The sequence below is a fragment of the Terrapene carolina genome, unplaced genomic scaffold, assembly GCF_002925995.2.
Source record: "Terrapene carolina triunguis isolate 2854851 unplaced genomic scaffold, T_m_triunguis-2.0 Scaffold88, whole genome shotgun sequence".
Lineage (NCBI taxonomy): Eukaryota > Metazoa > Chordata > Testudines > Emydidae > Terrapene > Terrapene triunguis.
The window spans coordinates 11,998,756-12,070,844 of NW_020664439.1; positions in this window are offsets into that span (position 1 = coordinate 11,998,756).

Here is a 72,089-nt window from a genome sequence, read left to right on the forward strand (position 1 = left end):
GGATTGATCTAAGATACGCAACTTCAGCTATGCTATTCGCGTAGCTGAAGTCGAAATATCTTAGTTCGACTTACCTGGCCATCCTCACGGCGACAAGTTGACCGCCGCAGCTCCCCCGTCGACTCCGCTTACTCCTCCTGCCGAGGTGAAGTACGGGCATTGATTCGGGGATCAATTTATCACGTCTAGATGAGACACAATAAATCGATCCCTGATAGATCGATTACTACCTGCCAATCCGGTGGGTAGTGTAGACGTGGCCTAAGGAACAAACCTGCATTCATTGGGAATGGAACTGGATGGTTGAATAAGTGTTTTGCACCCATTTCCAATACCTGTGAGGGGGTTTAAATGTCTTTTTAGTGCCCTGAAAAAGTGTCAGACAGACAGCCCTGGAGATTGCAATCCTCTATGCCCAGAACAGAGGAAGCTTCCCTGTGTTGTGCTGTAACGCTGAGTAAATCACGCTTGGCAGCCGACAAACCCTCCACGTTGAGTTGTAACATGGGTAGAGCTGGACCAACGACATAGAAGTCACCAGGCTGCACATTGGGGTTGTCAGTGACAACAGTGCTGGGATTTGTTGCGGTAGTGCTTTTGAAATTCGGCTCACTGGTTGAATCATTCTCTTCCTTGACTGCTGTCAGGTACTGCTGGTGGTGTGACAAGGACGCTGATCCATTGTCCCCTACAATTTTCCTACCTGGTTTGATCTGCCCCATCACCAATGGTCCAGGTTGAACAGGTACCAGAACGGGCAAGGTCTCTGTGCAGCCAACCAGTATTGGTGAGCCCTTTGTGCAGCTGCGATGCAACATAGACGATGACACACATTTGTCGATGAATGCCTGCTGACTAGGTTCAGCAGTGGCCTAGAAGAACTGCATCATGCGACTAAAGATCCCATCGCTTGGCTAGACGACTATGCACATGCTAAATAAATAAATGTGTTGTGCTATCAATGTGCTCTGACTTGGCTGGGCCATAGGTAATTGTGAGAGCTTTGTTCAGCTTCCATGTTCAGTCCTTGGCCTTCCCACTAAGACAGTCAATAAACTCATCAACTCTGATGGCGATTTTTTGATGTGTTTACACTTGTTCTCCAGAAACTGGACTGAGACCCCTTAATCATTTCACATATACTACAAAACAGCATGGAAATAACTTACATATACTACTGACCTGGTTGGATTTGTAACCAATAACCAAAAGAAAAAAAGCTCTACATCCCATAACCAATTTTCTGAGTTGCTCTGTCTCTGGAGGCAGAATATTTTAAACACTCATTCAAGAAACAATTTAATTGATCTCATAGCTTCTATTATGTTCTGTCCTCAAGAGTCAACAACTGAAATTGATTCTGTTCCCACTTCGCCTTCCTCAGTTGTCTGTCAGATGCACGGAAAGTTATCAGCCACTGTATCAAACCAATGAAAGTACAGTGGGGTAAAACTAAACAGTGCATTATCAGAAATATCCGAATGAAAAAAAGTGATCCCACTTTATCTGACCTTCACAGAGAGGGGTGTTCTTTTCCTTTAGCTCAGTGGTTCTCAACCAGGTATGTGTACCCCTGGGGGAACATGGAGGTCTTCCATGGGGTACATCAACTCATCTAGATAGTTGCCTACTTTTCAAATAGGCTACATAAAAAACACTAGTGAAGTCAGTACAAACTAAAATTTCATTCAGACAATGACTTGTTTACACTGCCCTATATACTGAATTGCAAGTACAATATTTATATTCCAATTGATTTATTTTATAATTATATGGTAAAAATGAGAAAGTAAGCAATTTTTCAGTAATAGTGTGCTGTATCACTTTTGTATTTTTATGTCTAATTTTGTAAGTAGATTTTAAGTGAGGTGGAACTTGGGGGTACACAAGATAAATCAGAGTCCTGAAAGGGGTATAGAAGTCTGGAAAGGTTGAGAGTCGCTGCTTTAGCTGGCCACAGCAGCACCAGATCCAAGAACACAGTCACAGTCACTTTCTATTCACCCACTTTGTCTCTAACCCCAAACATCTGTAACCTATCTAGTTGGGGTAGGGAATCTCATTGCAATGTGTTGCTGTATTTCAGACTAATGGTATGAGTGAATACTCTCAGATCAGTACTTTACCATGGAAGTATATTGGTAGTGTGACTGATTTAGTGGCTAACCTTTTAAAGATGACTTTTAATATTGTGTTGGAATTTTGTGGTAGTTTTAAAGTCCTGTGGTACCTTTATGGACATGAAAAAAAAAAACATAAGAAAAAATGAGTGGTGGCATATAGAATTATAAAAGCCTAAGGGCAGATTCTGAGCTGTGACTTCTGTAAGATGGAGCTCAAGAAGCGCAGCCCAGAGGATGGAAAATGTCAAGTGTAGCTTTAAACCATCTTTATGTCTCTCAGATTTTGGGTTACTGGGGAAGGCAAAATGGCAGCTTTTCCATGGCTGTCTATGGGCTGCACTTCACTGAGTGGGCCTACCTCACCTTCTGTCGCCCATCCTCCTTACCTTGCATCAGCCCCAAGCTGTTCATGCAGTACAGGAATACCACCCTAATTCCTTGTAGCTCCTTTGTGGGCCCTGTAGGCTGCCAGAGCAGCCTACAGGAACTAAGGTTGGGGAACAGAATCAGCCCTTACAGTCTTAATTGTATTTTGAGTTGCTCATGCATATTCTAAGAGTAACAATAGCTGGCAGAGATTTTTCCCATCATCTTCTCTTGGTGAGGAGATTATTACTAGAGCTGGTTGGGATTTTTTCAGTAAAACATTTTCTTGTTAAAAAATGCTAATTCACCAAGACCAAAGCTCTTTGTGGGAAAGTGTTGATTTAGATTATTTTCCTGTGTTGAACAAAACTTTGAAAAAAGTTTTGAAATTGTTGGACATCCCATTTTGACATTTTTGAAATGAAAAAGTTTATTTTTTTTATTGAAATGATATTTTGTTTAGAAATGTAAGTTATTTTATAGTATACAAATATAAATGAATCATTCTGAAATTACTAAAACAACAATTGAGCCAAACTGATGATTTTTTTTCCAGTTTTTCAATTTACAGAAATTTTCATGATTTCATGATTTTGTCTGAATTCAAGATAGAAAATTCTTTCCAAATCTCAAAATTTTTCCTAGGATGGAAATACTGTTTCCCATACAGCTGTACTTACTACTTTTCCTGGCTCCTGAGAACCTCACTTTTACAGTCAGTCAGAAAATGACATTTTTAATTAAAAATGTTGGGAAAACTGACTTCTCTACATTTTTTTCATTTAAAGTTTCATTACATTTATTGCCCATACATGTTGACCAAAAATGTTATTAAAACATTATTAAAATTGTTTAATTTTTTTGTTTACCAAAGCCCCTTTTTCAGTAAATGAATAGTTTTCATAACTGTTTCAGTAATGGTTTCTATCACATTCAATAAAAATGTTGATGAAAAACAATTTCAAAAGAAAAAATTAAAAATGCCTTTCAAACCCTGTGAAATTGAAACAACTTTGAAATTTCAAAATAACCTGTCATTTTTTAAAATACATTTTGACCAGCTCTGCTCAGCATGCTTTTGCCATCTCCAGCTTCGATTATGTGAAACCCTGTGAAACCCTATGTGAAAACCATTCAGGAAATTCAGCTAGTACAATTATTTTGGCCCTATCCCAAAAAAAGTATTGGGACTGTTTGTTTATTTGGTGGGTTATTTTTATTCAAGGAACATATTTTACTCATGTTCTGGTGATTTCACTGACTTCCATTTAATTTCTGGGAGCTATTCAGGAAGTTGGGTTTGACCTCTAAATCCCTTTATGGTTCAGATCCTGTGTATCTTAGAATATGTCTGCACTGCAGCTGGAGGTATAATTTCTAGCTCATGTAGACATACACATGCTAACTTTGATCGAGCTAGCACACTAAAAACAGCAGTGTGACTGTGGCGGTGGTATGCAGGGGTGGTGGCTTGGACTAGCAGCCTGAGTACAATCTCATCTGAGATCTCAGGTAAGTACTTAGGTGGCTAGACCAAGCTGCTGCTTGTGCCAGTGTAGCTACCCTGCTATTTTTAGCACTCTAGCTCAGTCAAAGCTTGCATATGTATGTCTATGCAAGCTGGAAATTACAGCTCCAGCTGCAGTATAGAGGTACCCATAAAGACAGTGCTTTACACTGATAGTCAAGATCAGCTGGAATGCTCATTTAAACGTATGCAGTGCTGTTGTAGGATATTAGAAAGACAATGTAGGGGAGGTAATACGTTTTATTGGACCAACTTCTGTTGGTGAGAGAGAGAAGCTTTTGAATGATACAGAGCTCTTCTCCGGGTCTGGGAAAGATACTAAGAATGAGTACCTTTCCCAGACCCGGAGAAGAGCTCTGTGTCACTCAAAAACTTCTCTCTCTCACCAACAGAGGTTGGTCTAATGAAAGATGTTAATTCACACATCTTGCCCCCCTACATTTAAATGTCAGAGAGCTAGTGTCCAGGTGTTCTTATTGGAAGGCTTTTGACTTTAGAATTTGTTCCACCTTGGGTGAGGGAAAACTCAAATGTGTTGACCTTCTGGCACGCTGCAAGGACTATCTAGCCTCAGCAATTTAGTGCAAGAAGTGAAGACAAATATCTTTTCCACTTGAAACTTCATGGGAAATTTTGGTCACTAGAATATATTATTGCCCGTATTGGAACTTGGTCTGGACACACCTCTACTCTTAGAAAAAATAAAATGGGACACCCAATGACCTCAATTATTTGGGAGATTTTTTTTTTTTTTTTTTGTGAAGCATGGCTTCTCCAGCAGCACCATGCCCATTGACTTTGTACTTAATGATAGGAGAGGGTGATGCCAATTGTATCATCATCCTTGTAGTTCTCCTATCCAAGTACTGAGCTGGTCTGTATTCTGCTTAATGAGACTCCATGGTATTACAGTACTGGGAGCATGTCTGTATGGGAACTGGTGCACTATAACCCTAATGAGTTTCTTTAAAATTCAGAAATCAGTGTTACATTTTTCTGTTCTTAAAACCAACTTGGAAATGACTTTTTGAAGGAATATAATTAATGACTAGAGCTGGTCCCATACCATTTGACAAATGCATGAATAGTAACAAAATTCATCAAATAATTTATTCATTGGCTTTTTTAAAAAATTCAGCCAACTGTATTAATGTTCATCAAGGACACCATAGGTCACATCTCAGAACGTATTGCCATTTAGGGAAAATATTTTTTGATGACATATGCCATAATTTTCCTCTCCTATTAGTCTAGGAGGCATTTGTATATAAAAGTTGACACATTGAGAATCCTTTGTGTAGCAGGGTAGTCATCCGCTCTGGCCTGGAGGGGCTTAAAACAGCCCAGGAGAAGGCTGTTGCTGGAGTAAGTAGTTCCCAGGCTGATTGGGGAAGCAGCCTCAGCTGTGGCCATGCCCCAATCAGGGCTCAGCTGGCCCTTATAAGAAGGTAGTGGGCCAGGAGCACAAACACTCTCTTTCTAGCCTTTGGAGAGGAAGGGACCAGGCTACCTGGGTAGCTGAGGAAGGTACTAAGGGTGGAGCAGTGCTGGGGAGCTCCAGCCTAGCAGAGCCCCAGGCTGAAGGATGGGCCCACTAGAGGGTACTAGGGCTGCAGAGGGGCAGCTCTGCTATAGGTAGAGGCAGCAGGTCCAAACCCAACCTTGCCTGTGATGCGTGGCTTATACTGCAGTCTGCCCCAGGGAGCGGGGGCTAGTTGGGGACTGGCAGTAGCCTACGACTGAGGCGAGGTGGGGATAGTGGGTGTGGGTTCCCTGGGAGAGGAGACCCAGTGACTGAGGGCTGTACTGCCAGGGGGCAGTACCCTGGCATGCAAGGGGCACTGGGTCCGGGAGGGACACGGGGGCCAGGAAAAGCAGGACACCGGCCTGCAGAGGGTGCTCTGATGGCTGGAGAGCTAATTCACAGAAGGCACCAGCAGGAGGTGCCGCAGGGGTGAGTCTGGCACGGTTACACTTATGTTCTAAAGTAAATAATGCTCAGCACGGCAGATGTTGCATTAGTGGTGCAATGACAAAATACCTCAAATATTCTTTTATTATTTATTTGTATTTTGGGTAGCACCAAGGGTGCCCAATTAGAGATTTGGGACCCTGTTTTGTTAAGCATTGCACACATAACCGAGAGATGGTCCCTACCCCACAGAAATTGTAATCCAAGCATAAGACAGGAGACAACAGGTGGCTACAGCAGACAAACAAGGTGGGGAGCACAAAGTAACAGAAAGCAATGGAGTCAGCCCACCAGCTGCTCAGCCATAGTCAAGCTGAACTGCCCTATACACTCCTTTGCTAAAATCAGCCTGTTTCCATTATAAGTATCTTCATAATTAGTTATGAGTGTCTAAGACCTTACTCCCATGAGCCTGAATGATTTCTTACCACTGTGAACACCATTGCAACTCCTCCAGTGATAAGTGGTAGTGTTACTGGAGCTCCTGTTGTAAACAAATCAGCTGCTCATGTTTGTGTATCGTGCTCTGAGACAGTTTAGACAACCTAGTAGTTAAAATGACAGGAACACATCTCTTGTCACAATCCACCATTTTTGTGACCTGAGGAGCTGTGCTGGTTTTAACTGAGATGGGAAATCCTCAGGGGAAAAAAGGCTCTGGGTGGAGCAAAACATTATGCAAAGCCATAACCCCTACTGAGGAGGAAAGGAATAGGTACATGCTTGTCCAGTGGTGACTCCTTTTTATGGCGGGATTGCGTGTGCTTCCAGCTGTCTGTGGGCTATTTAAGTGTCTCTTAAATCTACTGCAGTCAAAGCAGAAGTAATCAGGCAACACACAGGCGAGAGTATCATGTGCTGTATATCAAAAGGCCTTGCCTGTCAACGAGTCGTCCTTCTTGCTGAGTGAAGGTGCTAGCAGTAATAGAAAGTGGAGAATGAGGTTGTCTAATGATCTCCACACTAGGCACTTTCCAAACATCCAATAGTGCAAATGCTCCATAAAAAATATCACCTTTCCTGCTGCCTTCAGTTATGAATGAACAGATCTATTATGTATTAATACTGGGATTGCACAAACCGCTTTCCCTGTATGATTTTAAAATTCCAGTTAAGGGGTTTAGTTCATTCCCAGGCTATGCCTTCTTCTGGTGGCATAACCCAGTTCGGGGGAGCCCAAGTGGCAAAACACCTACCAGAAAGTTGCTATGGCTGTGCATAGACCCACACCCCTGCTTTGCTGGGGGGACCTGCAGCCAGTCAGCATTGCACCAAAAATGCTTTGCGCTGTCCACACACATACCAATAGGGGAGAATATATCCTGGTCTGTTTAAATTCTGTGTAAAATAAAATATTACGAGGCTCTCGTACCTCTAGAAATTATGGCAGAGGGTCTCAAGTGTGGCTCTACACTGAACAATAAGTTTGTAAATATGGCATTGTGGGGTTTCATAGTCCTTGTGGCTCCATGGTTTCCAAATGCAGCTTCCAAATGAAGCAATGTTTTTTGTTTTGTATTTCTCACTGTCAGCCCTTCACACTCACCCTGGGATCTGACTGGCCAGTCCTTTCCATCTTGGACCTTATCATCAGCAACAGAGATTCTGCAGGGAAATTATGCTGTCTGGAGGTATTGTGGCAGGCTTGTCATGCCATATTCACTATACTTAAAGGAACTAGAGTTAATCAGAATACTGGAAGGAATAGTTTCATCTACAGCCTCTTTGTGACTGGTGAGAGTATGAAAAATGGGATTTTGGGATAGGATTCAAGAGCCTGACTGCAGGCCCCCTGTTCTAACCACTGTAAAACCCAGCTTCCCTGAAGTGCTGGTTCCAATCCACTTACAATCCTCACTCCTGAATCTGAAAGTCCTCAATATTTTCCAAATCTATTTAGCCTGGCTTCAGTTTAAATTTGCAAATGCCAAGCTGATTTTTCCTGCTTTGATTGTGGTTTGAATTCCAGGGTTGAAAGTAATGGCTTGGATACAGTCAGACAGTCACATGCTTCAGCAGTGAAGAACAGGAAATATCAGATTCCCTTGCCTGGATAAACTAATCAAACTAGTGTAATGTTGCTTTATTAATTTAATGTCCTGTCCTGACAATTTTCATTGGAATGCTTCCCATTTTGGTTCATGGCACAGCCTTGGATGTATAAATACCCTTTAACATACATAGAGCTCCTTGCCTCTTTCTCCTCAGCTATTTTATCACTGTTTATGCTGCCAGTGTCTATTTCATCATACAGAAAGGCAAGTTGGCAGTGTGAGTTGCTGACACTGAGTACGTATTCCAGTTGCAAATGCTCTGTGTGGTGCTACATATATGTTTCATGTTTCTCTTAAGGGGCAATATATTGTAAACATCAGACAATGCTTAAAGTCTTTGTGGGACCACAGTAGTCACAGACATGAATCTTAGAGTGTGGCAGTCTCCTGGTTAGATTAATCACTTTTTCTAGCCTCCCATCAGATACCATGGTGTTCATAGCCTCTATATATCTATATACAAAATATCTCACTTATGGTATGACCCTAACAAGTAATTTGGTAAAAAATTGGGGTTCTATATTCATTTTTACCTCACTGATTCACATAGCAAATTTGCTCAGTTTGTAAGTAAAATTGGGTAACAGTCAGCCCAGCAAGCTCACTCTGAATTCTGCCTATAAAGTTGCATGTTTTTCATCTCTTGCCTCATCACTAGTAACAAAGATTCTCTAGGGCAAATAATGCCCTCTGCTATTCCCTTCCAACCCTGTTACGTGGATGTGAATACAATGTGAAGACAGTGGGATTGTAGGACTGATTAAAGAGAAATCAGCATCTGATCTGTACGTCAGCTCTGTCAGTTTCAGAATTACAAGGCAGTCTTTAATCAAGATCAATTAACAAAGAAGTAATTGACAAGATCAAAATTGAAACTGTAAAAGCATTGAAGTAATGAGACCTGTAATTAACAATAAAGGTTATCTCCATACCATACCCAGTTTTATATAGCCAGACAGTATCTCTATCTCATCACTGCCCATCACTGTGCTATCTTATTGCCTTACAAACTTACTACCAGAACACAAGGAGATCTCTGTGTATTTTTCAAAATACTGTTTATATAGATGTTTAAAATGAATGCAAACATTCCTTTATCGAAATGAGTGTGCAAGGACTGTCCATATGCTTTCTTGCTAACTCTGTTAGAACTTCTACTCTCAAACGCAAGCCTCAGTCTGCAATGGGAGCTGCATAGATAGGACCTTGTGCCCACACAGAGTCTCACTGAAACTCTATGTAAGCAATTCTGAAAGCGCCTGCTCACATGAATCCCATTGCAGGAACAGGATCATAGTAAGTACAATGAAAGATATGAGCAAAGTTTTCAAAAGTGATTAGTGATTTTTTGAGTACCTCAATTTTTGATTGCCCAACCTGAGATGTCTTAAAGGATCCTGATTTTTCAGAAAGTGATCAGCACCTACCCTGTGATGATCAGGACATTTTAAGCTGAGCAACAAAATCACTAATCATTTCTCAAAATATTGTAATGTTTCATCCATTTATTCATGTCTGATTACTGATGACATCATAGCAGAATTTTTGGAACCCTTCTTTATCTATTGCTAATTTTTCACACTTAGAAGCTGACCTCCCAGTGATTTGCCACACACCATCTATCCAACTCCTCATTTGTCATCTCCTACTATGATGACCTGCCACCATTCCTTTCATGATAACTTTCTCAATGTTATTTCCATCTCTATATTTGATATGACCAAAGTATATAACTTTGTGCCTGTTGATTTCCAACAAAGCCCACTTCTCTCCAGTAATATTTCTCACTTATGCATTCATCTTCTTTTCTGTCCAGAAGAGTCTTTGCCAGCACCCCATCTCAAAGATCATCTGAAAATGTTAGGCATAGTTTGTTATATCATTGTACCTAGATGAGATTTCATACTGTGATTTTTGGGGTTCAACCAGACCAATTTGGGATTGTCACCACCTGTCCTGCAACTCTGGGTGCCTTAAATGCTATGCTGCTGTTGCTCACAGCCTGGACACCAACAGCCTGCATTCAAGCATGGAAGAAACTAGTTAATCAACTCCCCATGACATGCCTGATTTAAATACATTTTAGGCACATCTGTATAATCCAGCACATCTGTATAATCCTTTGTGGGTTGACTGTACATGTATCACACAAGAATATTAATGATCAGTGAGTTACTAGTTTTCCAATGACACATTACATGACAGCTTTTGGGACTATATGATGATAAATATTTTAGGTGTAGTGAGTATGTCAGGTCTCACAACAGTTGCTGACACAGAGGAGAGAATAACCAGTGGGCCTTTGTGACACACACTTTTTTTAGTCTGCACTGTTTTTCACAATGAAATTCTCCATGATGTTGTGATGTGGAGCCCATTCATTCCATCAGGACCCATTCTGATTCATCACCCTAATTTATTCTGGGCATCCCGCTACCACATAAGTCTCAAAATTGGGCCAAACCAGAAGAACATGAATCGACTGCACAGAAGAATAGTCATAGAATCATAGAATATCAGGGTTGGAAGGGACCGCTGATGGAGGGATAGGGAGAAGCTTTTGGCAATGCTCCAATAATTATTATAATAAGACACATCAGTTTAACATTAATTTACATCTGTTCAGCATTGTCATTAACTACACAATACTGCAACACTTTCTTTATATATATATATATATATATATATATTTTAAATTTTCACTATTTACGTACAGCCTATTCCTAGCTGAGTGGATTTGAAATGCTTTATCTGAGGTTCTATTCCCATTTGCAGATATTGGGATCATACACATTGATGAATAATAATGTAATGAGTGACAAGCGCAAAACAATAGGCTGGCTGATTTGGTAAAACAATGTTTTTCTTAAACAATAGGTTATTTGATCAAATCATTCTCCGAAAGAGAGGGAGATGGAATTACAAAGGATGAGCTCCTAATTGAGATACAGACAATGGGATGTGCACTTGAAGCAGCTGAAGCATTTTAATGTATCAGGTCTGTACACTAGATGGTCATGGCTTTGTTTCTCAGCTTAAACTAGGTGTACTTACAGCTGTGTATTAGATTTGGGGATTGTGGGAGAATATATTCTATATGTATCTTATTTCTTTTACAGAGATTTTTTTTCAACTATTTATTTAGTCGTCATTAAAATATTGGATGAAGAAATCTATTAATGTAAATTGCTAACCTTAATGACATCACCACTTGGTTCAGTTAAAAAGAAATGGAATATTAAGTTAAGGATGAAAGCTCTGATTATATGTTGTCTTAAAAAAAATGAGATTTATCTAAAGGAAATGTATATCCTCCAATTTATTACTATTTGCTATGTGCCAAACTGGAGACCTTAAACAAAATACAGGCCCTGTGTGAAACAAAGCAAATTCTTCTCTACAGAGATGATTCTTGGAGTATTTGGTTGTGAAGAACAACAAACTTGAAGTGTTGACTGCTTGTGATGTAATAAATTGCGGCTGTTTGGTGTCTTGTTTTGCTGATTAGGAGAAGTTGCATGATGTTTGCAATACTTGGCTATTCTACTGGCAAACTGCTCTTTTATCTAAAGCTTTGTCATCTGTTTTGAAGAATCGATGATAGACCATTAATGTTTTGGGACAAGATCCTCAGCTGATGATAATCAGTGTAGCTTCATTGACTTCAATTTACCCCATGTATTTTATTATTGTTTTTCTCATCAGTTTAATTTGTCTTCATTTCAACTCCCTTTCATTACATGTTAGACACCTTAGCACAAATTCAATAACGAAAAGCAATAGGTATTTCAGTGGAACAACTAAAGCCTAACAATGTACTGGACCAGTCTGATGTGAGATTACACAGGTACTGCCTTTGATTCAGAGAGAATTTAAATATGGAAGTAGCTACAATGTTAGTGTCACTGTAGAGGTTTGTGTGAATTCTGTTTGTTCCCTGAACAATCCTGCAGAGAGGCATTGTTGAAATGCCAAAGGTTAAGATAAAATATTCCTAGATACATTAGACACCATGGGAGACGAGAGTTTAGCTACATGAGTCCTTGTACTCACTTCAGGGATACAAACCTTTGATACCGAAGTCTTATGATTGGTTTGGAACCCAGCAAAGTTTGCCTTTTTTAAGGGCTGTGGGTGAGTATATGTGTTTTCGTTTTTGTCAAGTTCCTTTCTGGTTTCCAGTTTTCTTTAATGTAGAGGCTTCCGATCAAGAGAAACATAGCTTTGCTTGTGTCTTTACTCTATGCATGTATAAACTAGAGATGAAATCAGTGGCAAAACTTCCATTGACTTCTATGGAGACAGTATTTCACCCATCTCTTTAGAAAAGGTCCCTCAAGAAAAAATAATTACTACATCTCTGGCATAATACATCCTTTATGCTGTTCATTTTCTAGGTACTGTGATCATCTCCACTTTCAGTGCATTTCGCTACCCAGAAATCAGAATTTGTATTTGACTTATAAAAAGGCCAGAGAATGTTGCAATATCTATAAAATATTGCCATAACCTTTTTCCATCCTCACCATTTTAACATACTCAGGCGGGCCCCAGTCCTGAAAAAAATTATGTACATGCTTAGTTTTGCTCACGTTAAGTAGTACCGTTGAAGTCAATGGGACTGCTCACATGCTGCTAGACTGGGTCCTTAAACGTAATTAGGAGGAGAATGTTAATGCATAAGATCTGGATGTATCCTTTCTGTGCCCCAACTCTTAAAATAATTTGTCAGGAACAGCTCTTTCATACTGTGTTCACTGAAAATTACATAAATATTTGCTTAACTTCAGATTCTTTCAAAAGAAAAAAGGGGTTCATAATTTTAAACATTGTAATCAAAATGTAATAATTCATCTACTGGCTTACACTAGCTATGACAGTGAACACTGGAATTCTCAGTTCCACCAGGGAGAAAAAACACCTGGCAAGTATTGGAGAGATGGAAATTGAGACCATTCCTTTCCTAACCCCCAGTCATCCTTCTGTGTTTATTGGCTCACAGTCTAACCAGGTATGGAATCCTAAGGATGTCTGTGTCTGAAGCATGGCCAACTATCATAAACTAGGTGACATTGCTATAAGCCAAAAAATACAGAAACAATATGGGAAGACACAATCAGGAACACTTTTGTGTTTCTCAATGAGCTTATACTCCACAAATCCTGATTTTTGTCTCAGAAGAGTGTGAATAGTAACAATTAAATAAATAAGCAAATATGTGGAAGGACAGTTAAGATATAACTGTCATGTGAACCTTTTTTTAAGGTGTAGAGGGCAGTTGTATGTTCACTGATTATGAAGATGTATTCTACAGTTTAAGCAGAATTCCTGAGCTTCAGGATATTGATACCTATGAAGTACCAAGATGGGGGCACTTTGTCTGAAATATTGATAGCGCGGCAACCATTGAAATCAAGAATTCATGATTCAAACAAGAACTGGATCAAAATAATTCACTTACCTTCTGAAGGGTTAAAATCCATGTGCATTTTATATAACAACCTGGTATATGGATTGTGCCAGCTCTTTTTCAGACCCAAGGTCCAGAGTTTGGTTGAGAGACCAGAGGCCTAGCAAATAGTGATTAGCTAAGAGAAAACTGGGGTAAACAGATAACGTTGCCTTTGCTAAGATATGCTTGGTCAGTAGAAATGCCAGATGTTGAAGCAATAACTGAATAATTATGTTTCATCCAATGTTTCAAATTGAACAAAGGATCCCTGTTCCTATTGTGTTTCTCCTGTAGGGAAACATTCTTCCCACAGATCCAACCTTGAGTTTATGAAAAGTTGGCATATGTCAGTATAAAGATATGGCATCCTTCCACCTTCCTTCCCAGGGACCAATGCTTGCCTTAAGACATAAAGAAGACAATCTGTATTGTCATATACTTTCACTGTTTCCTTGCTTTAACCCCTAGGAATGTACCTGTTGCACAATCAAAGGAGTTGCTCCATTCCTATGGACCCCAAATCACAATTCAACATATATATTTTATACTTATAACATTTTATCAAAGTATTAATTAAATGTTAACTTGATAACTTGAGACCATGGGCGGAGACATTATGTAACCTTTTAACCATTGGCTAACGTGCTAACTTGTCTTGCTGCAAAACCTATCCCGGGGTGTGGAAATGCCTACCCTGTCGCTTTCCCCCGCCCATGGAAAATCTATATATTCTATTCTAATCAATTGATTGACAGTGTCTCTGAGCCTAATAAGCAAGGTGACACTCCGCCAGCGCTGTGTGTAATAAACTCCTAAGCTTGACCTCTACACGGTGTGGATTTATGTCCTTCACCTTCTAAACTAATTACATAACACAATAATAACAATTTATGATAAATGTGCATACACCGCAAACATAAGCAACCTCACGACCTTATTTTATGCATTCTTCCAGCCTTCCTCTGGCTTGTCTCACATCTGTTCATGAGTCTTCTCATGTCCTAGCTAAGCCAATGCCCAGTCTTGAAAATCCTTAGTCATATGAGCATGCCCATCACAACATCATCAATGGGATCAGTATTATTTACTGAGTGTAACATATTGTCATAGGCTTGTTGTTTCTTTTTCTATCCCCACCATTTCAATATATTCATGCAGGCCCCAGTTCTGCAAAAACTTATGCATATGCTTAGCTATACTCACATAAGTAGTACCATTGAAGTCAGGGTTTTCAGGATCTGCTCCTTAGATTTTAAGCCCCTAAAGAATCAGACCATGGGTTGATCTCTCAAATAATAGTTTTATGCCATTTAACTCCATTATCTTGATTGGAGTTATTCCTGATTTACACTAGTGTAACTGAAATGAGAATCTGTCCCTGTGTCTTTTTTTCCTGTATATGAAATACAGTGAATACCTATTTTCAGTGTTACACTATGTCCACTGTCCTTAGCAGATAGCTGTATCCAGATAAAGCTATGAGCCAATAGGATCTTCAAATATCACAGATGTCTTGTGTTTTGAGTGAATCTTCTTTCTGCTGTGTAAGCCAGAGAGTTGATAGGTCACAGACTTGCCCAAACATGCATTAGATGTATTGGGGCAGATTCTGTACCTCACCCCACTCCCTTTGTGCAACTCAGACATCATAAAAGGAACAGACTCTTCGACCCCAAACCTACACCTGTGGATACTGCTCTGGTGCTATTAGCCAGGATGGTCAGGAATGGTGTTTCTGTTTGCCAGAAGCTGGGAATGGGTGACAGGGGATGGATCACTTGATGATTACCTGTTCTGTTCATTCCCTCTGGGGCACCTGGCACTGGCCACTGTTGGAAGACAGGATACTGGTCTAGATGGACCTTTGGTCTGACCCAGTAGGGCCATTCTTGTGTGTGTTGGGTGCATCAAACGTGTAAAACCAGGTCCTATGACTCCTTCCCTGATGCTGAGGCGATTGGGTGGCAGAGGGGTGCTTTGGGATGAAGAGAGGTGGGCAGGGGAAGTGGAATGCATGCTGGCAGTTATTTGGCATAAGGTACTAGGGAATTACTATAGCTGGCTGATGGAAGGTAGAGCGGTCTACTCTAAGCGGTGCCAGGGGCTAGGCAGAGAATCAGTGAGCTGTAACCAGCTCCCTGATCGGCATCTCTCACTGCTGTATCCAACAAAAATGGGTCACAGGATACCTAGGTTATTTGCTATGAGTGTTATCAGTGCTATGAGAGGAGCAGCTATGCATCCATTATTGGACACAGATATTTAAAGAGAGGATCACTTCTCATCCAAACCTATTAGATCCTGGCACAAAGCAGGAGCCATATAAAACTCAGATTGTGAGCCCTCATCCCGTGCTTTGACCATGCTAGCAGCATTTCTGATGGGTGCAAGCAGTGATGGGACCTTGCAGCTATAGCAGGCTCTCCATTTGTTCACTGCTGACACCTGAGCTCTATCATGCCTGGAACAGTTTGGTGCCTCCCTCAATGACCTAGTGGATAGTGGTTGTTTTTTTCCCTAGCTGACTTTGTCACTTAGAGACAGAGCTTAGAAGAGCTGCACTGAAATATGGTGGGAATCCAAAGCAAAATGAAGAAATGAGACAATATTAGCAAACTTACCTATTAGCATTGTGCTGAAATAGTAGAAGAAGCTTAAACCTGCACTTACATGCAACAGCACAACTTGAGATGCTCCTAAATACTGGAAGACTCTTACTTTTTTTTTATTACAGCTAGAAGTAACAAATTACAGAAACACGTGAAATTATTGCTTTGGGTTTAACTTCCAATAATATAAAATGGTACAATTAATGTGAAAGATAATACATTTATTATGACCAGTGTGCGTGTGTGTGGCTAGCAGCTTTCTTCTTTTGCGTGAATTCCTGCAAAATACACTAACTAAGCTCTGAGTGGGAGAATCTAAGATTCATATATGCTCAGCACAAGATCAATTTTAGCGCTGCAAATTTTTGCTGACAACACAACTATTTCCTGTTGACTCTCTGACAGATTCTTATATTTAAGCATCTATCTCCTCTTCCATCAGGATCATACTCTCATAAAGCCTTGCCTTTTCTGTTTCCGATGCACATTCATCCATAGTACATCAGGAGCAGTCATGCTGAAAATAGGCTTTTCCAAATGGAGAAAACTATACAAATAGTTGGTGTCGTCCATGGCAATTATCACTTCAAACTCCTTGAAAAATCTCACTTCCCTAAAGTTTGAAAAGTGGAGATCTGCCCCCTTTATTTTGGAGCCGTACTCCTAATTGTCTCTAAATTTACAACAACCATTTCAGCTTTAAGAAATCCAAATGCCCTCAGAAATTTCATCTCTATTTCAGTGCTGGCTTTTCTTTTAATAGTTTTTAATTTAATATAGTCCTCTATTTTATATAAAAGAGGAGGGGATAAGAGAAACTTCCAAAAGCTTGCATTATTTCTCATTTGATCAAATCTCCTCTCAAACCCTGCATTCTGACAATCATTCTCCAGATTAGTTTCACTGCACAAGAGTTAATATAGGGCATATTTCAAGGAGAAGAATATAGCTGGAAATTAAATATCAAAATGAATAACATTTTTGTCCTGGTGATTTAATATCCTACACAAACAATCAATACTTTTTCCATTATTGTACCAATTGTGTGCTACATATAGCTATGGGGTTTGTGGGAAAAAATAGTTGATTGCAAGTGCTCTCTGATTTCGTTCTTTTGATTTCTGTAAGGGTTATTTGGTAAAACGGCACCAATGTAATAACATCTATGTTTCTTAATATTTGGAGCCTCTTTAAAATATGAACCCTAACTTTTTAAAAGGCACTTTTAGTGAGCCATATAACAAGCTATTTGGAGATGTTGGGTTCTCCAGTAGAGCAGTGGACTGGGAGTTAATAATTATACTACCTAGCTCTTGTATAGCATTTTTTCATCCATAGATGAAAAGGCATTAGGACTTTTTAGTTCTGTTCCTGTCTCTGACAAAAGCGCTGATCCTGTGGACAGTTCCATGCAGTCTGTGCCAGTGTGAAGCCCCACTGATCTGAGTAGGGCTCTGCACAGGTGTAAGAGACCTCCGGTGTGGAAGAGCTTGCAGGATGGGGCCTAATTGTGTGATTTTTTTTTTAATAAGTCCTCTAACTTTTCTGTGCCATCTGTAAAATGGGTACAATAATATTTTCTGAACTAACAAGGATATTGTGGGGATTACTGTAATTATTTAATATTTTAGAGCACATAACATTCTGTTCTCCAGTCTGTTCTATATAGGTTCTTATTGTGCCCTTGTCACCTTAGTATATGAGCACCTTCTAGCAGTGAATTAAGTGACTTCACCAATGTGAAATGTTCTAGATAAAATAAGTGCAAAGTATTATTATTCCAATTTTAATAACTGCTATTCTTGTAGTCAAATCACACCCCTTAACATTTGGATATAATGTAGAAATCTAATGAAAATAATTTTGTGTATACATTTTTTTTCAGACATCACATAGATAAATTTAAATAACATCTTCTTTTCTTCTCCCATGAATATTTAGCTTGCTGTAAAGTCAAAGTTAATCTTTGCTCACTATTTTCCCTTCTTATCGTATAACAGACAAACATATCCTGCAGCAAGTGTGGTATAATAGAGCATCTGCCTCTGTATGAACAAACTGCCAGATAGCCCTAGTGAACAGTCAATTTATGCATTTGACAGGTTTATTACTTTATCAGTTATTTGCTCAAAGAGGGTTTTATTGTATGAAAAACATTGACATAAACTGGGGCAGAGCAGGCTTATTAAGAGGTCTAGATTCAGCTTTTACTATTTGGTATGTGACTTTTTTATTGATGTGATGTATTGACTTCTAGAATCTGGATTTGTTTAAAAGAGTTGTGCTGTAAATACAGGATTTCTCAGGGTTCGGAGGAAGGCGTTCTGGTTTTTGTTTCATTTTGTTCTGTTTTAACACATTTCTCACTATGCTGCATAGTATGGGCACTTGGCATTTCTCAGTTACAGGAGGGATAAGATTCAGATCCTCATGTTCCAAAAGGACAAGACTCATATCACTTGAACTAAAGGAAAATTCCTGTTAGTGCCTGACCTAGTGCCCATTCCAGAGAGTTAAATAGACACTGAATCAAGGGCTTAGTGGCTAGTAGTGGAGGAGCTACACCTAGAACAGGGCGATTACATATATTCTGTAAATATTTGTTGACATTTAAAAATGAATTTATTTTGTCAATGATCACTGTCTTTTTGTGTTCACTTTCTGTAAACACTCATGCTGTTCTTTTGCTTGCACAAATACTCATGGAAAATGGATCCGAAGCTTTCATACTTCAGCATTTGCACCAGAAATGGTATGTTTTACATATCACAGCAGGGGCATAGGGATCCTAAAATTTCTGGCCAGGGTCCTGGAACAGTCACTTAACTGACCTGGATAATGAATTAACTGACCATTTCCAATTAGGAGCATGCATGTGTCACACACTAGTATGTGTCTGTAGCAAAGTATAAACCCAATTTTGTTTTGTGAATGCCCCTGTAAAATGCACTGTTGCCTCATTTGATGCCTTTTTACCTCTATCTTGGACTAGAATTTGAAGAGGTAGGGAGGTCAGGAGAGTCACCTGACATGTGAGGGAGAGGTTTGGAATGTTATAAAAGGAAGGCTTTCTCATTGGCCTTTTGAGTGAAGAGGTCAGAATAAGGCAACAAGACTGCGCAGGAGGAGAAAGAGGAAAGGAGGGTCCTGGGACCCCGAAAGGACAGACCAAAACCCAGAGGGCTCTTGGAGTGGTTGGGACACAAGAGGGAGGGATTTTTGTGATGGTGTTTGTTGTTTTCCATTGATCTCTTAATTTCATGTGGCTTTTTTTCTATGAATAAAGTGTGAGTGGCTTAGAAATTCCTTTGCAAAGTCTGTGTGTCCCTTGTTCCACTGTCACATGGTCCTGAAGGGGAAGGCAGTAATTCAGAGGGTCCATAGCTTTGGTGGAACTCTTGGGGTATGCAAGAATTACTAGGGAGGCCAGGAAAAGCTGGCACTAATTTCAGATATGTCTACACTACGAAATTAGGTCTATTTAATAGAAGTCGATTTTTTAGAAATTGATTTGATACAGTCGATTGTGTCCCCAGTAAGCGCATTAAGTCAGCAGAGTGCGTCCACAGTACCGAGGCTAGCGTCGACTTTCGGAGTGTTGCACCGTGGTAGCTATCCCACAGTTCCTGCAGTCTCTGCCGCCCATTGGAATTCTGGGTTGAGCTCCCAGTGCCTGATGGAGCAAAAATATTGTCACGGGTGGTTCTGGGTACATGTTGTCAGGCCCCCCTCCCTCAGTGAGAGCAACGGCTGAGAATCATTTTGCACCTTTTTTCCATGCAGACGCCATACCACGGCAAGCATGGAGCCCGTTCAGATCGCCGGGGCAGTTATGAGCACTGTAAACACTACGCGCATTATCCTGCAGTGTATGCAGCACCAGAACCTGCAAAAGCAGGCGAGGAGGCGACGGCAGTGCGGTAACGAGAGTGATGAGGACATGGACACAGACTTCTCTCAAAGCACAGGCCCTGGCAATTTGGACATCATGGTGGTAATGGGGCAGATTCATGCTGTGGAACGCCGATTCTGGGCCCGGGGAACAAGCACAGACTGGTGGGACCTCATAGTGTTGCAGGTCTGGGATGATTTCCAGTGGCTGCGAAACTTTCGCATGCATAAGGGCACTTTCATAGAACTTTGTGACTTGCTTTCCCCTGCCCTGAAGCACAAGAATACCAAGATGAGAGCAGCCCTCACAGTTGAGAAGCGAGTGGAGATAGCCCTCTGGAAGCTTGCAATGCCAGACAGCTACTGGTCACTTGGGAATCAATTTGGAGTGGGCAAATCTACTGTGGGGGCTGCTGTGATGCAAGTAGCCAATGCAATCACTGATCTGCTGCTATCAAGGGTAGTGACTCTGGGAAATGTGCAGCTCATAGTGGATGGCTTTGCTGCAATGGGATTCCCTAACTGTGGTGGGGCGATAGACGGAATGCATATCCCTATCTTGGGACCGGAGCACCAAGGCAGCCAATACATAAACTGCAAGGGGTACTTTTCAATGGTGCTGCAAGCACTGGTGGATCACAAGGCACGTTTCACCAACATCAACGTGGGATGGCCAGGAATGGTACATGAAGCTTGCATCTTTAGGATCTCTGGTCTGTGTGAATGGCTGCAGCAAGGGACTTACTTTCCAGACCAGAAAATAAGCATTGGGGATGTTGAAATGCCTATAGTTATCTTTGGGGACCCAGCCTACCCCTTAATGCCATGGCTCATGAAGCCATACACAGGCACCCTGGACAGTAGTCAGGAGCTGTTCAACTATAGGCTGAGCAAGTGCAGAATGGTGGTAGAATGTGCATTTGGACATTTAAAAGCACGCTGGTGCAGTTTACTGATTCGGATAGACCTCAGCGAAACCAGTGTTCCCATTGTTAACACTGCTTTGTGTGCTCCACAATATCTGTGAGAGTAAGGGGGAGATGTTTATGGCGGGGTGGGAGGTTGAGGCAAATCGCCCGGCCACTGATTACGCACAGCCAGACACCAGGGCGGTTAGAGCACAGCAGCAGGGCCGGCTTTAGGCACTGCAGGGCCCGATTCGAAAGAGCTGCCGCCAAAGACAGCAGCGGGACTTCGGCGGCAGCTCAATTGGCTGCCAGTGCCTATGTCAGCACGTCAGTGGAGGGTCCTTAGGGAGGATGTGGGGCCCTCTTAGGGGCACGGGGCCCAATTCGGGGGAATCGGGTCAATACCCCTAAAGCTGGCCCTGCACAGCAGGGCATGCTGCGCATCAGAGAAGCTTTGAAAACCAGTTTCATGACTGGCCAGGCTACAGTGTGAAAGTTGTTTGTTTATCCTTGATGAAAACCCGCCCCCTTGGTTCACTCCACTTCCCTGTAAGCCAACCGTCCTCCCCTCCCCCCTTTGATCACTGATTGCAGAGGCAATAAAGTCATGGTTGTTTCAAATTCATGCATTCTTTATTACTTTATCACACAAATGGGGGGATAATTGCCAAGTTAGCCCAGGAGGGGTGGGGGAGGAGGGAAGCACCGGGTGGGGTGGTGGAGGAGGGAAGGACAAGGCCACACTGCACTTCAAAACTTATTGAATGCCAGCCTTTTGTTGCTTGGGCAGTCCTTTGGGGTGGAGTGGTTGGGTGCCCGGAGGCCCCTCCACCACGTTCTTGGGCGTCTGGGTGAGGAGGCTATGGAAATTGAGGAGGAGGGCGGTTCGTTACACAGGGGCTGCAGCGGCGGTCTGTGCTCCTGTTGCCTTTCCTGCACCTCAACAATATGCCGGAGAATATCAGTTTGATCTTCTAGTAGCCTCAGCATTGCATCCTGCCTCCTCTCATCATGCTGACGCCACCTATCATCTTGATCCCGCCACATGTCCTTGCGTTCATATTGTGCTTTCCTGCACTCTGACAGTGTCTGCCTCCATGCATTCTGCTGGTCTCTTTCAGTGTGGGAGGACTGCATGAGCTCAGAGAACATTTCATCGCGAGTGCGTTTTTTTCGCCTTTTAATCTTCGCTAGTCTCTGGGACGCAGATAATACGGGGAGCGTTGAAATATTTGCAGCTGTGGGAGGAAAAAAAAGGGAGAGTCCTATTTAAAAAGACACATTTTAGAGAACAATGGGTAGACTCTTTCACGATGAACCAAGCTGTTAACGTTACATGGTTTCAAACAGCAGCGCCTCATTTCCCATACCATGCACCTGTTAGGTTGGCCATTTAAAATGGATTGGCCATTTAAAAGGAGGGGCTGCGGTTTTCGGGTTAATGTGCAGCACAAACCCAACTAAACCCCTCCCCCCACACACACACCGTATTCTCTGGGATGATCGCTTCACCCCTCCCCCCACCATGTGGTGCACAGCGGGGATGATTTCTGTTCAGCCTCAGGCAAACAGCCCAGCAGGAACGGCCACCTCAGAATGTCCCCTTAATAAAATTCCCCTATTTCAACCAGGTGACCATGAAGGATATCACTCTCCTGAGGATAACACATAGAGAGATAAAGAACTGATGTTGCTTGAATGCCAGCAAACACGGGGACCATACGCTGCCATGCTTTGTTATGCAATGATTCCAGACTACGTGCTACTGGCCTGGTGTGGTAAAGTGTCCTACCATGGAGTACGGAATAAGGCTGCCCTCCCCAGAAACCTTTTGCAAAGGCTTTGGGAGTACATCCAGGAAAGCTTCACTGAGATGTCCCTGGAGGATTTATGCTCCATCCCCAGACACGTTAACAGACTTTTCCAGTAGCTGTACTGGCCGTGAATGCATCCCAAGTCTTCAGGGCAAATTAATCATTAAACACGCTTGCTCTTAAACCATGTACAATATTTACAAAGGTACACTCACCAAAGGTCCCTTCTCCGCCTTCACGGTACGTGAGCCCGCCTTGGGTGGGTTGGGAGGGTACTGGGTCCAGGGTGATAAACAGTTCCTGGCTGTCGGGGAAAATGTTTTCTCTGCTTGCATCCTGTGCCCTATCTTCAATGTTCTCCTCATCATCATCTTCCTCGTCCCCAAAATCCACATTCCTGTTGCATGAGAATCCATTGACGGAGTCCACACACAGGGGTAGCGTAGCTGTAGGGCAGTGGTTCCCAAACTGGAATTCGTGAACCCCTGGGGGTTTGTGAAATGTTACAGGGGGTTCTCAGGAAAAAATTCCCTAATGGAGGACAGAGCTGTCCCTAGGGACCCCGGACAGCACGGGACCAGCAGCATGGAGTCCCTGGACTTCCAAGAGCTAAGCAGATCAAAGCAAGCATATCTATCAAACTTCAAGACTCCTTATAAGAAATGGAAAGGGAGGTGGATATTTTTTGCTGTTTTTAAAATTAAATAGGCAGCTCGACTTGTTTTTAAAATTATTATGAAGAACAAGTTTAAGCTTTGTTGTAATGTGCGTTGTTTGCCTGGACTGCTCAAGACCTGAATGCTTGTGTAGGAGGAACTCTTTGAGTTGGCTTCTTAAATACATTCATGCTCTTTCACATCTGATACTCCTTAATGAAACATAGGAGTCTTGTCTTGTAACAGGCTTATTCAAAGTGATACAAGCTGCGAAAGTGAGATCTTGGAAGAGTGTTGCCGTTTTCATAATGTAATAAAAATACTGTAATGATAGATAATAATAAATAGTATGTAATAAGCAAGTCATAAAAACAAATTTTATATTTCCAGGATCACTGCTTTTATAATTTATACTCAGGTAAAGGAGAAAATCCCTGGAAATATTCATTTTTAGGAGGGGGTTCGTGAGTCTTGACATTTTAGTGAAAGGGGTTCACAGGTTGTTAAAGTTTGAGAACCACTGTTGTAGGGACACCCCCTACAATGGCATGCAGTTCATCATAGAAGTGGCATGTCTGGGGCTCTGACCCAGAGCAGCCATTTGCCTCTCTGGTTCTTTGGTAGGCTTGCCTGAGCTCCTTAAGTTTCACGCTGTACTGCTGCGGGTCCCTGTTATAGCCTCTGTCCTTCATGCCCTTGGAAATTTTTTCAAATATCTGGGCATTTCATCTTTTGGAACGGAGTTCTGATAGCATGGATTTGTCTCCCCATACAGCGATCAGATGCAGTATCTCCCGTTCAGTCCATGCTGGAGCTCTTTTGCGATTCTGGGACTGCATGGTCACCTGTGCTGATGAGCTCGCCACGCTGGCCAAAAAGGAAATGAAATTCAAAAGTTTGCAGGGCTTTTTCGTGTCTACCTGGCCAGTGCATCGGAGTTGAGTGCTGTCCAGAGCAGTCACAATGGAGCACTCTGGGTTAGCTCCCGGAGGCCAATACCGTCGAATTGTGTCCACACTACCCCAAATTCAACCCAGCAAGGTTGATTTCAGTGCTAATCCCCTTGTCGGGGAGGAGTACTGAAATCGATTTGAAGAGCCCGTTAAGTCGACAAAAATGGCTTCGTGTGGACGGGTGCAGGGTTAAATTGATCTAACGCTGCTAAATTCGACCTAAACTCATAGTGTAGGCCAGGCCTAGACAGTATGTCTGCAGAGAAAGGGCACTAGACATAACATCTACATCCCGGAGAGAGTGCGAAGAAGCCCAGAAACAGTCTGCAGACTGTATCCAGCCCCAGCCAACCTTACAAGCACATGGGATCCAGTGGTTAGATTAAGGTAATAGAATTTAAGACCAGAAAGAACCACCAGATCATCTAGTCTGACGTGTATCACAGGCCAGCAACACCACCCAGCACCCCCACACTAAACCCAACAACTAGCATTAGATCAAGGTATTACAACCTTAAGAAACTAAACTATTGTGCCACAGGCAGAGAATAGAAGGGACCCAAGTACACCAATACCTGAGGCCCCTGCAATGGTAGGAAATTGATTAAGTGAGATATATGCAGATGATCTTGCCAAGTGACCCACACCCCATACTGAAGATGAAGGCAAAAAACCAAGATGGTCCCTGCCTATCTGACCGGGGGGAATTCCTTCCCCATGCCAAATATGGTGATCAGCTAGCCACTGAATCAGACAGCCACACACCTAAGAGAGAGAATGCTCGGTGGCACTTTAGAGAACTGGCCTATCCCATTCAGTGTCCCATCTCCAGATACTCTCTGATACTTCAGAGGAAGTCAACAAAAATAGTAGAATACACTGGGAGAAAAATCAATTCCTAACATTTGCACATGACTATCTGAAGCCATGAAGCATGAGATTTTAGGAACATCCAAGTCAAACCAGAAGGGACCCTCAGGGCTGCGAAGCCTTGCTCCCCTACTATCACAAGTAAACCTGTCATACATTCCCACTCATAAATTGGTCCAGCTCACTCTTAAAACTAATTTAGTTGTTTGCTCCCACAACTCCTATTTCCAGAACCTCATCCCGCTGATGGTTAGAAACCTTTTTCTGAAAACATCTGAATTTGCTCATGGCATATCCATTTGTTCTGGTGCCAACATTGTCCTTTAGTTTAAATAGGTTTTCAACCTCCCTGGTGTTTACATCCCTGATATATTTAGAGAGAGTAATCATAGCCCCTCTCATCCTTCATTTTGCTAAGCTAAATAAGCCAAACTCTTTTAGTTTCCTCTCTTAAGACAGGATTCTATTCCTGATTATCCTAATAGCCCTTCTCTTCACCTGTTCTGGTTTAAATGTATCTTTCTTGAACATGGATGACAGAATTGTATACAGTATTCCTGAAGAGGTCTTACCAGTGCCTTGTACAATGGTATTAATACTTTCTATCTCTACTGGAAGTGACTCGCTTGATATACCCTAGGATTACATTTATTTTTTTTACAGCTGCATCACATAGATGGCTCACAGCATCCTGTGATTGCCAATACACCCTGGTCTCTTTCCTCTGTTGGTCCTAAATGATAATTCCTCAGTCTATTGCAGAAATTCTTATTATTAGACTGTAAGTGACTGACTTTGTACTATTAAATTTCATTCCATTTCTCTCACTCTAGTTTTCAAGGTCATCCAGATTTTCCTGTATAATATTCCAATCCTCCTGTGTACCGACAATGCCTCCCAACATTTTATCATCAGATTTCATTAGCTCACTCCTACTTTTTGTGCCAAGGTCATTAATAAAAATATTAAATAAGATCAGTCCCAAGACCAATATTTAAAGAACTCCACTAGTAATGTCTCCCCAGTCCAAAAGTCCACCTTTCAGCACAACCCTTTGCCTTCTCCCTTTTAGCCAGTTCCCTCTGTGCTACCATGTCAAGTGCTTTACTGAAGTCCAAGTATATTAGATCTACTGTTTGTCCCTTATCTAAAATATCAATTATTTTCATAAAAAAGGAAATCAGGTTAGTCTGGCATGGACAACCTTTAGTAAACCAATGTAGCATTACATCCCCTTTCCATTTACTTCCATGAATTGAATTATTCATTCAAAATTTGTTCTGAAACCTTGCCTAAAATCCAACGTTAGACTAACTGGTTTGTCGTTGCCTGCATCATTTTTAAGTATAGGTATGATGTTAGCTATTCTCTAGTCACATGGTACCTCCCCAAATAGATAGTTATTAAAAATCCTTGCTACTGGACTAGCAATCTCATGTGACAGTTATTTCAGTATTCTGGGATGGAAATTATCCAGTCCCCCCCATTTGAGTACATTAAGCTCTTTAAGTTTTTCTTCTGCTTCAGATGTGGTAATTTCCTGCCTTCATGTCCATGTTCTATAATATCATACTTATTGAAAATCACAAAAATATTTAATAACCTACATTATCTTTCTACACTGCACAGCAGCCCAGCCTCATCCTTCCTTGTTCTTTATTTTATTTATATAACTAAAAAAAACTCTTGTTTATTTTAATTTCCTTGACAAGATCTAACTCAGATTCACTTTTCAAAACTCTCACTTTATTCCTACATTTTCTGACCTCCAAGATGTAGCTTTCTTTGCTGAAGAATCCCTTTTTTCATTCCCTGTAAGCTCTCTGCCTACTTCTGCTCTTACTAAGCTTTTTGAGGTGGTTATTCATCTAGCTGCATCAGGAGCCTTTCCCTACAAGTTTTTCCCCCTTGCTTGGGATGCAAATTGCAGTTCGTTTTTGAATATATAACTTAAAGAAATTCCAAGCCTCTTCCGTTTTTAAGTCCTTGAGCTCTTCAGTCCCATTTGCTCTGGGTGAGATTGAGGCATGGATTTGAGTCAACGGACTGAGGATTACTTTGACTGAGACTTGAGTGATGCTATGGGGCTGAGAAAAGCAATTGGAAGATATGGCAAAGAGTTTAGCTGCCCCATTGGGAATGTGCGTTTGCAAGCTTGAAATGCAAGGGGGTCAGGTTCCATTCTCAGCTGTTAATGTATGACCAGGTAGCAGCACCAGGAAGGGTGTCCCTCTTTCATCTGCATTCAGTCAGGCAATTGCAAACTTTTCTTTAAGATGTGGACCTTGCTACTATGATCTATGACTTTGTCACTTCTAGTTTTGTCCACTGCAATGTACTCTAAATTGGGCTTTATCTTACATCCATCCCAGAATAGGGGAGGGGGAAGGGATAGCTCAGTGGTTTGAGCATTGGCCTGCTAAACCCAGGGTTATGAGTTCAATCCTTGAGGGGGGGCCACTTAGGGATCTGGGGCAAAAATCAGTACTTGGTCCTACTAGTGAAGGCAGGGGCCTGGACTTGATGACCTTTCAAGGTCCCTTCCAGCTCTATGAGATAGGTATATCTCCATGTATTATTATTATTATTATCACAGGAGGCACTGAATGTAGGGTCCTGTGAGATAAACTGTTTGGGAGTGGAGTGTAAAGGTTTCATTCTGACCAGTGGCTAATGTGTAAATTGAAATAGGAAAGAGCCACAAACCAAGGAGGAAGGGGAATTGTGAAGGCGTGTTGCTTACCAAAGCCAGAAAGAAGGAAAACTCTTCTCCCACTATCCCTTCCTTTAACTTTTAATTTTGATCTATAAAACCTAAATTACCTACAACCGCTCTATCCAAGAGGCTTCTTCTTTCTCCATGTGCTACTGCCACAGTTGCAATCAGCAGAGATACTCTGGCATATAAGAAAGAGCTGTTGGAAAGACATTCCCATCTCCTGGTCTGAAATAGCCCAATTGTGTTGAATTTACAGGCATGTTTCAAGGAGCTGTTTCTGTGATTCTGAGAGATGGCAGGTTACAAAGAGTTGGTATGCTTGGAGTGATGAGACTACTTTTAAGAGGACTTGTTTGGTTGCATATTTTGTTATGTGATGATGGGAACATGTTGCTAAATTCACAGATGCACTGTGTACAGAGCAGGTTGGAATTCTTTTGGATTTGAAAAGTTCAAAATTTGAAATGCTGGGTTTTGAAATTTGAGGAGGGGAAATGGAAAACACATCTTCAATTTCTGCCTTTTTAACTGGCTATAATGATGATGGTTCTGGTTTTGTCAAAAATGCTTATCGTATAGGATCTGCATTTTTTTTAAAAAAAAAAGTCTAAGTCAAAATGAAATATATACACTCCTCCAATGTTGGTGAATATTGTTTAATAGCTCTATCTAAAGCCCTTCATAAATGTACCAGACCCAAACCATTCCAGTTTTTCTCCCAAGCAAAGGGAATGCACCATTATCAATTATAGTTTAAAACTGTTACTCCAACTGAGCCATTTATAATTCATTTTAGAGTTGTTGAAGTTTTCTTTTAAGGAGCCTTTGAAGATTTTAATGGACTTAATGGATTAATTTTTTCCTGATGGATTATTTTGTACATTACAAATCCAGAATGAAGAGCTTTTGCATTTTTTTTCTATAAATGAATCCCTCATGATTTCTTAAGGACTCATAGCAATCAACTCCAAAACACACACAAAAGGAGAGAATAGTTATTAGGCATTTTTGTTGCCTAGAGATCTATTAAGATTATATATCTCACTAATATTATAAGTGTTTTGTTTTGTGTGATAGATGAACCTCAAAAGGTTGGTTGATTCAGTGTGAAGGAAAATACCCAAAAATCTGTATGCGATCTGAATTACCTGGAATTCTTGAGCATGCAAACCTGAATTCCTGGTAGTCCGTATTCCACTAAGAAACATAATATCTATACAAATCTAAATGAAAAGTGAGCTCTGTGCATGCATGCATGTGCAGATATATAATATGTATCCCCAAGAAGCACATTTTACCACTGCTTTCAGACTCTCGATCCACGTTTCAATTACATACTCAGTTAAATTATAGTTTGGTGTGTGCTATAAATCTATGGAGTGATAGTGAGTGGTGAAGAATTATATGGCTGTGGGAAAGTGGCTGAATCCCTGAATTGTTCCACTGAGTCCCTGAATTCACTTTCAGGCTTCTTAACTTTTAATTTTGAAGGTGTCCATTTTTAGGTATAAATTGGATTTCACTACAGCACAAATTTCCATCTCTTATTTTCAAACTATGTTTTTGTCTTGCATTATGGTAATATGTTGTACTCCTCTGATTCTTGAAAGATGTTCAGTAGGTCATATTCTCAGTTGAGGTAAATTAGTGAAGTCAATGAAATTACATGAATTTACACCAGCTAAGAATCTGGATTTGTCTCTGTAACTGGGCCCCATGATGTGGATTCAAATGTGGCTTGGGGGCAAATTGTTCTTAGCAGGATGCACTGAGCTATTTTCCAAATAGTATCTGTATATGACAAAGCTGATTTGGCAAGTGATATGGAAGTTGCTAGAGTAGGACAGAAGGATCCGCTGAGCAAATATGGAGTGCCTGAGTATTCAGTAGGTATGGTAAATCTACTGTATAAAGCACCTACCACAGTGATCCAAAATGTTTTGAATGACAAGTCCCTTTGAAGTGAAAAGTGGTCTGCTATTTATCATATTGATGGGCTATGTCCACAGGAGGACCCCAATGGGAAAAAGGGTGAGAAGGTGCTAGATGAAGAAGACATAGATCTTCTTTTGAGGACACTTTTATTGCTAAGAAAAATAGTAAACCAGAAGCATGCCCAGCTAAGCGGGCATGGGATGAAAATGAACATAACTAAGACTGAGATCATGTCGATCAGTAGAGATGCCACAGGGAAACTGGATATAGAGAATGATGGAGTATGACTAAAGCAGACTCACCAGTTTAAGTACTTTGGCAGCTGGGTTATGGAAGACAGTGAACGTGAACATGAGATACAGACCAGGAGTGCTGGAAAAGTGTGGAATAACATCTCAGGAGTTCCATATGACAAGCATATACCACTGAGATTGAAAGTCCAACTGTATAGAACAATGGTGTGCCTAGAAATGCTGTAGGGTGCAGAAGCATGGGTAGTTAAGCGAGGACAGGTTCAGGGCCTCCAGGTCTTCATGAGATGAGGTGTGTTTGTGCTATAAAAAGAGTTACGTGGGGGGGGATAGCTCAGTGGTTTGAGCATTGCCCTGCTAAACCTAATGTTGTGAGTTCAACCCTGGAAGGAGCCATTTAGGGGCCTGGGGCAAAAATCTGTCTGGGGATTGATCATGCTTTGAGCAGGGGCTTAGACTAGATGATCTCCTCAGGGTCCCTTCCAACCTATGATCCTTCGGGGGGGGGGGGGGAGAGAGATTTCAAAATGAAAGCATTAGCATGGAAGTCAGTTTGTGATATGGCTCAAAAACCTCAGGAAGTATGACTTTGTTTGTTTGGACAATACAGAGGGGGGAATGCAGTAGGAGAAGAAAGGTGGGTGGGCAAGTCTCAACAAAATAAAGACATCTCTAATGGATGATGAACTTCCCATGAAGAAAAGGAAAGAACTGTTTAACTCCAATGTTCTGCCAGCAACGATATATGGAGTGGAAAGCTGTTCAACAACGAAAGCGGAGGAAGAAAAATTTGCTGTCACTCACAGAGCAATGGAAAGGCGAATGTGTAAGGCATCGCTCTGTAATCACATAGCGAATGAGGAGATCAGAAGGCGTACAGAGGTGACCGATATAGTGCAGGCGATGTATGATGATGAGCTGGTCATGTAGTCCACAGGCAAGACAATAGGTGGACAACCTACATCGGTGACTGTTTCCCCAGAGACCACAAGTGACCACTGGGCAGACCGAAAACGTGCTGGGCCAATCCCATGACAAAACTCTTTGGCCAGAAATGGAAAGAACATGCTCGCAACAAAACAGAATGGTGTGGCGTCGATTTGCATTTGTGGTGGGACGGACGAGGACAAGACGGACAAAGGTGATGATACAGAGGATGAATAAAGAGGACCTGGTGATAGTGTGGCAAGACAGGTTAGTAGAAAATGCAATGCCAAGAAAAGCCAATGAAAAGATGGATGGATAGCATCAAAGAAAATATCTTTAGTACTGCCTTAGATGGGTGAATATGTCAGTTGCTTGCACTATGATCTGACTCCAGGTGCTGGGGTAAAGGGAAGAAGAAATCTGATAAAGCTAAATGAACCCAATTTATTTTTAAATATTACTATTGACACTCCAGTTAGAGCTGACGTCTTAAATACAGTTGTGTGCTGAGCACTTTGCAACTGTAAACTTTTTTTGCCGTGCTACTGAGATAAATGTCTCATTGGAGAAACTGAATCTAGAAGCAAATAGGCTGCAAACATATTATGACTCTGACAGTTACTCGGATACTTTTCAAGGCTCCAATGGCACTTCTCTCTCTCTTTTAGGAGGGGTTCTTGAGAGCTTTCAAGAAGCTTTTACTGAGTCAGCTTTGAAGCTCTAAACATGCCAGGAATTGCATGGCCAGGATAAATCTTTCTCAAAGCACCATCAGTGTGGAACCTTGTTTTATAATAAGTGAGTTGAGGGGGAGACGTGTCTTGAGATGTAGCATGATGTGATAATTAGAGAGGAATATGACTCTGGTGCCAAGCCATGTCCCAAATTTTTGACACTCACAAGCCTTGGAGTGCAGTCTTTCCAAACTTCTGCTCTTTTTTTTTTTTTTGTATCAGCTGCAGTTCTGAAAGGAGAAAGGCTTTTGAAGAGAAAATCAGTTACAGAGATGCTTTATATGCATCATCTCTACACAGAAGCATCTATTCATCATGCGTGCAGTACTGCCAATCCCAACCATTCAAAAATCATGAGTCTGATCATCCAGAATCATGAGTTTGATTGTAAGAGGGAGGACATCTGCCTCCAAAGTGTGTGTGGAAAAAATATTTCGGGTTCAAGATTCAGCCTTAAACACAAATGCAAGAATCTCTGCTGGGCCTCAGAGGAAAACTTGAGTTATCTTCTGGGGCGCAGGAAGCTGCCATTCTATCTGTCTCCACCCTCCCCATCCTCACTACCCTCTGCCTTTTTCCACCATCTCCCTGTACTTCTTCAGTTTCCCTCCTGTTCCTCACACTCTCCCATTCCTTTTACAGTACAGTAACTGCTCACTTAACATTGTAATGTTCCTGAAAAATGCCACTTTAAGGGAAACAATGTTAAGCGAATCCAATTTCCCCATAAGAATTAATGTAAATGAGGGGGTTAGGTTCCAGGGAATTTTTTTCATCAGACAAAAGACTATATTATATATACACACACACACACACATACAGTATAAGTTTTAAATAAACAATTTAATACTGGTACACAGCGATGATGATTGTGAAGCTTGGTTGAGGTGGTGGAGTCAGAGGGTGGGCTATTTCCCAGGGAACGCCTTACTGCTAAATGATGAACTAGCAATTGCCTGAGCCCTCAAGGGTTAACTCTCACTCTACAAGGCAGCAGGAATGGAGGGAGGGGAGACAGCATCGCAGACAGAGAGAGAGAGATGCACATTTCCCCTTTAAGTACACTCCCTTGTTAATTAGATCAGCCTGCTGAGACCGCAGCTGCTTCTAGCAAGCTCCCTCCCTCCTAAGCCCTGTCGTGTGCCCCCCCCCCGCTCTATGAAAGATGGGGTAAGCAGGGTGCAGGAGCAGGGGGGAGGGGGACACCCTGACATTAGCCCCCCTCTTTCTCTACTCCCCCCTGCACAGCAAGCAGGAGTCTCGGGGAGCAGCTCCAAGGCAGAGGGCAGGAGCAGCACATGGCAGTGGGGGGAGGGACAGCTGCAATTGCTAGCCTGCTGGGCAGCTGCCGCACAGGGAACTTAGGGGAACGGGGAGCTGATAGGGGAGCTGCCGGTCTACCCTGGTTCCAAGCCCCCACCAGCTAGCTGCAATGGGCTGCTCTTCCTGCAAGCAGTGGACAAAGCAGGTGGCTGCCAAACGATGTTAGAAGGGAGCCTTGCACAACTTTAAATGAGCATGTTCCCTAATTAATTAGCAACGTAACAACGAAACAACGTTAACCGGGACGACTTTAAGTGAGGAGTTACTGTACCTCTGTAGTGCAGCAGGAGGCATACTTCCCAGCATGAGTAGACAGACAGAGAGACACACTAGCTGTGCTCAGGCTAGTGTGCTAAAAATAGCCGTGTAGCCAAGGCAGCATAGGCATCGGCTTGGGCTAGCCACCTGAGTATGTTCCCAGAGAGCCTAGGTGGGTTTGTACTCAGGCTTCTAGCTTGAGCTGGTGTCTGTACTACCCCCAGCTACACAGCTGAGACAGGAAGCATTCACCCAGCAGCACTTTAGATGAGCCCTTACTCTCTCTATCCCATATATTTTCTTGAAATCTCAGCCTCTTTTCATTTCTTCTGTTGTTGCATTCCCTTATCTTCCAATGGTGTCTCAGCTAGCCCTTAAGCCATAGAGTGGCAGGCATTTTTTCCTATGGGAGCCTGGCTTCAGTCTCATTGACAGTAATGGGCCATTTTGAATAAGTATAAAATTGCAAGATGGAAGGCAAGAGTACCGAGAGCATGGGAAAGTGTTCTTGTTTGTTTGTCTTCTTTTTACGGCAATATAATCATGAGACATGGTAACATCATGGCGGGGAGTTTCAAGAGCATCTAAGGTTGACTTCTCGTGGCAAATTCACCTCAGAGCTGAACAGGCCATCAGAGTAGAAATTGTTTGGAGTATAAGAAGTGATTGTGTGATCAGAATGCCACTGAGGCTCTGTGAGACTAGCTGTTGACATATGCCCAGTAAGAAGTAGAATAATCCTTTCATCTGTTTGAAAGGTCAAGTTATCTGCCCTGAGTAGTATCCCAGACACCTCCCTTTTTGTATTTGGTGATGTTAGATTGTGATTGTTGTTATAGCTGTCCTCATGTGCCACCTTGCAGGGCTCAATACATAAATGCATTCACAAAACAAACTTTGCAGAGTTCATACAGCTCCAGTTCTCATCTCTCCCATCTTCTGTTTTTGAGCAACAATGGGTTAACCCTGAATAATTTGGTTAGGGGTATAGTTTTACTGGTACAACCTCTAGTATGGGCATAGTTATATTAGTATAAAACACCTTTGTAATTGCATCCACTCTAGGGGGATTGTACTTCTTTAACTTTACTGGAATAGTATTTAACTATACTGGTATAGTTAAAGTGGTATAACTTTTGTGCGTAGATAAGACCTTCACAATTTTTACCTATAAAGCTAATTTCATAATAAAGTTAGAATTCAGGAAACTTACATGATTTTGAGGATGAAAGGCCATTTCACATTATTTTCCCCAGGGCTTTCATGATGAGTGACTTTACTTACCCATGCAAAGGTATGAGATAACTTAGGAGGCTTCTTATTTCGCCTAAAGCCTTTACAAGTCTTGACGAACAGCATCTGTCATCATCCTTCCTTCCCACTTCCTATATTAATTACTTCTCTCTTTAATTAACAGTTTTTATTTTTTAAATAAACCCCAAAGTGCATGTCCATGAGTGATAGCTTCCTGACAGTATTTTATAACTGAGTAGCATTTACTTGCTCAAAAAACTCTCTCTGATAATATAGTACCACTCAGTAGTGACAACAGGAAGCCATCAATCAGAACAAGGTTCTCCACATTTCATTTAAAAATATAAATATCCTATTTTTAATAAAGAAAAAGAAGTAAGGCTGAGCAGAGGGATGACACATAGACACCCTGCCAAAGTCTCTTAAAAATCAGATTCTTTTTTTAAACATGAAGATCACAAACCACATTTTATTATCCAGAACAGAATATCCAGATCAGAAATTAGGATAGGAATTGTCACACTGGCTCAGACCATCCACATAGTCCAGTATGCTCTCTTTTGAGAGTGGCCATCACCAGTTGTTGCAGCGAGGTATAAAAATCTCTTCCTTTTCATAGGAAGATGTGGGTTTAATCTGCCCCCCACAAAGGTGTTATTCTGGTCTAATAGTCCAAGATTATCTTAAACCCTAAAGTCTAATGTTTAATATCCCCTCCAAATATTTTATTGTCATTAAGTATAACTGGATAGTCTTGATCTACATATCTATATCCATATTCAAGCCATGTTCAAGCAATTCTGAATTCATTTAATATCTTGTTTTCCATCAACAGGGAAGACAGTGCAGTAGGTGTGACACATAAATAAATGATATCCCCCTATAAAGAACAATGTTGTATTGGCAGCGGCATAATAAGTGACTGTACAATACAATAATGTAGGTTTCATTTTTAGCACAGTGCATTTCCTATAAAACCACATCCCATAATGCTCTGTACTCTGAGCTAAATAAAACAGCTCCATCCTGTAATCGCAGAGAGAGCTAGAGAGACAAACTTTCTTCTTTGCTTATAAGTTTTCAGGTTAGCTTTGAAAAGATATTGAGTGTGTGAAGCAGAGAGACACAGGAATGGTGTGGCAGATAGCAAGGCCTGAAGAGGAAGAACAATGGCAGGATTATAGGGAGAAACAGTGAATTGACTGGTACTAGATAAGTGAAGGGTGAAGGAAGAAAGTTATAGACTAGGGCCAAAATCTGCTTAGCTTATTATGGCTATTAAGTAGTGCCATTTGGTTTCAGTGTCACTTCTTGAGTGTCCAAGGAGGTCTGTGTGGAAATTGGAGTAAGACCACGGGGAGTTTCAGAAGCTTCTTTCTATGTGTGAGCCGGTAAAGGCAACCTGGTAGGTCTCTTCCATCTCTCATGTCTTAGATTCTACACAACAGGCTTTGATATTATTAGAATACAGAATTTGTGTTCACTAGACCAACATAAAGCACCCTGGTTATTTAATCTGGAGTTCTAAATTATTCCCTAAAGCACAATTAATTTTTTGCATGACTATTTTTTGATATCTTCCACTATATGGAGATTTTAAAAGTAGCCACAGGACTGTCTTCTGAAAATAGGTTATTGTTGGCCAAATCAAACTTTAATTGTATTCCAGCAGTTCAGGATTAGTGCATTGATTTAGCTGAACATGCATTCAGTAAACACAAAATTAACCACCAGAGTATAGCGCATCCTGGGAGAAATTCACAAAGGAAAAGGCATTGGAAAATTTATTTAATCAAATGTATACTACAGCAAATAAGAGCCCCTCTCCTAAGCTTTAGGAGTCCTTGACAACCTTGGAAGAAATACATCTAATAAAATAGACTCCAGCAATTGCCCACAAAATATATTACCCTGGCAGTTACATAAATATTAGAAATGTAATAAACCACACCAACACAATCACAATTGGATTCCCTGTTGGACCACTTTTCAGCCTCACCCATCTCCCAGACACCTATGAGCCATAGCGTTGCACTTATATTAAGGTTCTTAAAAAAAAAAAGTTGTAAAGAGTTAATAAGTAATTAGATGTTTTCATAAGTAGCTAATACATTTTTATAGATTGTTATAGTCCAGCAATCCAATAGGTTGCTTATAACCCAGCATGCTCCCATTAAACCAATAATCAAAATTCAACCAAAGTATTACAGACCACAGGAGACAATACTCTTGTGTGTCACAAGCAGAGAAAAGGAGGGACCGAAGTGCTTATAATATCTTATAACGGGTTTATTGGATTAATAACAGAACATTCCATACGCAGAGAGAACAAATCATGTCCTGAAGTTTGTTGATCTCAGGCTGTTATGAACCAAGATGAGGAAGTGAAATGCAAAGGTCCAGAGCCCTAATGGATAAATCCCTACCAAAAGTCCCTTATCTGGCTCAGAAGTCACTGCTGACTACAACTGTGGCAGTATGTCATGGGGTGGGGGTAGAGAGACGAGTAGGAGGTTGTTTGAGGTTATTTAGGGCTTACAGGCCAAAAATACCTTAAAACCAAGCCAGAAATTAATAGGCAGTCAGTACAGATGGCAGAGCACAGGTTTAATTTCCTCATGAAAGGAAACTTTGCTTAACAAGCAAGCTGCTGAATGTTACACCATTTGCAGTCTCTGGATGGTTTAAAAACAATTTATGGTTTACATTGATCTTGCCAACACATGAAACTTGTATCAAAGTGCGGAGGACAGTGTATCTTAACCTCTGACACTATTCTGTGAAAAAGATGCTTCAGACTGAGATTCTCAATTACTTTTGTTTTGTTGGTGTTTGCTTTTATTATTGATATGTATAAGGTCCCAATCTTGCCATAGTTTACTCCACACACACATAAGAGTCTACACATTCAGATCCCTTTGTAGATTTAACACCTTCAGTGGTATATAGTTCTGACCAACTGTATTACACTTCTTTTGGTGTTAGGTTAAAATCCATATTTTATGTTTTGGTCTATATGTCTTATTATTTGAATGCATTTTTGTTATCAGTATCAACCTTAATATACATTTTTATTTGTTTATTTAAAGTACACAGTGTAGACCACCAGGTCTTGAAATCTAATTGTTTATTGAGCAATTTTTTTTAATTTCAACAAAATTTTCCTGAAAAAAAAAAAAGAAACCTGCTTGATTTTGACCAGGTACTAGAGCTGGTCAAAATGTCTAAAATTAAGAATTTTGTTGATCCACAGCTTATTAATGTGGCAATTGCAAAACCAGCCTCCCGTACGCAGTGCAGGAATCCTTCTCAGAGAAGATAGTTCCGATTATAAAATGAGAACCTTTTCTGCTTGCATCAATTCAATACTGTTATAGTTGAAACAGACCTGAAAAATAGAACAATGTCACTAGAGTACAATTGCCAATTGTTACTTTTAATTATGTTTCTATGCATAATTCATAAATACACTGCATGGACAAGAGAGTGGAAAAAAGATAAGACTGAACAAAAGAATTAAATTCTCCATAAAACAATTACGATATAAATAGGCAAGATATTCAATATGCTTATTATCAAAATGATTGGTGTGTGTTTGTTTTTTTCTTGTTCCAAGGCTAAATAGTGCCTTCCTTTCTAAAAACAAAGAAACTAAAAAAACTGTTATCTCATGCATTAAGTGGGTCTTCTATTTCTAATATTCTATTACTTTAAAAGCAAAGTGGTTTTTTTTGTTTTTGTTTGTTTTTACAAAATATAATTAAACAAGACTCATTGTACTGAGGGCCACTAGCCTGCTTGTCTTAGTCACATGAGTTGTCAGCGTGTTTCAGTAGCCACTAGCAGCACAGTGGGTCTTGTAGCTGTGCTGCCGTTTGTTGCAAGTCCTGTGCTCTTTAGAGGGGAGTCATGGTGTGCAGTAGGACCTAACCATGCCTCAGGTAGCTCTCTGCAATGTTTCATGGAGCTAGCCTGAATCTTGTGGAAGCAACATTCTGATTAGAGCCCCACCTCCACAGTTGGGTCTATTCAAACTGATCTATGTGTCATGTGCCCCTGTCATATCTGAAAGTCTGACCAAAAGACAATTGAAGTCAGTGAAAAGATGCCCACTGACTTCAAGTCAGTCCTAAGTGCCTTACAAATCCTAAAGGTTCTAAATCACCAGTTTCTGGTTCCCTCTCCTTCCCCCTTTTTGTAGGGGTGGAGGTATCTCTCCCAGAAGAATGAGTTCCACATGTCATTCTGAAGGCGATAATATTAATGCTGTTTCCTTTGCCTGGCTTGCTTCTTCTATATTGCTCCTGGGCCAGCTTTCTCTGTGGACCTTCTCTGCATAGAATATCAGGGTTTGAAAGGACCCCAGGAGGTCATCTAGTCTAACCCCCTGACAGATTTTTGCCCCAGATCCCTATAATGGCCCCCCTCAAGGATTGAATTCACAACCCTGGGTTTAACAGGCCAATGCGCAAACCACTGAGCTATCCCTCCCCACCCCCATGGTAAAGTGAGAACCATATTATCTGTTGAGATCAACTGGAGTACTTACATGAGTAAGCCAAACAGGATTTGGCCTTCTAGTTTTCAAATGCCACCCTACAAACTCTACTGGCCCAATGCACTGAAACTGCTGACTTTTAAAGGGTGAGCTTGGGCAGCATGTAATGGGGACAGTCAATGAAATTAAAAAGGGGGGAAATCCAAAACAAGTGAAAGGAAATGCATTTTCATACTTTGTGTAATTAATCTGTGGAACTCATTGCCATGGGAAGTCGTTGAGACCAAGAATTTACCAATCACTTTTTTCAATCTTATTTATATCAATATGATGAATATCCAGTTATAATTAGCTACAATAAAATTTTAAGATATTAAACATTATGCTTCAGGGTTTAAACTAATCTCTATGTGAGGGGAATCTTTTCCATATCGGCCTACTCTTATGCTATCCTCTGAAGCATCTGGCCACTGTTAGAGACAAGATACTGGACTATAGGGATGTATCATCTGATCCACTCTGATCACATGTCTCTATAATCTCTACAGATGGAAATTCACATGTGAAGTCCTCAACAGTACTTTATATTAATTCTTGAATTATCAACTTGACCATTTTTTATTTGAGAAAAAAGAAAATGCTTCCAATGCTAGATGCAGAAATAATTATTTTAATCTTTTTTCTTCAAAGGCTATATGGATTCAAGATGAAAGTACATAAGGGCCCTTCAGAGACAGTGCAAAGGGTTAAGGAGCACAGACTGTAAAGTTTATATTATCAGGAAAACTCTGATTCTAAACCCTTGAGACTTATCCTGTGTCCTGGACAGAATATTCTATAGTGATATTCATTCAGGCATTGTTTAAAAAAAATACTCTGCTTTGCACTTCAGACACTATATAATTTCATCACCTTATCATTTGTTATACCACATTCTAGTGTATGCACCTCTGACAACCATTAGTGATAATCTCCCAGGGCTTTTAAATAATTTGTCTGTAAAATCTTGGGCAAATTAGAGATGGGCCTGCAAATATTTTTTGGATTTAGAGGTAAAGAGAAAAGTCCCCTGCCTCAGTTAGATATAAATCAGAGCTTTGAAAAATTCCATGAGGTATTTTAAGTTAACAAATTAGTAAAATTACCTAAACATATCAACATGTAACTTATTTCAAAGCCAGCTTTAGAGCATTCCCTCTCAGCTCTGATTTTGGATGAGACATAACTGATCAAATTTCCCAATCTGTGCTAACTCTAGGTTTTATTTTTTTATTTTATTTTTAACAAATGATTCTATCAGGTTATGCTTCCATTGGTCAATACCAGATTTAGATTTTAGACTCAAATGAAGGTTTAGTGGCTAAGTTTCAGAAGAAACTTTCCAAAATTCTAGCTTTCAAAGCATACAGAATCTATAAACACACCAAATATAATTAAGTAGCCCTCTCTAGTGTCATTCTGTGGCTGCTATTATTTAATTGCTAGTAAATCATTTTATAAAGGGATGAGTAGGAAACTTTCCAGAGAATTTCATTTTGAGCCAGAATCGTATTTTGCAGATTAGTGTCTAAATTTGTTCCATGACACTTGAGGTTGTGATGATTATATCTATTACATACTCTGTACAGTAGGGCCCTGATCCCCAACTAACACCTCTGAGCACCATCATAAGCCAAATAATAAATAAAAGTCAGTGGGCTGCATACACACTAAAGTGTTGTTCAGTGACTGTAGTACAACAAGAATTGCCTCTTGGTGGAGTACAAATTACTTTCTAATAAGAAAAATTCTAGACTTCAAGGGTTTAATCCTGAAAGTGCTGAGCAATTGCAGAAAAGTGCTCAGTGCCTTTAATTCCCATTGATGTCAATGGAGCAGATTTGTGAGAAAACCTCCAAACCTTGCGAACTTGAAAATAAAAAAAAGTTAGGATTGAGGAGGAAGAGATGGAAGGTGAAAGTCCATTGAATAGTGACAGTAGTCTGTAGTCTGGTGCACCAAAAAACCTTTTTTTCTGGAGACAGGACATGTAGAAGAGGAGGTTTACAAGAAGTGCTGTAGATTTTTACTATACCCCAGGCTCTCAACCCAAAATCCTGCATAAGTCTCGGAACAAAGGTGTAATGTGGGCTATGCCACAGGTCTCCCCTTCCCCTTGGCAGGTAGAATAGAAGTTCATCAGTAATGGGCTCAGTCCTGTGAAGTATTGAGTAAAGCTTATTGGGAATTTTTCAATGTATTGTTTTTCAATGAAAAAATGCTGATTTGTTGTATTTGCAAAACGGTTATTTTTTGACAAATTTCCTAACTAAAAAATGTTTGAGAAAAAGTTTCAAAATTGTCAAAATGTTTCATTTCAATGCTTCTGAAATGAAAATTTCTAGTTTTTTTCCAGTTTGACATAACTTTTGATTTTAAAATTTAAACTCCTTAGACTAAAATGGTCAAAGGAAAAAAATCTGAAACTTGAAAAGAAATATTTTGAAATGATTGAAACAAAACCTTTCAATTGAGACGATCAAAAATCAGTCAAACAAAAACCCAACAACCAACAACTTTGTGGTTTTTCAGTTTGCAAATATTTTAAGCAGTTTGACTCTTTGTGCCAATTTGAGACAGGAAACATTTTCAAACTCCTGAAAATATTTGCAGGATGGAAAATATTGTATCCTGCCCAGTTCTAGTGCTGAGCAGCCTGCCTTCCATCTCCTTAGTTTGCTGAGTTTCTCTTACCTCCATAAAGGGAGACCTTTGGTGTGTTAATTTCTATTCTGTTCTTTCTGCTGCTGCTGCTACTAACATCTAAATATGGGCTGCTTCTGTATTTTATGTTAGTACATTCAGAAAATCATGTAAATCCATTGTAATTCATGGATTGCTTATACAACTAATAATAACTTCCTAACCAGCCTTTTTTTTTTTTTTTTACCTACAAACTGTGCACACAATTAGTCTATGGGGAAAAAACCAAAGACTTCTATTATTGTTACCCTCTTCTGCCCCCTCCTCTTCCTTTTCATAAAGCCCACCTGCTATATGTTGTCTTCAACGAAGACTGTACTTTGTACAGTACCTAGCACCATGGTGTTCTGGCCCGATGGAGCCTTTAGGATATACTGTCATGCAAATAATGATGGGACAAATCATCCCTTCTGCCTAGAGACTTCCTATGAGGAAATCTCTGAAAGGATCCTGTCACGGGGATTCCTCACACCATTTAGGTAGAAGTGTGGTTGTCTCCCCATAATAAAGACCACAGGACTCTCACTCAACGTTGGCCGAACCCCTGTGATGTGGAAGAGGACCTGTATTCTTTCTGTAGTCACTGACATCCCATGACTCTGCACTGGCAGGAGTGCCTTTCCTGACTGTGGTTGCTCACAGTACTCTGAATAAAGAGATTGGCAGAAAAGGTACTAAAACCACAGTTCTCTTCTCTGTGTGCAGATCCAGCGTACAATATAGCCCAATAATAATAATGGAACATTTCTATTATCAACAAGGTAGTTACACGTTGGCATGGTCACATTTTTTTAATGAAAGAGCCACAAAGATAATAGTAAGTCATCTTAGCAAAATATCTATTTTAAATTTCATAAATGCACCAGGCCAGACAATAAGTGTGTGCACATTGTTTGTTTAAACTGGTTTAAGCAGAAACTGTCCACAGCTGAAAACCCAAATCCAAATACACCAAAACCATGGGGGGGATTCGTAACCTGTTTGCAGATCTGAATTATGCACCCTGTATCCCTATATGATTTGAGACTATTTTATTCAAGAAATCACTAGGATTTTTTTTCAGTTTTTAATTTAAAAAAAGAATCAGCTGATTATATATACTCTCCCTTCAAATTAACTAAAATAATTTCACTTCTGAGCTAACACCTTGCATGCCAAATTGCAGCTAAACATACATATTTAAATATTTAGCATCAGCATTAAACCTGAATGTTCACAGAACCTTAACTACAGGGGAGCGAACAGCAATGCTATAATATTTCAGGACAATCTGGGATTCTTTTCTTTCTCCTTTATTTGTTCCCAGAAGAACACTTAGTTTTATGTAATGCATGAATACCAAGATTTGTGGTGGGAATACTTCACATCTAAAAACGGTTGTCCCTCAGGGATTTGTAGCACTGTTTTAGATTTCTGTTTCCTGCTTTAGATTTCTGTTTCAGTTTCCTGATGTTTCACCATCACACCAAATGATTTTACAGAAGAGTTCTGTTTAAGCACTTTTCTGCATTATGTATGGTACTTTTTTTATATACCTGGATTAGGTTACATTGAATTACATTGGCAAATTAATTACAAAGCATGGTCTTGTCATGACAAAAACATATGCATATAAAAATGTAACAAGTCATCAGCATGTAGTAAATATGATTTGTTGTTCAAAAACTATTTTTATATTGAATCCACTTAGCTCTTTTTCTTCTGGGGGGAGTTTCTGAACATGTTTTCAGTCATAAACCACTGAGTCTAAAAATATGGAAAAATGAATGCAAGGACAAAAAGTCCACATCCCTCTTTCCAAACACACAAAAAAGAAAACCAAACCAAACCAAAACCACACGCTTGAGTGATGTACATTCTGTGAGGTGCTGCTATAATTTTTATGTAATGTACTTCTGCTGGTGATAATCCTAACTTAGTCAGATACTCATGTGAAAGCACTAAATGAAGTAGAAGTCTTTCCATAGATGGACCAGATCCTCAGTTGGCATAAACTGCTGTAGTTTGATTCACTGCAAGGGATCTTCACTGCTAGCTCTATTGACTTCAGTGAAGTTACACTGGCTTACACTGAAGATCTAGCCCATTTAATTTATTGTGATGCAAAATGACAATTTATTATACTGCTTCCACTTTGAAAAGAGATCATTATTACCTACCTGCAGTTTAAATAACAAACAGGTGGATAAGAATTCTGTGTAGAAAAAATACAAACAAAAAGTAGAAACATCTAAGTCTACAGTAAAGGGTTCATATTTACTGGTATGCTCTGCCTGCCTTGCAAAGCAGCCATGAACCCATCGTTTTCTGCCACTTTCTGCTGATAGAGTGCTGCAGTGCAGCCAGAGCCTAGTGGTGAATATAGCTCAATGAATGTTGGTAATCACTGGAGTTTAGGGTTTAGAATTTATTAGGGAGAAGTAGCAAAAAGGATTGGGGGGATTTTAGAAAATGTGAAGCTTCTCTTTTTTATGATGTAGGCGTTAATTGGATGACATAGACATCCTTGCTAGGAAACTTAGGCCACCCTGAGATTTATTGACTGACTACAGCATTTATCTAACAAGAGAAAATTATATGCAAAGTAACTGCATGGGTATGCACAGCCCTCATTGTGAAAAGTGCCTAATTTAATATCCTTTGTGTCAGATTCTGGAGAGGGGCTTGGGGAATTCTTTGACTGCTGTGCTAAGTAGTGTCACATATATAAAACATACCAAGTGCACCGTCCTTACTGATCTGTAAGTCAAGTAGTGCTAGCTGCAGAGCGGGTGAACAGATTCTTATCCAATTTGACTTTGTGCTAGAGTTCTGGTGAGGGATTTTGTGTTCAAGTGCCCCAGCCCATCTGAAACTATACCACTTCCAGTGTGCATACTTGGATGTGGAGACTTAAAATTCGTTTTTCATAGGCATTCATGCAAATCAAACTTGACCATTCAACTGTTTGTTGAAAGTGAACACAAAAAGGAATTTGAATACAGATGATATATGAATTTCAAAATGTCAGTGAATACTCACAGAATACTTGCCCCACTCTCATCACTGATCTCATTTGGTTTGTTTTACCCCCAAAGGCATCTCTCATTTTGTTACCATTAGAGATCCTAACACAAGTATGTGGTGAGAGGCTGTACCCTCTGTTTCACTATGGAAAGCAGGAGAGGATGGGATAAACACGTGGGATCCTAGGTGGAAAGAGTCTGACTCTGAGTGAGGAATGTCTTGTAGGCAGAGCATGTGATGGAATGTGTTCTAATGAGCTGCGCTTGAGAAGTTCTGGGACACAAACACCATGAGTGCTGTAAGATGTTCTGGCTCCCAAAAAAGGGCAAGAATTGTGTCTTGGATCATTCTGGCAGGACTCAAGCAGTGGTTCTAGACCTGACTCTGCCACTGTCTTGCTGAGTAAATCACTTTATCTCTCTGTGTCTCAGTTTACCTATCAGGATAATAAAATTTTCCTACAATGACTGAGAGGGGGTATCATGAAACTTAAAAAAAACACTTCTTGGCATCCTCATGTAAATAGCACCTTATCAGTGCAAATTATTAATTTCCTTTAAGCCTATTTTTTTTCGTATGTATTGTCAGTACTCAATGTACTGATTGGTTTTTTAGAAAATAAAAGAAAATTCCATATGACAGTAAAACCCCAAAAGGAAAATATGTAAGTAAGTGACAGTCAATGTACAGAAATCTCAAGCCAATTACTTTTAAGAAGTCTACATAGTTTCAGATGCAGCTTGATGCTGTGAAGAAAAGTCACAGACTTTGCACTGATATGGTCTTCAGACTTGAATCATTTGTTTTTTAGAAGGCATTTAACTACAGAGCTTTTTCAGTTTGGGAAAATAATCAAATGCATCATTTTTCTGAAGTATATTTGGCAATAATAAAAAATTAGGCTGTAATGATAGTCTATTTGTCAAACATGAATGAAAAATATATTTTTTTTACCAAATATGCCCACTATATGACATTTTATATATAGCTGAGCTTAAGGGTGAACAGATACCATGAGCAGAGTGAATATTTTAGTATATGCACAGCACCAGCCCCTTAACAAAAGTCTTGACTGATTCTGAATATTTGCCCCAGGTTCATGTTTGTATAATAGTACAGTAAAGGTTCTGTTGGTGGCATCCATTAGAGGGCGACATAACACTACTCTCATATCAAGTGATAATATTCCACTCAGCAGATGGTAGTGGAATAATAACATTCTGAGGGATTATATAAGGACACACACAAATAGCATATTATAATACAGAATAATGTCAGAGAATATCAAGTCTTTTTCCTTTCTCTCTCAAACATCTGCTAGGAATGACTCAGTAAATTGGATTTGTGGCTAACAGTCAAACATAAGCTGATACAACAGCTTGCCAATTTTAGTATTGTCACTCCAAGCATTCAAGCATCAGGACCCCCAAAATCAAGAGACTGACTTAAAAATCATGAGATTTTAATAATACATTTGGGTTCTTTTTATTTGCTTTCTGGTTTTGGAACCTTTAAGGTTCATGTTTTTAAGTTTATCTACACAACCATCAGGTCTAGAAACTTATGTCTGTTTTAATGAAAGCTCAGAATCTGGTGTATTTACGTGAGTACAGAAAAACATCAAGTATCAAAGGGCTTGTGATAAAATTGTGAGAGTTGCCATCCATGCAAGCTGCAGAACATGGCAGGTGCTTATCTTACACATGGCAGGGAAGTTAGAAAAGGAAAATCAGGGAAGTAGATATGAAAACAGGGAGAAAATTCATGATGCTGTGCATTTTTGCTACATTCACAGTAAAATCTGTGTTCATTGATTAAAATTTCTCTTTGAGTCAAATTCACAAATCTGATGGCATTTCAGGCATATGCACAAATATTTACAAAATGAATATTGGTAGTTTATCATATAAAAACTGAACAAGGCAGAAACTGGCTGTATCTGTTTGTTTCTTTAGAGCTATGTTAATACAACTCAGTGACTTCACTTAAAGTCCGTGTTCTGAAGGCCTTAAATACATCTCCTTTGGTCAAAAAACAGGTCTCCTTGTACCCTAGGTGTCCCTGGCCAAAACCGTGGGTGATGGGTTGGTCTCTCTGGCTATTTATAGTTGTAAAGGTCCAATCCAGCTCTAAATTCCAAGCAATTCAAGGGCATAAACTAGTTAGGCCACAATCAAACATGTATGAGGTATCCTAGCCAAGGCCCAGTGCACCCTGTTTATAACATTTTCCAGTATAATTGCCATATTTTCTTGAAAAATCCTACCTATTTTTGTCTTGACTACTTAGAGATCAAAAAGAGCAGCTTTATAATTAATGTAATTAAAATGCATCCATTTACTTTTCATTATAGTATGGACTTTGACCGAGCTGTTAAGGAGTTATAGGGACAAGTCCTGTTCATCCTATTGGTGCATGTCAAAGCCATTGAATTCAAGTGAATAAGAAGAGAAAGATTTGGCACATAATACAATACTAATTAATTAAATTACACACTGTTTACTGTAGAAAATATATAATTAACAAATAGTTTCATAATATTTCAACCTAGAAAATTCAAGTATATAAATAATTATCTAAAAATCTGTAGTGATTAAAAAGGTGGAACTCCATTATGATATTTAAAGAACTGTTAAGAACATAGGAATTGCCATACCAGACCACTATCTGAGATAGAATACTGGACTAGATGCTTAAGGGGATGGCATGAGAAGCCCGAGTTGGCAGATGTTAATGGTCTGCCCCCCCATATCGGTTTCATCCTAATCTCTAAAAATTGAGATTGGCTTATTCCCTGAAGCACAAGGTTTTATATCCCTTCTAAAATTGTTGTCAATAATGATAGCATAGTTATATGGATATCAAGGGTTATCTGTTTTGAATCTTGTCACAGCAAGAACAAAGAACAGATGAATTCAGGATGCACAGAACCTGTTACACTGTCCCGGTATTTGCTTTTTAAAGAATGAGGGAAGAGGATCACAGAAAATATCCTATATAAGCAAAAGCATTCCCAAACTGGAAGACTTGTCAATGAATCAGACACTGCATGAGATATCTGTGTTCAGGGGTCAGGTGATTGTTTTAAACTCTCTAATTCTGTACATTCATCTATAGAAAGAGCTGTGTGGTTTTAGCAGAACTGAAGAGAATAGCCTTAGCATTTTATAGGGGTGGAGTGTGTACATGTGCACATGTGGTAGAGTCATTTGATGCTGTGCTTTGTGAATTATATACTTTCCTCTGTGCTCATCTCTTTACAAGTCATTGTCCTCTTTGGTTTCTAGTCTCCAATTACCAAGCAATCTGATATTCCTCAGCTCGTTAATGCCTTCATATGTCAGTTGGATTTTTAAACACCATATTAGATTTGCTGAACAAAGCTCTCCAAGTAAAATCCAAGGAGAGAAGATTTTGCCACATGCTGACATAATCCAGAAAGATAGTATGACAATCATCCAGAAACCTGGGAAAATAGAATATTCACTCAAACAACTTTAACCATTCGTATCATGAGGCATTCAAAGAGTGTCATCCAAAGACAACTGAAAGTCATCCCCTGATTCAGTAGGCTTGGATCAAATTTGAAGAATCGTACCTATTCTGACACTAATTTTTAAGTAGAACACCTCACTGAAGCTAAAGGGGCCTTATGCTTAAAAAACTGGTGGCATGATGTGTCCCAAATTAGTACAAATCTGGAATCATTGAATGAACTGGGATTATAATTAGGGAAATATCACTGGTATATCTCAAATTGTCAAGGCAGAGCTAATTTTCAAAACAGAACACTCACTCCTGGCCAAATATTGTCCTATAGTTACAATATTCCACCTGATGCATATATGAACCAGAGGTGATAAGATATAAAAATCAAGAGTACACGAGAGAAAATAGATAGATATACAAGGTGATGTGTGTCTCAGCTGCTTACACACTACATGTAGTAGTACGCAGGAGGATAGACCTGTATGAAACTTAGTGGTTCCAGGCTGCAGAAGTTCATGAAAATATTGCTGTTTGTTTCAGTCCATATGGGTCACCCCCACCTCACCAGCTGAGTATCATTAAAAGTCAGATCCATCTCCCTATTCCCCAAGGCTGCTTTGTACTGCTCTGGTGCCACAATTCAGCCAGGTAGCTGATATAACTAGCTGCCAGGAGATTCCTTAAGATTAAGAAGAATTTCCAGATGGCAGAAAGCCACCTTTGTGACCATTTCCCCGCACCACTTGTATACACCAGATATAGTCTCAGCATAGTTTAGGATTCAGCCTCTTGTCTTTTTAGTTTAGTCTCAAAGGAATCCTCAGAAAAAGCATAGAATTTTATTTGTTTCCATGCCATAACCACAAATTTTGCATGGTTTTCCTGCAATCTAATAAATCAGCCCAGGTTTACTTGAGAAGGCCAAGTCTGGAGTTTATGAAGAAAGCAAGAAAATGACTAGCTTTGATTCATTTCAGACTTCATTTCAAACATTTCACACACACACAGGAGTAACCAAACCCATAATCTCCTAGTATGCGTGCAGTAATCTTGTGCATTTGCAACTGCATATACGGTCTTTGCAAACTTTCCAAATTGTGTCTGCCGATGATTATCCAAGAAACAGAAGGGAGAAAGTAAGCACCAGACAATATAAATGTAGATTGCAGGTAACTTTTACAGTGCTGCCAAATCTCATTATTTCATTGCAAGTAATGAGATTTTGGGAAGAACTAGGAAAGGAAAGAAGGGAATTAGTCACAGCTGGATCCTTCTTTAGCCATGAGCATCAGGCTAGGTTTTGTAAGCCTTATGGCAGAGGTGAACCTTAAGGAGGGATTTGAAGGAAGACAAGGCAATAGTTCCTGAGATCTTATCTGATTTTTTTGCCAGGCATAAAGGGCAATATAGGAGAGGTGGGAAGTGAAGGTTGGGAATGCTGGTGGAGTGAAGGGAGAGGTTGATGTCAGTTTGGGTTACTCAATCAGTTGGGTAGTGTGGGGCTAAATTATGAAGGGCTTATAAATAAAGGCAGAAAGCTTGTATTTGAAGTGGGAGTGAAGGTGGAGCCAGAACTAAAGAGCCAACATGGTCAGAGAGATAAGCCAAGGTGAGAACTTTAGTAGCAGCATTCTGAACAGAGTTGAAGGAAGGAAGACCGTGATAGTCAGGGCCAGAAAAGAGGAGGTTGCTAAAATAAAAAAGCAATGGGGATCTAGATGAGCGTTTTAGCTGAGTGAACAGGTCAGTTTTCAGATATGTTGCATACAAAAAGGCAGCAAGTCTTAAAGGTGGTCTGAATACATGGATCCAGTGAGAGGCCCAAGGCAAAGATGAGACCCATGTGAAAAATACTGTCAGACACAAGAAGATAAAGTTAGTATGCCAGACTACAGCATGATGCCTTTTCTATAAACTGTAAAAAACCTGTACACTATTTTTGAAAGAAAAATCCTAAAACTACTTTATCAGTAATTTCACTTTTACTTTCAGAAATTTGAATTTCACAAATTAGCTCTGTTTTAGAAATGTTTACATAGTCCTACGAAATTTATGGTCATGAAAAATGCGTCATGGACAGACATGCCAAACCCGCAAAAAAAAAAAAAAAAAACAGAAATTGGGCTTGTTTTTGGCTTAATTGGCTTGTGAGTGGCTTGTTGCTTGTTTGACTTTCAGCTTGTTTCTTGTTGTAGCTTGTTGCTTCTTTTTTTTGACCGGCTCCTGGCAAGCAGGGGCAGGGCAAGCAGGGGTAAGAGGGGGAGAGAGTCAGGGGTGCACAGAGGGCCCATCACAGTCCCATACTGCATGCCAGGGAGATCTAGTCACATAGAGTGTTGGGGTTCTTAGGGATTGGCTTGTTTTGAAATGGAATTAGCTTTTTTTTTTTTGGCTTATTGTGAATGTCGGTGTGCTTATTTACCGAGTGAAAGTTGGCAGCTGTGGTCATGGACCGTGAAATCTGGTCTTTTGTGTACTTTTACATGATATTATAAGTAAAAGTATACAAAAGTACACAGCATTTCTCAAACTGTGGGTTCCGACCCAAAAGGGGATTGCAAGGCTATTGTAGGAGGGTCATGATATAGCCACCCTTACTTCTGTGCTGCTGCTGGTGGCAGCGCTGCCTTCAGAGCTGGGTACCCAGCCACTGCTCTCTGGCCACTCTGCTCTGAAGGCAGCGCAGAAGTAAGGGTGGCAATACCATGACCCCTCCCACACACACAATAGCCTCACCATCCCCTTTTGGGTCGGAACCCCTAGTTTGAGAAATGCAGAGTCTTAAGGCCTTTACATGTTTATATTTTGCCGTTTTTAAATACATATTCATGTTTTGTCACAACACTGTGAAATTTAAGATTTAAATATCTGAAACCATGAAATTCAAGATTTTTAAAATGCTATAACCATGAAATTTATAAAAATGGACCATGAATTTGGTAGGGCCGTCCACATTATGGGTGAGTGTTCCATGCCATTGCAGTGCCTGTCCACCTTCTTCTTACAACTCTTATTTTCCACATATTCTTTTTTCTCTCTTTAGATTTCATTTTTTCCAAACTTTAGCACCTTGCCAATTGTGGTTAGTTACATTATTTGATACATCTTGGCTGCTCTGGGTTATGGTTTTTGATTTTTTTATACTTTTCTCCGTACGGGTAGTTGAAGAAGTACTGAAAAGATTTGGCATTAGTACAAACCTTCAGCTAAACCTAACTGTAAATATTTGTTTAATTTAGTGCAGATAAGTACATTGCTACATCCATCTAATCTCACTACCCTAATTCTCTTCCCTGTTTCCATTTAATCCCCAATCCTGTCCCTCCTTCCCATGTCTTTCCAACCACTCCCACCTGATTTCATGCCCAATGCAACTGATCCTTGCTCAACCCCTAATTCTCTTCCCTTTTCCCACTGCTGCCTTCTTCCCCACACCACTTATTGTCTATGAGGCCAGCAAGCATGGCAGTCTTTGTTAGGAACCAGGCTGCTGCTTATTTCCAAATTGTGAGCCTCCCTTAATTAAATCTCACATGGTTTGACATGTTTCTGAAACAACAGACGCCCAGAGACAAGAAAAGATAGAACTCTCAGGCCTTAAAAACTTTAGAAGGTAGAGACCTTTACAGAAGAAGCCATTGGGAGACAATAGACTTGGTGGTCACAAAGAGGGGTCTAGAGTATCTTGAGAGGAAGGAAAGTGGTTTGTCTCTAGGTCTGGCTGGGGAGGATGTAAAGGGAATAGAGATTTGACCTTTAACGCTGGATATTTTTTTGTCAATAGAGTTGGTGGATGGTTATCGCAACAGAAATAAACTGCAGTTAAGGTTGTCTAGGCTGTGTACTGAAAAGCTTAGTGGGACAAATTCTTTGCCATATTCCTCTCTGTTAGAACCATGAGAGTAGTTTCCACTCCCATTTGACCACTTGAAAGCCCTCTACCTGGAACTGCCCTGGTGTATGGTAGTCCTCAGTAGGCATCAGATAAGCATAGCCTGTTCCGATTCCTACCTACCTACCCTCAGCTCTTAGTACATGAGGCCTTTGGGATCCAAGAAGGGGAAGTGGTGAGATTATGCTGTGCTATGGTACTTACCAGCAGACATACAGCCTGCCCGAGGACCATAGCTAGCTGGCCTAACTTAGAACAGCCTCCAGGCTGCTCTAGCCTGGACTGGTCTGCAGCAGAGAATTCGGTACTGTAATCAGCTACCTAACAGCCCTGCTTCCCACTGACACTATATCTATGAACACAGTTTAGGAACTGGAATAATTTCTAACTTCTTTGCCTATACAACAATAATACTTATATTGAGGAGAAAGAGAGAGACTTGCTTTTCTCTAGAATGTTCCTGATCCATGTTTATCCACCTTCCAATTATGTCCATTTGGGGAGATGTAGCCCCTTGTTAACGGTTCCCTTTTCCTAGATGCTTAGGTACACATGTTTACCTACTTCAGTATTTCTAAAACTGCTAGTAAAAAACAACAACCCACCCTCCAATAAAACACATAACAGATTCACAACTGCACTTCTGATGAATGCACTAAGTGTTCAGAACTCCCCTCACAATCCCCTTTTCACCTGCTCAAATGGCTTGCTGGCAGTGTAATTTTTTGCAGGGTTCCCTAACCACTTAAAGTGTTTTGAGAAGCTGATTGAAGAGCTCTCACAGGGAACAAAAAGACTATACAAATGGGCCATAAGCCTGGTGATGAGGTCATTTACAGCTAGTGTATACTACAGAAGTTATAGAATTAGATCAGGGAATTTTTTTAATGTAAGCAAGGTCTTTGTCCTCCTCCTCTCTTTCTCTCTCTCTCTCTCTCTGCCTTGGTTCCCAATAAATAGCCTGATCCTGAGGCCATTGAAGCCAATGGCAAATCTCCTAGCAACTTTAATGATACAAAGTCAGGCACATTTATGCAGTATCACCAAACCAAGTGTTAAAATTTCATGAGTCAGTCCCCCCAAAAGTCATGAAACTGGCTTAAAAATCATGAGTGATATAAAAAACACCATAATACCTGTGATGTTCTTTTTCTTTGCCTTATGGTTTTTGAGCCTTCAGGGTGTACTCTCGCCATGTTTTCAAGATTTTCTCTGCAACCATGAGTACTAGAAAATTACTTTTTTTTTTTTTTAATGAAAGCTGAGATTTTCAGAGTCTCCTGACTCTGATTGCTGGGGCTCTCAGAAGATTGGTAAATATCACAAAGCTCGAGATAAAATGTAAAGACCTGATAACAGTCATTTGAGCTGTGCTTTTTTTTTAATCAGGGTAGGTGGTTCTAGATGGGTCTGGGTTACTTGTATGTTCTTTTGATGCTGCATCCAAGAATACATACTTTAAAACTTGCCCATTGCTCTATTGCTAACAGAAGCAGTGCTACTGAGGGCTTGAGTGGGACTTAACTGGCGCATGGGCCATATATTGTTCCACTATGAAGCTGGCCTCTCTGAGGAGGCTTTGGGCCCTTCTAGTAATAGAAGAGCCCAGAGCCTCCTCAGAGAGGAGGAAACAAACTAACAAAAAACTGGATATCTATTTGTACTGACTGCAAACAGTTCTGGTTTTTGATGAATCCCATGTATTAATGAGTCTGCAAGCAAGCGAAGTATGCAAGTGGGCATGCAATCCACTCATTGAATTAAGATATACCAATGAAATGTGCAGTTTTCTTCCACTCCGCCCGCAAGATGCCATCTTTAAAACTATTAAGGTTTCCCATGAGGATACTTTTCTGTATTTTAGAGGAGAATCAGAGAGACAAAGGTTGAGAAAATGGTATGTAACTTAACAGCCCCTGTCCCCACCCCATTCCTGAATTGTTATTGTTTGACATTTGGTATTGGCTGCTTGCTGCTTTTACCTTTGTTCTACTTATTATGTATGTTAATAGACCCATACAAGTTTAAGTCCTGATTCAGCAAATCATTTAAGCACATGCTTGAATCAAATTGATGTCAGTGGGTCTTACACACGTTTTTAGCGTGATTAGCCAAATTGGGGCCTTAATGCCTGCAGGTGTGTTGGACATGGGACTTTTAAGTTCTTATGAAAACAGGCAGACTGCTTAAGTGCTATTCGTAATGCTGCTTGGAAACAACCCTTTCCTTTCTTCTCTTTATTTCCTGTGGATTTGCTGCTACACCTCTACTCTGATGTAACGCGCCCCGATATAACATGAATTCGGATATAACGCAGTAAAGCAGCGCTCCAGGGGGGTGGGGCTGCGCGCTCCGGCGGATCAAAGCAAGTTCAATATAACGCAGTTTCACCTATAATGCGGTAACATTTTTTGGCTCCCGAGGACAGCGTTATATCGGGGTAGAGGTGTATTAATTTTGTATTGGTAAAATACGAGAAAATCTTTGGGGGTAAATCCTTGGTGATACTGCAGCAGCTTTGAACTATTCCAGTATCCCAAAACTGCTATAAAGACAGTGTGTGTCTCAAGTTCAGCAGAGCTGCCCTAGTGGTTCCTACTCCAGACCTTCATAATCAGTGAAGGACTTTTAGCCACAGAAGAAGGAGCATGGCCATGGTTGTCCCTACATCCCAGGCACCTCCACCTACCAGCCCAGCCCATGGGATCTGTCGAGGCTGCTCTTATTTGTGCCAGGAGGCTGAACTAGACTTGTGCTGAGCTACTGAAGGAATCTGAGGCATCATTGCAGCCCCAAGCTATGATGAATGTTGCTTGGCTGCAAAACAGGAACTGTTCCTTAGTATACAACATCACATACTATGCCCAACAAATCATCTTTTTTTTATACTCCTCTCATTCCCACCTCCATAAATCCTTCATTTTTCTACATTCTCCAGCTAAGTGTCTAGGTATCTAAACTTCATGTATACCATGTTTGCTACCATAGCTTTAATTGACAATCCAGCTGGAGAAAACTGCTCATCCGGGCCTTTTAAAACTGGTCAGCTATCATCCATGGCACTCTTGATTGTGTCCTTTAAGCTCACCAGGAATACTGATTCTTACGAAGACATAAAAACTGGCACCTATGGGGCAACAGAAATGTAAAGTCTTGCACATGGTGGATTCAGTAGCACTGATGAAAAATAACAACATGTTCAGAACATGATCACTGCACCATGATCTCATTCTGAATGCTGAAAACATAATAAAATGCTGTTCTCTCCTTTCCCTTGTCTCATCAGAGAATAAAGTAACTCAAAACCTTGACTCAATACATTGAGCTATGATATAAATAGGGATCACCTGCAGTCCAGTTTACAGAAGCCTTTGGTAGAAAATAATTATAATAATAAAAAATAAGCTGCCCCTTTCCATCTGAGCATGATGCCATCACAACAGTTTAGTTCAATATGGGATCAGAATGCTGTGTAGTGTATATCAGGAGCATTTGCTCCTGGTTGTTGGATGAGAACTTAATGGGTGAACAGCAGTGAGTTTATTCACCAGAAATATGAAATGCTAATGAACAGCTTGCTATAGTTCCAGTCCTGGCTTCCATCATTAACCTGATTAGGCCAGAATTATCTGCAATGTTCTTGGATGTTCTTTCACTAGTATTAGAAGGTCATTAAACAATGAGCATATATTTCACAAGCTCCTGTGGGGTTTCTTTTAATTTCAAACAGGTAGAGTGGGATTTCATGTTTCATTTTGAAATGCTAATTTTTGTATATGAGTTGGCAGATTCTCAACTTCCAGCAGCGAAAGCCTGAGTTGAATAGATTTTATTACAAATGTTTTCACTGTTTTAATTTTTTTTATTGTAACCAATGTATTTAACACAAAACAAAACTTTTACAATGTACATATTTTAAAGGTCTCTTGCATATAGTCTGTTTTTCATTCCTGAGACTGGATATTTTCCATTTATTATATGGGAAAGCATCAGTCACTGCATCAAATTTATTTCTGGTTATTCGGTGTTGATTATAAAGGTTTGATTGTTAACACAGTAATAGAATGGCAAGAGGCTGAACCTCACAATCAGATTCAAAATATTGGTAAGGTATTTAGGAAAGAAAATATTTGGATTTCATATGTAGGGCCAGCTTGTAGCACCCCTTATTTTCATTGGTGAGCAGTTACTTCCATAAGTAGACACAGTGAAGTCACAAATGTTTGTTAGGAGCTCACAATCTGAGCCTTAATAAAGATACAGTGGCAAAAACTATTTTTGTTCAGTTTATTAATAAAGATCCTTGGGTTTTGTTCTATGTAGCTTTATTTTTCCTTCTTGTAACCTATAACATATTCTGTCTAGATGCTTCATGTCTCTGCCTCCAGTGCACACATTGCATGGGAATGTTTCTAAATGTACTGAACAAAGTTACTTTATAAATTCTAAAGCAGGGCATTGCATCACTAAGGTTCTCCCCACCATACAATCAAATCTCAGCTTTTATTTTTGTTTGGCCATGGTCACCCTAATATTCTCAGTGATAAAAAAATATTTTTTATCCTATTTTTGTGCTCTTTAACTTTTTTTGCAAACAAATGTTACTCTAGATACATGGAAATCAAAAATTCCTCCAGCGGACTTCCTCGTGGGTAGGCTGGTGCAGCTGTGGGGAGGTGCACTGCTGAATTTATCCGGTGAAATATGTTAAATATTTAGCGAAGGGGGAAATTAGATGTATTCATTAATCTATTGAGGTATGGTGTCAGAATTGTTAGAAATCTGTCTAATGCATCGAATCAGTTTGCTCCAAAATATAAATTGCTCTCCTTGAGTCCTGATATTTATATTCACAATATGTTGTGGTACTGCAAGAATTGGTCATCATACTGTAGTTAAGATTACTGGCCCAGATAATACTCACCCGTGGTAAACCGAAGTGAATTTTGGGATGTGGGGGTGGGGTTTGCCTTCCCATTAAATTAGCGTTTGGGCCTCTGAAACCCGTGGATCTGTGTGAGGCCCCTTGATCCCCTATAGCAGTTGTGGGCAACCTGTGGCCCATGGGCCTCTTGCAGCCCATCAGGGTAATCCGCTGACAGGTCTCAAGACAGTGTTTACATTGACTGTCTGCAGGCACGGCCGTCCACAGCTCCCAGTGGCCGTGGTTCACGGTTCATGGCCAATGGGAGCTGCAGGAAGCGACGGCCGGCCCACGCTGCTTCCTGCAGCTCCCACTAGCTGGGAACGGTGAACCGCGGCCACCGGGAGCTGCGGGAGGCCGTGCCAATGTAAACACTGTCTCGCGGCCCGCCAGCAGATTAACCTGATGGGCCGCAGGTTGCCCACCACTGCCCTGTAGCTTTCTTTTTTCTTGTGTATGTTTCTAGACCTCCTGGTTGTGAAAGTAATATTGTAAATGTGAAACAATTGATGCATTTTTTCTTCCTGAATCTGCAGACAGCCTGAGACAATAGCTCTGAGGGACATGACCAGCCCCATTCACTCAACAAGCTCAGGAATTTAATGTTTACACTTTATATATCAACATTATTAACAATTGTACTGCATTTCATTTTAGGAAAAATATTCACTCCCCAATCCCAAACAGCCTCCTACACCTCCCAGGTGACAAAAGTCCCCTGGCCAGTTGCCAAAACCTTCACTTTCCAACCTGACAATGTCTACAATGCTTGTATATGTTTTCAGTAAAAAACAAAATCTGCAGCATGTTTTATATTAAAAATGTAGGGGGGGAGGTATCAGTAAAATAAATACATGTAGTATCAAGTTAAATAACATGACAAATTCTGTATTAACTGTTATTAAATAACAAGGAATTCTGTGTGCCCTGTATCATTTTCATATTTAATTCATTACAAATTATAATTATTATTTAAAGCTCTAGTGCACTGGAGTGTCACAAAATCCAGAGGCTTTGCTGCAAAATTTAAGGTGAGATTTTTGCCCACTAGGTGTTCATTGGAGCAAAAATCTTCTCAGACAGATTCTGCCAGGTGCTCAGTAGTGTCTTACTCCACAGGCAGCTCTGTTGATTTCAGTTCGACTATTTGTGAGCTAAGGAATTTTTGTAAGGGTGCTAGAATTTGGCCCCCTGTTTGAGGAAATGTCCATAATATTTCCAGTCTAGTTTGTTTTCCAAATAGTGTGAGCTCTGTGATTCTCCAAAGATGGGGAGTTTCCAGAGGGAATTAAGTGAAGGCTTCTGAAATAAAAGCTGCCCGAATAAATGGCTTAAAAAGGGAACCAATCCAGACCACTCAAGGCTTCTGAGTATGGTAATCATACTGAACTTCACACCCATTTCTGAGCTTCTGTTAAGATGCCTAGAAATAATAAGTGTTCTGCTGTGGACTCTAAATAATATACAGTGGATCTGTCGTGTGACAGTTTGCAAATGATGTGATATCGTGAACAGCGACCTCATGTAATCAAAAGACAGTAGTCCAGGTTCAGCGTCAGTTTTATCATGCCAGACACACAAACTAAAACCACTGTTTCATGCTGCTTGCGCACAGCCACTGCTGCCGTATGGAATACTGCTCTGCTGAACACTGACTAATTGAAATACAGCAATGTAGGCGTGGCTATCCTAAGTATGGCTGCAAAGCTCAGACTGTAATTTTCCCAGAGTTCCGAGTATTAGGATTTTGAATTTTATCCCTCTCTACTCTGAGATAGATTTCGTTGTCTAAAATACAGATCTGTGAATTTACAATACACAGCTCTACTTCTTTACATTGGCTAAGGTATGAGGGAGTATAATCAAGTGGGTAATATTACCATCAGAACTGGATTTCATTGCCAGCACTGCCAGAGACTTGAGGAATGTAACTTTGCTGTCTGATCTCTGTTTCATAGTTTCTCCATCAGTAAAAAGGGAATATTATTATATAATGGATGGGGGTGTTGGGAAGCATAATTATTAATGTTTGTAAGGTACTTTGAGATCCTTGGTTGAAAGTCATTTAGAGATGGAAAGTACTACTTTGGGCTCTTTGGGGCAGGGGAGTTTGCACAGAGTCTAACACTAATATTATTGTGTACAGCATATTAGCACCTCCAGCCATGGACCAGGAGCCCCATTGTGCTAGGCACTTTGCAAACACAGAACGGAAGATGGTTCCTGCCCCAAAGAACTTTCAGTCTAAGTATAAGACAAGAGGCAACAGGTGGATACAGACAGTGGAGCATAAGGAAACAATGAAACAAAATCAGTCATCATGATTGGCAGACTTCTTAGCTCACCAGCTCCCTAAATGGGGCCTTGGTCCATGAATGGTGCTCCTAGGCACTATACCAATACAGATAATATTCTCTTGAAGGTTGCTCCTTGATCCTTGGGAGCAAGTGACTGATAGGGCTGAGCTGATAGTAAACTTTATTAGGAGACACAAGCCAAACGTTTCAATTCTTAGCGCCTAAAGGTAGGCTTTTTTACATTTAGGCTCCTAAATATATTTATCCTTATTTTTCAGAGGTCCTGAGACCCAGTAGTTCAGCTTTACTTCATTTGGATTTCTGGGTTCTCAATACTTCTGAAAATAAGTGACCTCATTTTGGTCAGTAAAATACAGATTTAAAAGCTGAACTTTTAAGGACCAAGGTTTGAAAATATTGGCCATTGGCTGCTCAGTGGTTTGAGCATTGGCCTGCTAAACCCAGGGTTGTGAGTTCAATCCTTGAGGGGGCCATTTAGGGAACTGGGGCAAAAATCAGTACTTGGTCCTGCTAGTGAAGGCAGGGGGCTGGACTCGGTGACCTTTCAGGGTCCCTTCCAGTTCTATGAGATAGATATATCTCCATATTATTATTATTTTTTATTTTTCAAATACATGTGGTTTAGCAGCTTAAAAGCCTGTAAATGGAATTCCTCAAAGTACCAGTGATTGTGTTATTGGTGCAAGTTTTGGAGCGAATCTATAGAAAAGTAACATTTCATATGAATGGTACCAAAGAGGTACTCAGGAAAAAGGTGGTCTCAGTCCTGAGGTGTACATTTGCTTTGAAATTATATATACATTTTATTTTTATGGAGATCATTACATGTTGTGTCTTTGTAATGCTATGTTTAAATAAATAAAATTAAGTAAATAGAAATGATTTTGAATTCCCAGACAAGGGTTAGTCCCAGAACCCTTAATCAGGGGGAAAAACCTCCCATTGATCCCAAGTTCTAAGATCTATTTTTAGTATATTAGTTAATTGATTACAGTATAGATGTTTGATTTAAATTCTGAACATTTAATAGAGTTGATCTTTGATTTTAAATTTTTAAAAATTTTTGATAGAATCTTTAATTTAAAGAAAAAAATTGGGGAAAAATATCCCAAACATTTCAGATTTTTTACACCCATTTTTATACCAATTCTGATATTTAATTATAATTCTTATTATCAGTGACGGAGATTGGTGTCAATGGTAATTAGTTTGTGTGATCATAAGATATCAACGGTTTATACAATTTTTGTGTGCCTGCTTAATTTCCTATTTCAGAAGTAATCTTAGAAGTCCCTTTGTGATGTAACAGTTTCTATTACTTGGCCAGATTCCACTCTCACTTATTTTTTGTTAAAGTCATTTGGTTTTGGCAGCAATCTGTGGCAAATTTATATTTCCCATGATCTGTTTCTGATAAGAGATCTGTCCTTCAGGTCATCTTAGTTTGATGATCTGTTTGTACATTTAGTTAACTTACTTAGTTCAGGTTCAGTGGTTTGAGTTTGCTTATGCTTATATATCTGATGGGTCTAGAGACTTCACTCTCTCTAACCCCATTGCTTCATAAAAAGGATATGTTGTCAAACCTGTATTTCCCACAATGCATGGCTCATTAGTGGGGATAATTGATCTGGCCATTTACGCAGCTGTGGTTGATAGTCCATTTGTGGCTCCCACATTTAGTTCAGTGGTTTTAATAAAACTACAAAGAGTGTAAAGCTAGGACAGATCTTGACCTCAAATGTCTTGAAAAGAATGAGCACCTTCCTACTAACTCTCACACACATAATAATGCACATAAGAATATTACATATTCTTCTGGAGCTTTTTTCCACATATGGGATAATTAGGTCCAATAATATATACTTGTGATCTCATCCTGACTTCAGTGGGCATTTTAACTGAATAAGACCATAGGCTCAGACCCTTCAAGTATTATAAAAGAATTACAAGATGGCTAGAGTAAATGTATCTATTCTCTTATCTCTAATGACTTTCTGTTGTTAATAATAAGCCATATTTCCTCTCAATTTCTCCCTCTCCAATAGTAATTAAGGATTCCATTCTGTCATAAATATATATGCATAACTCCCATTAGTAATATACATGTACAGTATAAAGCAGGGTAATCCCCCTAAAAGAAGAAAGTATTTGCATATTGTTAAGGAGAAGGTGGTAGATCCATAAAGCGGGATCCACACTGGAAAGTTTAATATCTAAATCAAAGTTGCTAGTGCAAAGAAGAATAATTTCTAGCCAAAGAAGTTTATTATTATTGTTATTGTTATTTGTATTATTGTAGCACCTACAAGCTGTAATCATGGACCAGGACTCCATTGTGCTAGGTGCTGTACAAACAACAAAAAGGAAGCCTCTTCCCCAAAGAGCTTACAACCTAAACATAAGACAAGAAACAACAGATGAATGCAGACAGATGGGGCAAGGAAACCATGAGACAATACTTGTCAGCATACCAGCAACCTAACCCTTGTCACAAGGTTTTGCTGAAAATAGACAATGTTATGAAACAACTGTGAAATAAATGGTGTAACATGACCAAGCCAAAATGAAAGCTATCTGCGGGTGGAATTCACCACTGTGCAGAAAGCGAACACAAAACAATCCCCTCCAGATTTAAGTATTACATAGACTTTGTGCTGATGCTCTGCCCCAGGGCAAATTTCACACTAAGAATATTTCTTATTTTGTATATTATAGTAGCACCAAGAGACCCCAATAGAAATTTGGGCCCATTTTTGCTAGACTTTGCATATACACATAGGAAGAGAAAGTCCCTGCAACAGAGATCTTACAGTGTAAGCATATAAACATGGGGGGGGGGGACGGACGCAGAGACAGATGGGAAGGCTTGGAGATTAGAATTTGCCCAGAATCACACATGGAGTCTATGGGCTGGTCTACACCCAGCCGCTAGTTCAGCGGCTGGGGATCGAAGTTCTGGGTTCGACTTATCGCGTCTGGTCTGGACGCGATAAGTCGAACCAGGAAGTGCTCGCCGTCGACTGCGGTACTCCAGCTCGGCGATAGGAGTACCGCGGAGTTGACGGGGAGCCTGCCTGCCGCGTTTGGACCGCGTCTGAACCGCGGTAAGTTCGAACTAAGGTATGTCGACTTCAGCTACGTTATTAACGTAGCTGAAGTTGCGTACCTTACTTCAACTTGGGGGGTTAGTGTAGACCAGGCCTATGAAAGATCTGAGAATGGAGCATATCTCCTGAGTCCCATCTCCTTATGGCTTTAGCCACAAGACCATTCTACCTCCCAGATACAAACTCTGTAACACCACAGCTATTGTAATAACTTTTTTAAATGTATGATCACAGTATAGTACACTGGTAGGGTGCCTGATTCTCAATGCCTAGGGGGTGATGCTTACATAGTCAAGATGATCCTGTAGCTATTTAAAAAGGGATAAAAAACAAAAAAAAGATAAAGAAGAGAGGTGTATTGCAGACTTGTCGATTTATCTGCATGATGCAAAGTTTGAATTCACTTAGACAAATACCCAACTACAGGGGACCTTTCAACTAGTTGTACCCTCATATCAAGCCTCTGTTGTTGCTTAAAATAAAATGACTATTCAATAAAACTCAGCAAAATGCCTCAAGGCAACTCACCTTTGAAAAACAAACTAAACCCATCAGATAAAACCGTCAGGGCTTGGGCTTTATCTAATGCTGCACACTTTTATAAATTGATTCACTTTTCTGCCAACCCAACATGTCCATGAAATAGCCTGGCTGCTGCTACAAGTGCAATTATTATTCCGCCTGAGGTGATTTGTGTGGTCTTAAAGCCCAGCAAACATCCATTTATACTCAAATAGATTGGAGATAAAGTAGACACTTCAGGCAGACAGTGATTGGCAGACTCCCCATAACATGACAGTTGCAGACCTGCCCCATGGCCTGATGGGAGTCTGTATCATTGTGCTGGGGTTGGGCAGATTCATAGTGATGGGGCTGTTGAGTGTCATCCTGATGCCAAAGCCTGCTCCATCATGAAAAATGATAACCCCGATTCATGCAAATCCAAAAGCAGAGAAATCTTAAACACAGCAGAATAGGTATCAGTCCAATTTAGTAATTAAGCTTGTAGGGAATTTTGCACATACCGAAATCACAGATCTATTTTCTAAAATAGATGTGATACTGTGACTTTATAATTACAAGGCATTGTTTGGTATTATAACAGCCCATGCTAGCTCTGCTAGAGTTGAAGGCCTGTCAGCATTTTCCAGCTAAATCTGGACTTTTTTTTTTTTTAGTTCACTTTTGTAACCCAAGGATCTCTTAATGCCAACTGACAGAGGGCATAAGGGGTGCATAAAGGTTACAGGGATCCTCTAGGTCTGGTATTTCTATTCTACTTCACACAAAGGGGTCCTGTGAGGTCTGTAATAAAAGCCTGAGTCACAAAGATCATCAATGTCTTTGTGAAACACATGTACAGACGTTGTGTAAGGTGTTATGTATATACACTGAAAATAATGTTCTTAAGGTCTGTGTCTAGTGACTGGTCACCAGCAAAGGTGAAAACCAGGTTTGCTGTCAGGCAAGAAAGGTCTATCTATCTGTCTGCTTACATGCAAATTAAATATTGTAAGGTTCAGAATGGGCCTCCCCTCACAAGTCCAAGCCAAATGCTAATGAGGTACTGTGAAATCTTCAAACAGAGAAAGTTAACAGGAAGAGGCAAACAGCAAGAGTTATCCTGTTTATGGGTAATACAATGAGTTTTTGAAACTATAACTGTGGTAAAGATGAATCCTTCAGTCTGTGAAGACAAGCAGTCAGTGGGCTTGATCTTATGAGAAGGGGTCTCAGTCAAACTGGTAGAAAATGCTGGGGAAAGAACTTTCTTATAAGAGGTAGGGGAAGGCCCTGTTAGTTACATTTAATTTCTAGACAGCATGTTATGATTTTATTTTATATGTATCTATTTATTTCCAGTATTCTTACTGACTTTCATTCAAAACTCTCTGTTCTTTAATAATTAACATATCCCTGGTTTCACTATAAATATATCTAAGTGCTGTGTGTTGAACAGAGCAGAATTCTAAGATCTAACTAATAAGCTGTGTGTACTGTTCCTTTGGGAGCAGGAGGCCAGCTAATTCTGTGAGTGTTCAGTTGATAAGGGTCTGGACACGGTGGGAAACTGTGAGGACTCGGAGGTTGGTGTGTGCCTATCGCCAACCTGCACATCGAGAGGTGGATTTGGAAGGCAGTGCTTATGTTGCCAGAGGCTGGTGGTTTCCAGGAACTGACCCAGAGCAGGCACAGACAAGACTTCCACAATCTCAGGCAACATTTCTCAAATGTGGCCACCATGGCCGCATGTGGCCACCAGGGGCTTTTCTTGCAGCCACAGCCTCCCGGGCAGTGATTTGAGGGTGGGGACAAAGCAGTGGCCCCTCCCCAGGGGCCACCAGCAGTGGATGGGCCCTGCCCCCCTCTGGAGACACACAAGCTGGAGGAGCAGACAGGCAGTGAGTTCTCCACCTTCCTGGGGGTGGTGGGGTTGGGCTTCAGCCCTGGGGTGGTGGGCGGCAGGATCCAGCCACAGAGCTTCGGGCTCTGTCCCCAGGCCCTGTCTCCTGTGTGTGGGGCTTTGGGCTCCATTCCCTGGTGGCGCAGTGGCAGGCTCTGGCCCCGAGCTTACCTCCCCATCACATTTGGACCCCACTGCCTCCCCCAGTGCCCCATCATCCCTGCCACCCTCTGCCTCTGTACCCACCTCCCCATCCAGGGCTTAATTTGTCCCCGGGCTTGCCAGGGCTGAGTAAGTCTGCTGTGAAAAGTGATATTAACAAACATACAAATATCACTTTTCACAGCAGATTTATTCATAGCTAGCAAATCTAAAACAAAACAAAACAAAAAAACCCCAAAATCAAAAGAAACAAGAAAAAAAGACAAGAATGTTCAAAGCACCTTATTTGTGTTTCTATTCTGTTTTGATCCAGAAAAGAATAAAGACAACTATACATTATTTTTATTTTTGAGTCTGCAAAAAAAAACCCTACATAAATAAATTACAGTAATTTGGACATGTATATGTGCATAATTATTTGTTTTTCCTAAACTTAATTAAGTATTTTAGGAAAAATTGTCAGAGGCGTCACCAAACTCTGAGGCCACAAAAAATTTGTGGTGAGAACCCCTGATCTAAGGGCAGGTGATGGTGGCGTACCTCACAGCTCTGAGTACCTGTGGAAAGCATAACAATTTCAGACAGCGAAAGCTTGGTTATCAGCCTGATTCCGGGTGGGCAAGCTCAAAGTCAGAGACCTGGATTCTACTCCTGAGTTGGCCACTGACTCACTGTGTGACCTTAGAGGTAAGGTGGTGCTAATAATACTTATCTTATTTACCTATCTCAGCCAGGTGTTGTAAGGAATAGATATACAATATTCTCAAAGCATTAAGGATATTAAAAGAAAGGAGAAAATAATGGTAAAACCAAAAAAATTGGCAGGGGAACTAGGAGGCAGGTGTATACCTAAAACCACTTAATTCTGTGTTTGTTTTAAACTGACTAGATTTCAAGTCGATAGCATCCATTTAACTAATTTCTCAAAGAAAGAGTGAAAACCTAATGCAATAACCCAACGAGATAGAGATAGATATAAATACACCATCTTTGTAATATGATTACAAGGTTTTAATTGAATTACCCTCCCTTCTAATGTACAGCATTAATCAACTTGCCAAGCTGGGCTGTGGGGTGGGAAAAGCAAATTGCCTTCCTCTGAATGTCCAGGGTGAATTCAGTGGTGTAAGGTGCTGGAGGTGTCAGTCAAGCTAGTTGCTCTCCCTAAAAGCAAGGAAAATTAATTTTTTTGGGGCCATCCCATGTCATTGTGCACTGGATAAGACCTCCACCTTTAACTGAATATATTATTTCCTTCATACTGCATGACTTCAGAGTACTGAATAGACCTGGCTGAAAATTTTCTATCAACTTTTTTTAATGGAAAATGAACACTTCTTCAAAATGGAAATTTGAGAAATGTCAATTTTCAGGGTTTTTTTTGTTTTTGTTTTTTGTTTTTTGTTTAGTTTTCCCAGGAAAAAGATGTGTTTTCAGCAACCACAACTGAAAATAATGCATGTTGTTCCGGTAAACCTTTTTGGTTTTACCAAACAGTTTTACTCAACCAGACAAACTTTTTCAGTTTGCCACCGCTGAAAATTGAAAAATAAACAATTTTGACAAAACATTGTTGTTTTCTTGTTTTCATCAACATTTGTTGTGCTCAAAACAAAATCATTTCCTGATCAGCTATAATACTGAGTGATATTTAAGTCTGTTGCAATCATAAAATCATAGAACTGGAAGGGACCTCGAGAGGTCATCTAGTCCAGTCCCCTCCACTCAAGGCAGGACCAAGTATTATCTTGACCATCCCTGACAGGTGTTTGTCCAACCTGTTCTTAAAAATCCCCAATGATGGAGATTACACAACCTCCCTAGGCAACTTATACCAGTGCTTAACCATTCTGACAATTAGGAAGTTTTTCCTAATGTCCGACCTAAACCGCCCTTGCTGCAATTTAAGCCCATTGCTTCTTGTCTATCCTCAGAGGTTAAGAAAAACAATTTTTCTCTCTCATCCTTGTAACAACCTTTTATGTACTTGAAAACTGTTATCATGTCCCCTTTCAGTCTTCTCTTCTCCAGATTAGACAAACCCAATTTTTTCAATCTTCCCTCATAGATCATGTTTTCTAGACCTTTAATCATTTTTGTAGCTCTTCTCTGGATTCTCCAATTTGTCCACATCTTTCCTGAAATGTGGCACCCAGAACTGGACACAATACTCCAGTTGAGGCCTAATCATCGTGGAGTAGAGCGGAAGAATTACTTCTCATGTTTTGGGTACAATACTCCTGCTAATACATCCCAGAATTATGTTTGCTTTTTTTGCAACAGCATTACACTGTTGACTCATATTTAGCTTGTGATCCAGTATGACCCCTAGATCCCTTTCTGCAGTACTCCTTCCTAGGCAGTGATTTCCCATCTTGTGTGTGTGCATCTGATTGTTCCTTCCTAAGTGAAGTACTTTGCATTTGTCCTTATTGAATTTCATCCTATTTACTTCAGACCATTTCTTCAGTTTGTCCAGATCATTTTGAATTTTAATCCTATCTTCCAAAGCACTTGCAACCCCTCACAGCTTGGCATTGTCTGCAAACTTTATAAGTGTATGCTCTATACCATTATCTAAATCATTGATGAAGATATTGAACAGAACTGTTGTGTATATGTTTGTATATACCTATCTATTGATCTAGATTTGATATAAATTAGGGCTGTCAAGCGATTAAAAAAAATATTTGTGATTAATCACACTGTTAATAATAGAATACCATTTATTTAAATATTTCTGGGTGTTTTCTAGATTTTCAAATATATTGATTTCAATTACAGCACAGAATACAATGTGTCCAGTTCTCACTTTATATTTATTTTTGATTACAAATATTTGCACTGTAAAAAAAACAAAAGAAATAGTATTTTTCAATTCACCTCATACAAGTAATGTAGTGCAATCTCTTTATCATGAAAGTTGAACTTAAAAATGTAGAATTATGTTTAAAAAACCCTGCATTAAAAATTAAACAATGTAGAATTTTAGAGCCTGCAAGTCAATTCAGTCTTACTTCTTGTTCAGCCAATAGCTCAGACAAACAAGTTTGTTTACATTTGCAGGAGATAATGCTGCCTGCTTCTGGTTTACAATGTTACCTGAAAGTGAGAACAAGCATTCTCATGGCACTGTTGTAGCGGGCGTTGTAAGATATTTATATGCCAGATGCTTCATGCTCCAACCACCATTCTAGGGGACATGCGTCCATGATGATGATGGGTTCTGCTCGATAACAATCCAAAGCAGTGTGGATCGACATATGTTCATTTTCATTATCTGAGTCAAATACCACCAGGAGAAGGTTGATTTTCTTTTTTAGTGGTTCAGGTCATGTAGTTTCCGCATTGAAGTGTTGCTCTTTTAAGACTTCTGAAAGCATACTCCATACCTCATCCCTCTCAGATTTTGGAAGGCACTTCAGATTCTTAAACCTTGGGTCGGGTGCTGTAGCTATCTTTAGAAATCTCACATTGGTGCCTGCTTTGCGTTTTGTGAAATCTGCAGTGAAAGTGTTCTTAAAATGAACAACATGTTCTGGGTCAACATCCGAGACTGCTATAACATGAAATATATGGCAGAAGGCAGGTAAAATAGAGTAGGGGACATACAAGGAGTTCACAAATTTAATTAATGCATTATTTTTTTAACGAGCATCATCAGCATGGAAGCATGTCCTCTGGAATGGTGGCCGAAGCATGAAGGGGCATACAAATGTTTGGCATATCTGGCATGTAAATACCTTCCAATGCCGGCTACAAAAGTGCCATGTAAATCCTGTTCTCACTTTCTGGTGACATTGTAAATAAGAAGAAGGCAGCATTATCGCCTGTAAATGTAAACAAACTTGTTTGTCTGAGCTATTGGCTGAACAAGAAGTAGGACTGAATGGACTTGTAGACTATGAAGTTTTATATTGTTTTGTTTTTGAGTGCAGTTATGTAACAAAAAAAATCTACATTTGTAAGTTACTCTTTCATGATAAAGAGATTGCACTACAGTACTCGTATGAAGTGAGCTGAAAAATACTATTTCTTTAGATTATCATTTTTACAGTGCAAATATTTGTAATAAAAATAATATACACTTTGATTTCAGTTACAGCACAGAATACAATATGTATATGAAAATGTAGGAAAATATCCACAATATTTAATAAATTTCAATTGGTATTCTATTGTTTAACAGTGCGATTATAACTGCGATGAGTCACGATTACGTTTTTTAATCGATTAATTTTTTTGAGTTAATCGCATGAGTTAACTGCAATTAATTGACAGCCCTAATATAAATATAATCGGGAGTGTGAGCTTCTGCTGCCTGATGAAGAGTTAAACCCTAGTTCAGCAAGGTTCTTAAGCAAGTGCCTAAATTCAAGCACATGAATAGTCCCCTTGAAGTCAGTGGGAGCATTTGCATGCTTGAAGTTAGGATTGTGCTTAAGAATCTTAATGAAACAGGACCAAAGAGCTGTTTTGTTTCCATATGTCCACTGCCCTACCAAACAGATCTGAACGGGATGAGTGAGTTTGCAAATTAATACGTTTCCTATGTTATTGATCATCACACAAATATGAGGGTCTTTGTAGCTAATGTATTCACTTAGCATGCTATAAACCTGTAGGAAGAGATATGACTAATTAATTGATGAATTAATGCCTGATCTGGCCTTTGGGCTTCTGGTTGCTGGTTTTGAATGTAACTAAATGCATACAATAAAACAAACAAGATTTTTTTTTTCATCACAACTGGCACAGTGCAATGCCATTTAAAGTGTGAAAAGAATTCTGCTGTAAGAAACTGTAAAGTGGCAGAACAACAGGTTCCCAGGAGAGAGAACTTGTAATATCAAACATACAAACTGGTGTGTGCAGAGTAGGGAAAGATACAAGAAAAAGTCATTTTCAAGAAGCACAGATCAATATTTACTATAGCAAATGCTTGGATGGGAGGAGGGTAGAATGACATCAAGAAGAAAGATGCTGTAACATTAAAAGATACATGATCTACCTCATTACTTATACCATAGAAGAGATTTTTTTTTTTTGAATGATCAATGGGAAAAGTTAGCACTTTGGAAAGATATGAATATACTAGCGTCTTCATAGAATGTACAGATGGATGTTACAATCTCACAATTTGTTTTACTTCATTCTAGTGTACAAAATAACTATACTGGTAATTAGATTGAACTTTTTGTTTTTTACAATGTGTGAGCTAAAAACCATTTTTATGAATTAGCAATGATAACCATTGATCTGTGCTCCTTGAAATCTCTCTCTTCTTATGTTTGTCTGGCCCAGGCCCACACCCACACTCACTGCCGGTGATGATCATAATGTTAAAATGCTGGAAGAGAGAGGGCTAATACAATTAATTTTTTTAACATGTCATCATTCTGAAGTACAAGTGAGGAGGTGGTAATCCTTCACATTTCGCCTGCTGTTACCACAATTTCACACTAACAATTCTGGCACATTGAGCGGAATATATAAAAATTGGCTCAAAAGAGAAACACTCAAATTGAAGTTTTTCTGATTATATACTGCATGGCATCTGATTTATGCCCTATGCATAATTAGTAGTTGTAGTCCTTCAGTTTAGACAAAAATGTTAAATGAACTAATTAGGGAATAAACCCTATCCAGATGGGTTTGTTGCTGCATCAGTAAATATGGGCTGGTGATAAATGATCTACAGACTCAGTTTTAAAATGGCCGTGGATAATTCTAATTAAATTACCATGCTAAAAGTGCACCAAAATATCATATTAGATTCAAAGTATCTGATTGAAAAGAACTGATGAACTGTGTTGCAATGTATTAGTCTCATTATGCAAACTGGAGTCCCAAGAGAGTCATCCAGAGGACTATTACCCTCTTTTCACCTGCAGTAACCTAAGATCCTAGGGAGTGTTGCTTACATATCACAATACCTGCTACCCACCCATGGGTAGTTTCCCTTTCTAACTAGCAAACTGTGTTGTGTCAAAACATCTTGATTTTGTCATCTTGGAGATGAAAGTGAATGGGGAGATGGGTGTGTAAATTTCATATGCTCTTTTGGAAATTTAGTGGACAGTGTTTGCTGATATAGCTAGTGGTCAGCATTAAAATATCTGTATTTACTAACTGATATGAAACAATTACCTCATAGCTATTTCTAGAACTGGTTGATAAATGATTTTGTGAAATAAACTGAAGTTGTTTCTGTTTTTGAGAGTTCAAAATAGACCACTTCAAATATTTATTTTTAATGTTATGGAAGTGATCATTGAAATTTTTCATTTATTCATCAGTCAACATGTATTTTTCCCCACGTAAAAATATTTTTTGTAAAAGCCATTTCTCAGATGTTTGGAAATAGAGTTCCATAAACATGGTCCAGCTCCCAAGTAAGTCTCCCACAGTAACAAGCATCATCCTAACATACAATTCACATTGTTCCCAATGAGCGCACTTGTTTCAGCAGATCTTAATTTGACAGCAAAAGCCAATTTTAAAGGTGTCCCAGGCTGATCCCATTGAGGACTTTGAAGATCAGGACCAGGATTTTAAATTTGATCCTTTGTTCAGTGCAGAGCCAGCAGAGAACTCGGCACTGAGGTGATTGTGCAGTAGCTGCTGGCAAATGCTCACTTTTGAATGGCCACTTGCAGTCAAGGATGAACAATTCCATCCCCTCATATTGGGGGCTGATTCTGAGAGGTGCTGAGTGCCCACATCTCCCATCAACATCAGTAAGAGTTGCAAGTACTAGGCCTGCCTCATGATCAGGCTAAAAATTGTATGCATTGTATATAGTCTGCCAGCTTCTTCTTATTACAGAAGGCTTTCAGATTTAGCCCCATGGATGCTTATTTCAATCTAGAGCTTTGCTAATTAGTCTCACATATTTCAGAGTAGCAGCTGTGCTAGTCTGTATCTGCAAAAAGAACATGAGTACT